Source organism: Ictalurus furcatus, chromosome 19, assembly GCF_023375685.1.
Source record: "Ictalurus furcatus strain D&B chromosome 19, Billie_1.0, whole genome shotgun sequence".
Lineage (NCBI taxonomy): Eukaryota > Metazoa > Chordata > Actinopteri > Siluriformes > Ictaluridae > Ictalurus > Ictalurus furcatus.
Window position 1 is genome coordinate 1,964,979 of NC_071273.1, and position 72,089 is coordinate 2,037,067.

The 72,089-nt window shown below is 38.7% G+C and overlaps 4 protein-coding genes across 7 annotated transcripts in view; all 4 read right to left on the minus strand.

The window, feature by feature from the left end:
* Positions 1-6,438, minus strand: part of lrtm2a (leucine-rich repeats and transmembrane domains 2a) — a 20,423-nt gene extending 13,985 nt beyond the window's left edge. For all 4 annotated transcript variants that reach the window (XM_053650624.1, XM_053650627.1, XM_053650626.1 and 1 more), the window contains exon 1: positions 6,136-6,438. The gene's annotated coding sequence lies outside the window, so the exon portion shown is untranslated. The remainder of the gene's footprint in view (positions 1-6,135) is intronic.
* Positions 6,439-27,820: 21,382 nt separating this feature from the next.
* On the minus strand, positions 27,821-30,159 carry LOC128623493 (contactin-1-like). Its single transcript, XM_053650585.1, has 4 exons — positions 29,604-30,159; positions 29,248-29,363; positions 28,513-28,669; positions 27,821-28,242 (listed from the first exon to the last, which is right to left on the minus strand). The coding sequence occupies exons 1-4, from the start codon at positions 29,701-29,703 to the stop codon at positions 28,160-28,162; spliced, it is 456 nt and encodes a 151-aa protein (XP_053506560.1). The 5' UTR covers positions 29,704-30,159; the 3' UTR covers positions 27,821-28,159.
* Positions 30,160-30,300: 141 nt separating this feature from the next.
* Positions 30,301-32,067, minus strand: LOC128623689 (contactin-1-like). The gene is made up of 4 exons (XM_053650838.1): positions 31,851-32,067; positions 31,644-31,714; positions 31,300-31,531; positions 30,301-30,440 (listed from the first exon to the last, which is right to left on the minus strand). The coding sequence occupies exons 1-4, from the start codon at positions 31,939-31,941 to the stop codon at positions 30,301-30,303; spliced, it is 534 nt and encodes a 177-aa protein (XP_053506813.1). The 5' UTR covers positions 31,942-32,067.
* Positions 32,068-32,437: 370 nt separating this feature from the next.
* cntn1b (contactin 1b) lies at positions 32,438-53,611 on the minus strand. Its single transcript, XM_053650586.1, has 14 exons — positions 51,021-53,611; positions 50,823-50,864; positions 50,541-50,667; positions 49,849-50,030; positions 46,693-46,788; positions 46,215-46,421; positions 45,982-46,081; positions 45,341-45,522; positions 40,266-40,390; positions 39,942-40,059; positions 39,679-39,829; positions 38,880-39,007; positions 37,067-37,239; positions 32,438-34,921 (listed from the first exon to the last, which is right to left on the minus strand). The coding sequence occupies exons 1-14, from the start codon at positions 51,070-51,072 to the stop codon at positions 34,703-34,705; spliced, it is 1,902 nt and encodes a 633-aa protein (XP_053506561.1). The 5' UTR covers positions 51,073-53,611; the 3' UTR covers positions 32,438-34,702.
* Between the last annotated feature and the right edge of the window lie 18,478 nt (positions 53,612-72,089).

Here is a 72,089-nt window from a genome sequence, read left to right on the forward strand (position 1 = left end):
TTCCCAGCACAACATTTCGTAGAGCATCACACTGCGTCTGCTGACTTATCTTCTTCCCATAGTGCATCCTGGGGCCATCTCTTCCCAGGTAAGTGACGCAAACACACCCGGTAAAAGAAAACATGATTCTTCTGACCAGGCCACCTTCTTCCAGTGCTCCATGGTCCAGTTCTGATGCTCACATGCCCATTGTAGGTGCTTTCGTGGTGGACAGGGGGTCTGCAGGGGCACTCTGACAGGTCTGCAACTACACAGCACCATACGCAGCAAGCTGTGATTCACTGTGTGTTCTGACACCTTTCTATCATAGCCAGCATTACCTTTTTAGCAGTTTGTGCTAAAGTAGCTCTTCTGTGGGATCGGACAAGTTGGGCTAGCCTTCACTCCTCATGCATATCAATGAGCCTTGGGCGCCCATGACCCTGTCGCTGGTTCACCTGTTATCCTTCTTTGGACCACTTTCGGTAGGTACTAACCACTGCATACCGGGGACCCCCACAAGACCTGCCATTTTAGAGATGCTCTGACCCAGTCATCTAGCCATCACAATTTGGCCCTTTTGCACAGATCCTTAAGCTTGCCCATTTTTCCTGCCTCCAACATAACAACTTCGTGAAATGACTATTCACTTGCTGCCTAATATATCCTTTTTTTCAGTCAGACCACACTTAGGCACATTATCTCCTTCCTACCAGTACAATCATATAGTCTATTAAGGCTGTACCATTTGTTGGCACCAGGCCTAAACTATTTTCCAAAACGTATAAACAAATAAACAACAAAAATTGTCTTTGATCCTAAAATACTTGTTTGTATTTTTAATTATTCAGTAAACCAAAATCACTGAAGAACATTCTTTAAGATTGTATTTTTTTTCTTTCTTTTAGTGAGATATAAAATCGTATCAATATCATATTACTGTGACAATCCTTTGCAGTGCCATATGTATTTCATTTTGCTAAATATTAACTGACAACTGTATTACACATTTTTAGCCTTCTAATATGAGCAAAAGTTATGTATTCATAAGCATAAATGATGAAATTTAATAAGAAAAAAGTAACACAAATTAACCTTAGTATTTTGTTGCAAAGCTTTTGTTGTTAGCTTTGAGATATCTAGGATATGAAATAATTTGATTTTTGCAGCATTGTGGCTCAATTTTTGACCATTCCTCTTGGCAAATCATCTTCAATTCACCAAGCTTATGGGGGTTCCTTTCGATGGACTCGTAATTTCACAATTTTCCATAAATTTTCATTGTGATTCAGGTCAGGAAATTCACTAGGCCATGCAAGGCCTTCTTGAGTTACTTTGGCTGTACGTTGGGTTGTTGTCTTGTTGAAACGTCCATCTTCTCCCCAGATTCAGTTTCTTGAAGAGATTAAAGCCTACTCTAATACATCCCGATAAATCATTCCATTCACGTTTCCTTTGATGACGTGAAATGTCCCAGCACCAAGAGAAGCAGAGAAGCAGCCCCATCTCATGATGCTCCCACCACCCTACTTTAATGTGGGCAAACTGGTCTTGGGATCATAAGCACAACCTGTCATATCACAGCAAACCAGTGACTACATTTCCCATACTGCACGGCAGCCTACAATCATGGCCTCCATGGACTGCAATTCACAGAACACTCACACACACACACACACACGCACACACACACACACACACAGAACACTCACAGTCATTCTAATCACACACACCTGTATCCAATCTCTCACACACTCACACCACAGTATATAAGAGACTGTTCAAACACTAGGACTTTGCCAAGTATTGCGTTCAGTTGCCTAGTCTCTGTTGTATGTCGTGTTTGCTTATCTGATCTTTAACCTTTGTTTACTCTGTTGACCTCGATCCTCTGCCCTGCCTAGTTTTGCTTGTTTGCCTGATCGCTTGACTGCCTGTCTTTGATTATTGATTTCAGCCTAATCCTTGGACTTTGTTTTATTAAACTGCCATACCTGCACTTGCTTCCATCTCAGCCTCCATTACGTGACACAGCCCTTCTTTCTCCAAACATGATGCGCTGAATTATTGCAAAAGCATTGTTCTATTTTTGTTTTCATCGATACAGAGTACATTATTCCAAAAGAGTTCTTATTTCATCTAAATGCTTTTAGAGACATCTCTGTGCTTCTTTTCAGGATGAGATTAATGGGAGCTGCAGACACAGGAGTGTCAAAATGCAGCTGTAATCTTCACTTATTGCACTGTCTAGTATTTATTTTCAATTCACCATGGTGCAAAGCACAGGACTTGTGTAGAAGAATTGTGGAGAATTCAGTTCTGATTCTTTAGGGCAATGTGTTTATTAGCTTCACCACAGTAAAGTCGCTTTTACATGCATGTATTGACAGCTTGATTACTTTCATTATTTCTGCTGCACCTGGCATGGGTCATAATACAGTACACATATAGACCAATTCAACTATTTCTCTGTATTATATAGTCTTTAAACAAGCATAAGTTATGAAGTCAATTTTATATTATATTTGATATTTTTATTCATTTCTAGCTTGAAATTATCTTATGCTATTGTTAGATAATTTAATTTAATAAATTTATTTTAAGTGTTTATTTCTAGAAAGAAGCAAAATTATATGGCAATAAACTAAGACTTTTTCTGTTTTTATGTATATATCATGCTGAATAGTTTTAGGTCATCAAACAAAACAAAGGCATACAACATAAAACAAAGGCAACCTGAGTAAACACACAATACAGATATTATTGTTATCTTTTTATTGAAGCAAAAAAGTTATCCAACACCTTTTTCTGGTAGAGAGCAGAATTCATGATTCCCTCAATTATTGCGAGTTGCCCAGGCCCTGAATCAGCAAAACATCCCCACACCATCACACTTCCACCACCATGCTTGACCAGAGGTATGATGTTCTTTATGTGGAATTCTGTGCTGTAACAGGTCCCCTGTCTTCCAAACACTTGGAAGATCCAGAGAACATTCTTCCAAAAGGTTTGAGGATCATCAAGGTGTGTTTTGGCAAAAATCCTATGAGCCTTAGGTCCTGTTTACTAGTGCATTTTCGTTTTAAAACACATAATGTTTGCTACAGTTACGCCTATCGTCTACACTACTCCAGCGTTTTCCACCCTCGAAAACTGAGACTTTTGAAAACTCCGGGCTCACATTTCTGACCAAAATGAAGACTTTTGAAAACGAAGGCATGGCTGCCCACATTCACCCCTTGATTGGGTCTTCTGAATCATTGCGTATCCTTCCCTGATTTGTCAAGCCTCTACCATATGACCATTATGCTACCTTGATCGTATATGCAACAACACGGAGACCGCAAGCTTTGCTGTCATTCTTAGCAGCCATTGCGCAGTTAAATTCTGTATTTTATAATATTGCAGCTGCCTACATGCTCAAGAGGCAAGCTATGATTAGAGAAATCGAAAAACAAATCTCATGTCAAGCTGCGTAAGCCCTACATGGAACGCTGGTTTGTTGTGTCTGCCAGTGACTACTTCCTGTTTACACTTGTATGCGCATGCCCAGTGTGCATGAATGGTAATATGACATGCGTATTCGTTCATGTAGTGTGGAAGGAGATCATTTCTGAAACACAGCTGAAATGCCAGTGTGGACGAGGATCGTTTTCATGTTAAAATGCTGTTTTAAAATGAAAATGCACTAGTGTAAACAGGGTCTTAATGTTTTTCTGGGTTAGCAGTGGTTTTCATCTCACCACTCTTCCATGGATGCCATTTTTGGCCAACGTCTTTCTGATAGTGGAGTCATGAACACTGACCTTTATTGATGCAAGAGAGACCTGTAGGTCCTTTGATGTTGTCTTCCATGGATGAGTAGTTGCTGTGCTCTTGGAGGAATTTTGGAAGGTTGGCCACTTCTTGGGCTCTAACTGTGCTTCTTTGGAGTCCCAGAGCCTTTGAAATTGATTTGTAACCCTTCCCAGACTGATGTATTGTGATCACCTTCTTCCTCATCATTTCTGGAATTTCTTTCAACATTGGCATAGTGTGTTACTGGATAAGACCTTTTAACCAACTTTCAGGTTGTTGAAAAAGTTCTATTTAAGTGTTGATTTGATTGAACAGGGTTTGCAGTAATCGGGCCTGGTGGCATCTAGTCCAGCTGAACCCCAGTATCAGTGCAGTTTCCTAGATTTGGGGGAATTAGTAACTACAGGTGCAAATACATTTTCACACAGGCCCAGATGGTCTTGGATAACCTTTTTGCTTCAATAAATAACATTATCATTTAAAAATGGTATTTTGTGTCTACTCAGATTGATTTTGTTTTATCTTGGATTTTGTTTTAATTTCTGAAAAAATTAGTATGAGATATACAAAAAAATACAGAAGAAATTGGGAATCAGCAAATAATTTTTCACAGGTCTGTATATCTAGAAATAGGTTTAATGGTATTATTTGTTATATAATAATCTCATAATGAGAAATATTATATAACAATGCCTTTATTCAAAATATCTTCACAGTGTGAGCTCTGATCTTAGTTCTTCATTGCAAAAAGTGAATTTATCTAATATTTCTTTTTATTATAATTCATTCAAATATAAGATGCAAATATTAGATCCTTTTACTATTTTCATCCATCCATCCATTTTCTCTACCGCTTATCCTTACTGGGTCTTGGGGAACCTGGAGCCTATCCCAGGGGGCATGGGGCACAAGGCAGGGGACACCCTGGACAGGGTGCCAATCCATTGCAGGGCACACTCACATTCGCACACTACGGACATTTTTTGGACATGCTAGTTAGCCTACAATGCATCTCTTTGGACTGGGGGAGGAAACAGAAGTACCTGGAGGAAAGCACTGGGAGAACAAGCTTTTCAAGCTTGAAATGAGTCAAATATGTCTAGAAATAGGTTGAAAAATCTTATTTTTGGTTTATTGCCGTCTTATAATAGGAAATACTAGTTATATGTGACAAACTTCATACTATTTCCACTTGGTAAGATGTATTTTATGTTATGCACATTTAAATATTCCATTTAAGATTTTCTAGCAGAGTATGATTTTACATGAATTCAGTGTGACATTGAAATCCTAACAGGGGTTAGGCAATACATCTTTATATCCTATGAATGAGTGAATAAGCAAGGTGATACAGGTGCGTGTTGAATAAAACATGAATCTCATGTGTATAAAGCATACATACGTGCAGACACACACGCACACACACTCTGGATGTTTTAATGGAAACTGGCCATATGTGTAATATATATAAAGGATTAGGGTTAATCCGAATGGACCAAATGACTATGACGTCTTGAAGTCAGCTGGCTCTGACAGCATGTGTGTAATGATATGTCACATGAGATGTTGCAGTGTTGATGACAATGTTATTTACAAAAGACTACTGTTGGATCATTATCTCTGTCTCCTATTTGTCACTTATAATTCACAAATAACACACTATTACACAAAAGAGGCAAACATACAAATACAAGAGTCTCTGAAACAGAAGAGATTCTGATAACAAAAGCATTAAGGCCTCTGGCATCAATTATTAAGAGCGCACGCCATGAGACTAAGGACATACACGAATATTACTCACATCTATATGCTCGTAGAGACTATGCACACAACCAAATGTGTGTGTATGTGTTCCTTTAGGGCTTCCATGTCATACACCATTACTATCACATACTCAGCAACAAAACAGCCTTCTTACTCTCTCTCTCTCTCTCTCTCTCTCTCTCTCTCTCTCTCTCTCTCTCTCACACACACACACACACACACATACACACACACACACACACACACTTTCATTATCTCATGCTCTGTTTCTCCCACTAATATGCTCTTTCTTCCTCCCACACACACCCAGGCTGACACACAGATGAACATTCTATTGTTCTATTCTAACATTTCTATAATACGCATTCTATGTGGATGTGTTGATGTTTGTGTATAGCTAAAACAATTAACGATTGATTTTCAGAGATAATCTGATTTCATAGCCCACAGTCATAATGCATAATAATCCATCAATCTGTTACACAAGATAACTAAGATCCTATATGAAAATGGGTTATATTGCAATTGTGTGTGTGTGTGTGTGTGTGTGTGTGTGCCTGTATGTGTGAAAAAAAGGTTGACTGAGACACTCACCGTCTCCCTATCTGACGTCCTTCTCAGCTCTAACCTCTCTGAATACATACAGTGAGGTTTTAGGGTAGATGAATAATGGAGAGACACAGGAGCAGCTCCTAGAATGCTCTGAAAGGGAAATGAAAATATTCTCCTGCTGACAGTAGCAACAGCAACCCCGGGGAAAAAAAGGAGGAGGAGGGGTTGTGAGAGGAAGGAAAGGACAGCAGATTAGAATAAATAAGAAAAAAAAGGAAGGAGACTTAAATCCTGCACAGCCCCTGTTGTCACTCCAGTAAGTAGGTTTATTCCCAGTCTCTGTGGTCTACAGCCGATCACACTGCCACGGGTCTGTGCTGGTATGCTGCTGAAACCACAATGCGTGCCTTTCTGTGTGTGTGCGTGGGTGTGTGGGCGCCTGTGTGTGTGTCTCTTCAAGTGCAAGATGTCCTTGGGACAGCCGCGGCTGTGTGTGTGTGTGTGTGTGTGTGTGTGTCTTTAGCAAGAGTATATGAACACGGCTTGGCTTGTTAAAGATAGCAACATTAGATCATGCTGTGTCTAGAAGAGAGAAAATGTGAAGGTATTAGGCGATCAGTTGTGTTAAGAATCTAATACTTAATGAATTGCTGTTGGCTAATAGCTTCTGTCTCTTCTCTTGCAATAACTCACCCTTGCTCAATTTCTACTGCAGGAAGCAACAATATGTGCTATGTGTGCACCTGTGCTAAGAACAAAGAGAAATAGTGTGTGTACACACAAGTGTCAGATTAAATGAAAAACTCATGGCTCTGTTATTTTGCAGGGTATCATTTGCTGGCATGTGTCACGGTTAAAGGTATTGGTCACTGCAAATCAATAGGTCTCAAAACAGGTAGCACAGTATCTGTAAATGGTAATGACCATTTACATGTAACCTCCACATTGTTATATGTTAAGCTATTACTGGAGCTCGCATTAGCTACACATTGCTAGAGATCACGACTCAGGGCCTAGATCAACCCAGATCAGAACAATATATTAAGCAATAATACTGTATAATACTCTACGTAAAAACATATTTGTGTGTGTCTGGACAACTATCTTAACCATTAAGACAATATAGAGTAGGGAAAATGTATATTTTGGACATTGCCTTGTTTTAATTTGAATTAATCCTATGAAAAATATAAACTTTCAGTAAAAATAAACAAGGATTAATCTTAAAACTGCACGAATTGACACAACATGGTTTTTAAACTCTAGATTTTTATGCATCTGGATCTCTGTATGTATGGTAGATTGGAAATAATGTTAGAAAGGGAAATAGAATTTAAATTATGAATTAAAACAAAATGCAACAAAAAGAAATGAGACCTCTCTATTTGATTCTATTGCCAATTGTCCTGAAAATGAGTATATACACTGCTTTATTCAAGGAAATATATAGTGATAGATGGCCCCTAGATGGCACTTGAGATGCCCCTAGATGGCCCCTAGATGGCACTATGCAGATTGAGATATGACTCTAGGTAGGAAACTGACTGGCCTAACTCCTAATTTGGGTAGGTACAGTGATGCTTGAAAGTTTTTGAACCCTTTAGAATTTCCTATACTTCTTTTCACACAAGTCCTAAATGTATATAAAGAGATCCCAGTTAAACAAATGAGACAAAAGTATTATACTTGAAACTCTGATGATGTTTTATGTCTCATTTATGCAGATATATAGAAAATTCTAAAGGGTTCACAAATTTTCAAGCACCATTGTATGTTGGCTCTCCCTATACAAACATTGTGCCAGCATTGGGCCAATGTTGGCAGGAGGCAAAGGAGCAAACCTGTTAACCCTGTTTGCCCAATGGAAAAAAATTGTTGGGCCAACATTTGCAATAATGTTGTTATTATTAGCCCAATAACATCTCTGAAAAAATCTTGCCAGAACAAAAGAGTGCTATGGTATGCGGCACGTGCTTAGAAGCTTCCATCACGAATCAGCACTTCCATGTTTTTGTTTTGGTTTGATTATGGCCCATGTGTGTTTTGTTTTTTATTCTAGTCAAGTCTCCAACCCTGTTTTGTCATTGGTTGATTGCCCTACTGTGTCGTCATTGTGTTCACCTGTTTTCAGTTACCTTCCGAAGCTTAGCTTCTGATTTTATCTATTTAAGCCCATCTGTTTCTTTGTGTCATGGTGTCTTATTGTGTTTTTATGTTGTATAGTCTGAGCCTTGATTAGGGATTAGCCCTGTGTTGTGTTATTTTGTGTTGTCTACCTGTTCTGTGACCCCTGCCGATCTTACATGATTGTGTCCTGCCTCTATCCCCTTCCACCATATGTTACAAAAGACTCCACCACCTAAGGATGCAGCAGAGAAAGCTATACTAGTTGAGTTTGGTAAGTCGCACCCCCTCTTCTATGACACTGTATGACTCCATCAGGACAAGTGGAGTCCATCCACGTCAGATCCATCTAAAATATCAACTAGTTTTCTACTAAGGTATGTTAAACAGTCAATATAGCAAACGTTCATCTTGTTCAGCGTGTTGAGCGCAGAATGTTTAGTCATTCTTACTCCGTCATTAGTAATAGCTTTATTTGTGCCAAGTGTATACTAGTTAGCTCTCTGTTGGAGAAGATTGCAGTATTAGAGGTGCACATGCAGACTCTAGACAGGGTTAGTGAGAGTGAGAGCAGTGTAGTTTCTGTAGGGGAAAATCTAGATGCCTCACGCGGAGATAGAAATCCCCCAACTCTGGGATTTGAGCCCTCACAGCGGGGCGAATAATTGAGATTCGGCGGCATAATCGCAAAGCCAAAGCTAACGCTAAGGCTCGCCCATGGGAGCACCACTCATCTCCACTTCATGTGTCCAACAGGTTTGCTCTCCTCAGTGAAGCACCCGCTGGGTAACCTAAAAGAGCTATGGTTATCAGAGACACTATCTTAAGGCACGTGAACTTAGCTAGGCCTTTAGGGGCTCCAGCAGCTTTAGTTAGATGTATACCGGGACCCAGGGAACTAGACATAGCAGGTAATCTTGGGGTCTTAAGCAAGCACAGGTTTTCAAAGATAGTTTTTCATGTAGGAGCTAATATATACGCCTTCATCAGTCAGAGCTTACTAAGAGTAACGTTGTAGAGGTGTATAAATTAGCGAAGACAATGTCCGATACAGTAGTATGCTGTGGTCTCATCCCAATGCAGCGTGGCAATGTAGCTTACAGCAGGTTATGGTCGCTGAACTGCTGGGTGTCCAGGTGGTGCTCCAAAACCAATGTGGGCTTTATAGATAATTGGAATAGGTTTGAGAGCAAGGCTAGCCTGTTAGAGCCGGACAGTATCTATCACACTCGTGAAGGTGCTTCTCTCATTTCTAGCAGCATAGCACAGGCCTAGTTAATCGTTGACAGTCCAGGGAGTAGACAAGCAGACTAAACTGACCGCCTGCTAGCTGCCCTGAGTTGTCACCTAGGTTTAACAATATTGAGACTGTGTATGTTCCCCGAGCTAAACAAAAATTTAGAAATATTCAGAAAATGTGTTTTAGTAACCTAATTATCATAAAACTAGATCACACTGAATGCAAAGCCAGCACCTTTGATCTGAAGCTAGGACTGTTAAACATTGGCTCTCTTACGTCTGAAGCACTTATTGTTAATGAAATTACTGATCAGGAGTTTAATATAACATGTTTATCAGAAATATGGATTAAACCAAATGAGTGTATAGCATTAAATGAAGCCAGTCCTCCTGGATACAGTTATATACATCAGCTCTGTCTAACTGGCAGAGGAGGAGGTGTCACTCATTTATAGTGATAATCTAGGCAACACACAAAAACCTAGTCATAAATTCAACTCTTTTGAAGTTCTTAATACTAGTATAACATATGTAGCCACAAAGAATAAGTCTACTGGGTCGATTCCACTCATTATTTACAGACCCCCAGGGCCATATTCTGACTTCCTTGGTGAATTTACAGATTTCATCTTGAATCTGGCTGTTTCTCTAGATGAAGGTTTAATTGTTGGTGACATTTAATATTAATTTTGATAACCTGTAAGACCCTCTGAGAACAGCGGTTGTGTCCATTCTAGACTCAATAGGGGTCAATCAGAATGTAATAGGACCCACTCATAATGGTGGTCACACTCTTGACCTTATACTAATGTATGGATGAAATATATCAAATAAAAAGTCACATTTACGCAATCTCAGATCATTATCTCGTCTCGTTTAAATTGCATATCGATCATAATATATGCACCTTGCCACATTACCACGTCAAAAATACATTCACGTCAGCTACTGCACAGTAGCTTTTTTACACACAGTAGTTGTTGTTTTATCAATAACCAGAGTTTTGACCTATGATTGGATCAGCGTCTGATCCCAATGAATTTGATCAGGTGACTGAATGCTTAGTCAATGTTCCGCTACATGCTATATAAGGTAGCACCATTTAAAAGAAAAATAATTACAGAGATTTCTACAGCCTAATTGAAGATAACAAAAACGATCCTAGATTCTTATTTAATACTGTAGCAAAATTAACAATATCAAATCAACGATTAGAATGTTTTACTCCACTACAAGAGAATAATTAAATTAATTTCTTCATCAAAATCATCAAATTGTATACTAGATCCATTACCTACATGTTTCTTCAAACTGATAATTCCAGAATAATCAAACCCTTTCTAAAAATAATCAATTCTTCCCTTAGCATAGGCTATGTATCTAAATAATTTAAACTAGTAGTTATCAAACCCGATTAAAAAACCCGACCTCGACACCTGTCAATTGTCCAATTATAGAACAATATCAAATCCCCCATTTATCTCCAAGGTCATAACACTCTAGGGCCTGAGGGTGTTTTTGGGCCCTGGAGAAGTTTTGATATGCCTTCTGGAGAGTGATAGCTCAGTGGTTAAGACAGTGGACTCCTGAGTAGAAGATTATGAGTTCAATTCCTAGCACAACCAACCTGCAACTGTTGGGACCTTGAGCAAGGCCCTTAACCCTCAACTGCTCAGTTGTATTTTAAAAAATTACATAAATGTAAGTTGCTCTAGATAAGGGCATCTGCCAAAATGCCATAAATTTCACAACATTGACATTTGTGGTTTTTTCAGTTGCTTGTAATTACACTGTGAGTCTAATTACACTGCATTCATCACAAACAGGGAAACAATAAAATGTGAGCAGCATGTATGTACATGTTTGTATTTTTGAGAAAATGACATTTATGCATGGTTTTTGAAAAAACAAAAATTTACGTCACTGAAATAAGGCCATATAACACATACTAAACAAGACTTTGAGAACTGGTTATGTAGCCTAGAATTTTTGCTACATAATGATGTGAAAGTCATACTGATTACTCATTCATACAAAACAATATAGTCATTTAACTTTTGTAAGATACTTTTAGTGTCAGGAAGACTGTATGCGAGGTGGTGTGAATCATCATGAATATTGATGTGATTCACACCTGAGGAGACAAAGACCCCTCCCCTGGGCCTGTCAATGAGGAATGTGAATGTGGGAACTAGAAGAATGAATGTGAGGAGACTTAAGGATTGAATGTATTGTTTGTAGCTTATTTCACAAAATCAAGTTTAAGTTAAAAGAAGTAATCTGACTATACATTTTCTTTACATAAAGACTTTATTTAAAAACTTTAGACCTACACTACCATTCAAAAGTTTTAGATCTGTAAGATTTTTAAATGTTTTTAAAAGAACTCTCTTCTGCTCACCAAGGATGCATTTATTTGATCAAAAATATAGCAAAAACAGTGATATTTTGAAATTTTTATATATATTTTTTTTTACAATTTATAATGTTTTCTATTTGAATATTTTTTTTTAATGTAATTTATTCCTATGATCAAAGCTGAATTTTCAGCATTATTATGCCATTCCTCAGTGTCACATGATCCTTCAGAAATCATTCTAATATGCTGATTTGCTGCTCAAGAAACATTTATTATTATTAATGTTGAAAACAGTTGCAAGATGAAAGAAAAATAATTGAAGTGTCCAGTGCACATAGGGAGAGACGAGAGTATTACAGAAGGTGGATGGTTTGTATGAGCCCATTCATCCACCCATGCATAGCCTACTCGCTCACATAGTATTGCAGATAAGCATTGTAAAATTTGAAGTGAACAGCTCACAGGAGACAGAGTTAAGAATAGAGTTACATGTCTTTGTGCCATTTTTCAAAACAGTTCCTGTTCAACTGAAGACACAAGTGAACATCACTGGCATTTCCAAGGGGTGTCCTGCCTTTTACCGTGCTGTACTTTGCAAAGCATGCATTTGCTGCATCCAACAGTGGCATGTTCTTTGCACCTGATGTCAGCTCAGCTCCTGGAACCAGTACATGGTTCTGGTCTGGTCACGACTGGGCATAGTTACAGAACATTTTACACATTTACACCCAAACAGATATTCGTGAACATAAGCTTCGTTTATATCATACAACATGGGGCGTATGGTGGCTTAGTGGTTAGCACGTTCACCTCACACCTCCAGGGTCTGGGGTTCGAGTCGTCCCCCCCCCCGGGGCCATGTGTGTGCGCGGAGTTTGCTCCGGTTTCCTCCCCGAGTCCAAAGACTGTGTATGTGATTGTGTCCTGCAATGGATTGGCACCCTGTCCAGGGTGTACCCTGCCTTGTGCCTGATGCTTCCTGGGATAGGCTCCAGGTTCCCTGGAGGAGTAAGTGGTAGAAGATGGATGGATGCATGGATCATACAACATACAATTTAAGTACCTGCTTTAGTCTATACAACATTTAAATGTAATTAAAACTTGCCTGTTAGGACATATTTCAATACTCTGAATACTGGCTGGCAAGTCTGGAAATAGTCCAACTAGTAAAATATGTACATGTTTATATAAAATAGCATGTCAACTAATGCAAGTAAAACTAAATAAGTAGCTCATCCAAAATTGTATACTCGGCTGGATCAAGTCGCTCTTCGAAATGCAAACATTCATCGACGATGTCCCACTCTTCTTCGGAGGAAAATGTGAACTCATCATCACTATCCAGGACCATCTCAAGAGCTTCCAAACACACAGGAAAGTGAATGAATCTGATGATTAAACTTGATGCTTTTTAAGGCATTGTTGTGTACATTTACCATTTTGCATCGATCGCCTCAGCATATTACCGTTTGAATAGCGTGCTCTGCGCATGGGTGTGATCACATTAACGGTGAATTGCTTTATTTAAAACTAGACATTTCAAGCTGTTTTTAGACATATGTTTCATGTTTGTGTGATAAGTATTTCCTGAGTTTCAGTTCGTTTTTGTGACATGCTTCAGAAAGATTCTTACAGAGACAGCTTACAAAAGCACAAGGTTTTGTTGTTATTGTAGGGTTTGATTGTGCATAAATAAAAGTAGACCCTTTATAGTTTCTAATGATAACTTACACTTATCTGTATGGCCAAAAAGGACAGAGTATTTTAAGTTGTTTCTGCTGTCATGATGAAAAAATCCAGCAGAACGTGTCATGTGTTCATCAGCCCCAAAGGGTTAACAAAGGTTGTAGCACAGCAACTATGCTCGTACCTACATAGGAATAACATTCATGCAATGTATCAGTCAGGATTTAGGCCTCGTCATAGCACAGAGACAGCGCTAGGTAAAGTGGTAAATGACCAACTAGTGGCCTCTGATCAGGGTTGTGTCTCCTTGCTTGTGTTGCTTGACCTTAGAGCAGCTTTTGATACTATAGATCATTCTATTCTCCGTGGTAGACTAGAAAACGTTGTTGGTATTAAGGGAACAGTCCTCTCCTGGCTCAGGTCTTATTTGTCCGATTGCTATCAGTTTATAGATGTAAATGGTGACTTATGTATGCATACCGAGTTAATGTTTGTTCAACAAGGTTCTGTTTTAGGCTCACTGCTTTTTACTTTATACATGCTCCTTCTGGGTCAAATTATTCATAAACATGGAATTAGCTTTGACTGTTAGGCTGATGATACACAGCTGTATGTTTCAGCAAAGCCAGACAACAGACAGCAACTTAATAAAGTTGAGCAATGTATAAAGGACATTAGTCATTGGATGCTTATTAAGTTCCTTTTACTTAATTCTGACAAGACAGAAGTATTTGTACTAGGATCACATGCAGCTAGAAGTAAGTTTTCTGATCACACAGTAACTCTGGATGGACTTCCTATTTCATCATGTGCAGCAGTAAAAGACCGTGGTGTGATTATTGACTCCAGTCTTTCATTTGATGCTCATGTAGATATTACTAGGATAGTCTTTTTTCATCTCAGAAATATTGCTAAGATAAGAAATATAATGTCTCTACACGATGCAGAAAATTTTTTTATGCTTTCGTGACCTCTTGGTTGGATTAGTGTATTGTCTTCCTTTCTGGATGTGGGACTATTCGTGGAGGTGTTCGGGAGTCCAGAAGCTGTCCTGGAACATTTTTTTTTGGGGGGGCAGCCTCACAGATAAACCTGCCATGCCATTCACCACCTATTATGAGCAGGCAAACAGGGTGACCTCCTCCCTAAAGCTCCAACCTGAGACCCACGGGGTGGTCTCACCTGCAGATCTCCAGCCAGAGGTCAACGTGGCGACCTCATCTCCAGAGCTCCAACATGAGACCCACGAGGCGATCTCATCCCCAGAGCTCCTGCATGACATCCAGGAGGCGTTTCTCATCCCCAGAGCTCCAGCAGGAGACCCACGAGGTCTCATCTCCAGAGCTCCAGCATAAAGTCAAGTTCCTGCGAGAGGTCAACGAGGTGACCTCCCAAGCCATGGTCCTGTCTGAGGTTGATGGGACGTCCTTGCAAGCCATGTTCCTGTCTGAGGTCAAAGAGACGACTTCCCAAGTCAAGTTCCTGTCCGAGGTCGACGAGGTGACCTCCCACACCAAGTTCAAGTCCAAGGTCACTGACACGACCAACCAGGTTCTGCTCACTCCTGAAGCCGACATCACGCCCAACCAGGTTCTGCTCACGCCTGAAGCCGACGTCACGCCCAACCAGGTTCCGCTCACGCCTGAAGTCGAAGTCACTACCAACCTTGCTTGTCCGTGTCAACAGACTTGGAGTCTGCTGACACGGACCAGCAAGTTCTGCTCACGCCCGAGTCTGCTGACACGGACCAGCAAGTTCTGCTCACGCCCGAGTCTGCTGACACAGCCAACCAAATTCAGCCTGCAGAGTCAATGGAGGATGATGCGCCACCTTTCTGCTCCGCTGACAACACAACTTCCCAAGCCTGGGTCTAGCCTAATGACCCCGGCAAACCAGCTGTTGTGTAGTCACATAAATCAAGCAAGATTACACTCAGGTAACACACATGGCTCTTTACATAAACATAATATTCCCAACAACTCCTTTTTTCTTCTTCCTTCTTTACATGCACGCAGTTCCCACATCATACTACACCTCCCCCTAGTGGCATTTACCATTCAACTGTATTAAGTGAACACAACATCTCCCACAGACTTAATTGTTTACATCTGTACTGCAGCTTCACTGAACACGATACAAACAGTACACTCAGTTAATCCAAGGTTTCTGATTTGTCCCCCCCCCATTTCACAAAATGCAGAACAATTCTCTAGTAACCAAGCATGAACATGAATATGTATGTGTATCCATACAGTTAAACTTAACTTGAAACAATAAACATGTATTTTCACTTCTTTTTTTGATCATAGAATTTTTATTGGAAATTTGCATGTTACATATTATAACACCTCACCCAACAACCCCAACAAAACAATCACAGCCAAAACCAAAAGAAAGGGGGAAACAAAAAGCAATAACAAACAACCAGGAAAAAAAAAAACAAAAGTAAGATGATTAGTATTTACCATCTACCTCTCCTCAATCCACCTCCAGGATGCGTACATCATTGAAGTAGGTAATAAATTGTTGCCATTTTCCCAAAAATGATTCGATTCACCCCTGCCTCTGATGTTATACTTGATTTTTTCAAGTTTTAAAAAGAACATCTTTAAGCCAGACTGATATAGAGGGGGGTTGTGGAGAGGTCCAAGACAGCAATATTCTGCGCCGAGCAAGTAACGATGCAAAGGCCACAACACTAACTTGTTTATGGTTCAGAGGCTGACGCTGAGATGGAACACCAAAGATGGCAATTAAAGGACAGACATCCAATTTGATTTTAAGAACACCGGACATAGTTTCAAAGAAAGAGTTCCAAAAGTTCTGCAGTTTGGGACAGAGTGCAAACATATGACTGAGGTTACAAGGTGAAAGTTTGCATTTTTCACACATGTCAGGAACATTGGGATATATTTTAGATCTTTTACTCCTAGAGAGGTGAGCTCTATGGACCACTTTAAATTGTATGAAACTAAGTCTAGCACAAGACATGGTGGTACGTATATTATCTAACGCTCTGCCCCAGTAATCATCCTCAAGCTCCAGGGCCAATTCCTCTTCCCAAGCACTAATGGTTTTGATATTGTAAGAATCGTCCCGTGACCAGATCGTTGCATATATCCATGAAATAATGCCACCCTTATGGGGATTCAGCTTGAACACCTCTTCCCATGCAGACTTTGTAGGTAAGGAGGAAAAACCAACAAATTGGGGGGCGACACAATGCCTAACTTGAAAGAAACGGAATAGGTGAGACGGAGGCAGGCTGAATGACGAGGATAATTCAGAAATGTTTGCAAACACATTAATGAAAAGATCCTCAAAGCATTTCAGACCCTTCTTTTCCCAAAAAGAGAATGTGGAATCTATAAGGGGGGGGGGGGGGGTGGTTATTACATATTGGTGCCATGGTTGAGGCCGAGATGGATTTAAAATGACGGCGAAACGGATAGAAAATTTTTAGAGAGGTACATACTATTGGATTGTCCATGTATTTTGAAAGGGGTATAGGAAGGGAGGAGAACACCATAGCAGGGAGAAGGTTGAAATACAAGACTTTGCTTCTAAGTGGCACCATGGAAGAGAGGGGGCCTGCACCCAGAGCACCAGTTTATGAATATTAGCCGCCCAATAATAATACATAAAATTGGGCAAGGAGAGGCCACCACTTAGTTGACTCTTTTGAAGTGAAAATTTGGAAACTTTGGAGTTTTTCCTGCCCATATAAAAGAGGAGATTAATTAGTCTATATGCTTGAAGAAAGATTTGGGTAAAAACAAAGGGATGGACTGGAAAAGGTAGAGGAATTTTGGAAGAGTGTTCATTTTTACTGTGCTTATTCTATCAATAGGGGATGATGGTAGAGCTGCCCATCTTTGAAAGGCTGACTTCATGAATGAACTTGAGGGTGTAAAATTCGCCGCCATAAATGCAGAATAGGAACAGGTGACATTAGCCAAGAGATATTTGAATTTTGAATCCTCCAAATGAAAAGGTATTTCAGTCTGTTTTATTTTTTAGCCAGATTGGTTTATGGGGAAGCATTCACTCTTTGGTAGGTTCAGTTTATACCAGAAAATTTCCCAAAGTCATTTAATATGCGTATTATCTCTGGAATAGATGCAATTGGATCTGTAACATAAAGCAGTAAGTCATCAGCATATAGGGCTAGTTTATGTTCAATTCCTTTGCAAATTATACCCTGAAATACAGGAAGAGTTCTAAGCGTTATCGAGAGAGGCTCAATTGCTATGGCAAAAAGTAAGGGAGACAGGACATCCCTGGCGCGTACCCCGTGACAAAGTAAAATAGTCAGATTTAGCATCGTTGGTATATATGGAAGCTTGCGGTTCCACATATAATAAACAGATCCATGATATCAGTCCATCCTCAAAGCCGAACCTCTTCAGCACTGTTACGGCCCAGTCTAGGTTGGGCCGCACAGAGTAACCAGCTCGGGATTGAAGTGGATTCATCTTTAAAGAGTAAATGAGGGTGCCAGGAATAACAACGCAACAAAGTGGTTCAAAAAGGTTGTGGTATATTATGTCAGACAATATATACGTATAACTATACAAATTAACCAGAACAGGTGTATCTTCAGGGTGGGCCAAGGCCAAAATAATAAACAAAAGGATTCTATGAATCCTTATAAACACCTCCAACATCCCACCTTCTCACTCCGTCTTCCTCTTTAAGTATGGCCACCAATCAGTGAGGTCATCCTGGAGGCGGGAGCAAGGCAGGCTAGGGAGAGAGTTCGGACCTGCACACAAAACTTCCCATCCCAAGATAGCGGGTCGTAACACCCCCCCCCCCCCGAAAGGGTCCACAACAACAACAAAAACAACAACAACCAAAAAACAAAAACACAACAACCCCTCAATAACATCAAGGTCGTGACAGAGTATCAGCGATCACATTTTGGGCAATGGTCCAACACAATCAACAATAATACATTCAAAAGGGTCTGTGCTGACTACTATGGGTTTTAAGGGAGCAGGAGGAACAAGCTGACTAGGTTTACCCACTAACTGGCAAGTATGACGAGTCCTGCAGTATCTTGCGACATCACTTTTTATACCGGGCCAATAAAAATAAATAAGGCACGCTGGTAAGTTTTACGGACCCCGGCATGTCCAGAACAAGGATGATCATGAGCTAAGGTCAGAACATGACTTCTCGTTGGGCTAGGAACTACCACCTGAAATGTTTCCAACCAATCATCACTGGAACTAGGAGGAGACCATTTCCTCATTAACACCCCATCTTTAATAAAATCTTACGATTGACAAGTTTCAGATTCTGATTGACCATTTACAGATTCAAAACACTGTTAACAAAGTGTCTAATTTCTGAGCAGCCCCTAACTAGTCATGAGACACCGGTAGCTCTATCTCAGGAACAGGATGGACCTCTACCTTATGTGGTACCTCACAGGCACTGTCAAGTTCCTTAAGGGGCTCCTCTGGAGATAGAAAGGATGCCGATAAATCAACTACATCACCCAACTTTTTTTTGTTGGGCCCACGTTGACACACAAACAGGAAACACAGATGAGTGCTGGTCACCAGGCTGAAAATTAGCACTCACAGGTTCTGAAACTACTTCGGGTAAGGAAAAGACTTTATTACCAGCTATATCATTACCTAGAATGACCGAAACACCACTGACGGGCAAAGCTGGACGAACAGCCACCTTCACCAGACCTGAGAAACCCTAGGTTTCCAAATATACTGTGTGGAGAGGCGCACAAATTACAGACAGTTCAATACCTTGAAATAACACATCACTGCCTGCATACGAAGCTTCAGAGAAGGGTAACACCTTTTCTAACACAGATGACTGAGCAGCCCCAGTGTCTCTCAGCACACATACAGGCTTCTTTACCTCGTTAGGACCCAAGGACACATATCCTGAATATACGAAAGGTTCAAATTCTGGCTCAATTTCACAAAGACCTTCAGAAATGTTCTGTGAAGCTGTGGCTGCATTAACCTTTTTAACCTCAGTTTGTTGCCTCGCTTGCTTTCACTTTAGTACTGGGCAATTGGCAATTATGTGACTCGGCTCATGACAATAAAAAGATTCATAAGACCCAGCTGAGGGCTTAGAAAAGGTACAGGTTTTACTCACAGGCTTCAACGAACATGCTGGCGCACAACTTTATGGGTCAAAACTCATCTGCAAAAATAGCAGCTTTTGACAGTGTATCAATTCTCTGCTCATTTAAATGTACCACCAGTGATTCTGGCAAACATGACTTAAATTCCTCCAACAATATCAGTTCCCTAAAGTGATCAAAATTCCTTACACCAATAGCTGAACACCATTTATCACACAGCATGGCTTTCTCACGGACGAATTCCACATATGTTTGGTGCATGGATTTAACAGTGTTCCTAAAATTTTGCCGGTAAGCTTCTGGCACACGCTCATATGCTCTGAGAACCCTAGCCTTAACAGTATCATAATCTAAACTCTGTTCCAGGGTTAGGGCAGAACATGCTTTTTGTGCTTTACCAGATAGCTTACACTGCAGTAACAATGTCAACAAACTTTTTGGCCAACTTAACGTCGTCGCTATTCTCTCGGACACAGCAAAATAAGCATCTACTTCATCTTCTCTAAATACAGGCACTAACCCAATGTGTCGACTAACATCAAAGTTAGGTGGACTCACCGATGAGGACGGCACTGGAGTTGGCTGCAGACTCGAGTGCTCTGCATCAACAGGATACGGGGAGGTTGCCCTCGGGGAGTTAAGCTTCCTTGGTAGCAGCACTGGCTTCCGCTGCTGAGCTGCCAGGTCGAACCTTCTCCCTTCAGCATCCAGCTCAGTAACACTGCTTTAACTACCTTTTTTCTAGCCGTACGGGGAAGTGCCACATGAAAAAAAGTATCCAGTAAGGAGCAGATCATCTTTCCTACACCTATCGAAGTCCTCTAACGAAGGACATATTGTAAACATAATCAAGTCAAAAGCCATACTACAAAGGGCACAATACACCAACACAATCTGAGTCACCACACAAAGCACAAATAAATAAAGAATCAATCCCAGATGAGCCCCCATATCTGTTACAGCCCAGTCTAGGTTGGGCCACACAGAGTAACCAGCTCAGGATTCAAGTGGATTGATCTTTAAAGAGTAAATGAGGGAGCCAGGAATAACACAACAAGGTGGTTCAAAAAGGTTGTGGTATATTATGTCCGACAATATATACATATAACTATACAAATTAACCAAAACAGGTATATCTTCAGGGTGGGCCAAGGCCAAAATAATAAACAAAAGGATTCTATGATTAGGTAGCTAACTTACCTAAAAGGAAAGAAAAGAAAATACCAATATTCTTCCCTAACTACCTAAGCAAGAAACAAAGACAAAAGAAACCCTCTCCCAAAAGAAATGGCAGCCACACCCCTACTGCCAGTGAACCAAGTGAACATATACATTATATATATATATATATATATATATATATATATATATATATATATATATATATATATATACATACAAGTGAAGAGAATACTCAATAACAATATAGGGATAACCAAACTCAAAGTCGAAAACCAGGCAAAAGTCAAAAACAGCAGTCAAAATACAGAATTTAGCCACAAAGGTAAGCACATATATCAAGCAATCTCCTAACAACAAATCACACAAACACCTTCAACATCCCACCACTTCTCACTCTGTCTTCCTCTTTAAGTATGGCCGCCAATCAGGGAGGTCATCCTGGAGGCGGGAGCAAGGCAGGCTAGGGCAGGCTGGAAAGTCTGGGAGGGAGTTCGGACCTGCACACAAAATGTCACAGCACACAAAACTTCCCGTCCCAAGATAGCAGGTTGTAACAAACACCATAAAAAGATATTCCCATTCTATCCTATCAAACGCCTTTTCTGCATCCAAAGAGATGACCACTTCAGAGGAGTTGCTGTTTTGTTTTGAATATAAATAAATTAAAATACTAAGTAGAGTACGAATATTAGAAAAGGAATGCCGTCCTTTTATAAATCCGGTTTGCTCCTCTGAAATAATGCTAGGGAGAATCCCCGCTAAACGGGAGGCCAAAAGTTTGTCTAAAATCTTGACATCAACATTGAGGAGGCTAATAGGTCTGTACGAATTACATAATGTTGGGTCATTCCCATCTTTAAGCAATAGAGTTATAGATGCTTGTCTCAATGTTTGTGGCAGCGTACCTAGTTCTAAGGATTCCTCGAATACAGCCAGAAGTAATGGGGCCAATATAACATGAAATTTCTTATTAAATTAGGAAGGAAGCCCGTCCGGGCCAGGTGATTTCTTAGATTGCAATGAACTGATTGAGTTAATGATCTCATCTAAGGTGATGGGGCTGTCAAGCTCAGATGCCAATGGATGCAGATATGGTCAACTCCGGGAAAATCAATATTTTTAAGAAAACAAAACTTTATCCTAAACAAAACAAAACTACTGGCGTCTGTGAAATTTTCCCTTCCACAATCACATAGCTACCATTTACATCAGAAATAACTTTATCAAAAGAAAATGGCACAGTCTTACTTATCAGAACAGAAACTCCCCTGGACCTGGAATCAAAATTGGAGTGGAACATATGCGATGCCCAGCGAACTTGGAGTCTGCGTTGATCCCTGAGATGGTGATGAGTTTCCTGAAGAAATGCAACGTCACGTTTTTGTAGTTTTAAATGTGTCAAAACCTTGGATCTTTTAATGGGACCATTCAGACCTTTCACATTCCAACTTAGGAATCTGATCGAGCTTCGGGAATTTTTCATCAATTTAGATTAATACAGAATGAAGTACAGAGAGGTTGATATCAATAGGAAAGGGAGAAAAAACACAAAAAAAAAAAAAAAAAAACACAACAACAACAACACCGCATCCCTCCCCGCCTCCCACCCCACCCTCCCCCACCCTACTCTGAACATCAGTTAACTTCTCTCCATTCCCAAACAATGGAGGCAGAACCCTACAACACTGGAACATCCGATACTTGTAAACCATACCTATTCTTGTTGTGTGAAGTCACTCCCAAGCATAAAAGGTGCCACAATTACCATGTATCTCAGGCAACCTATAGATTCACATGGAAACTAATATAATTGCCCACAGCCGAGTAGTTTTACAGTCACAGGTATTAATAAATTGGTTAACTGTCATGTAGACAGCTTAAGATGAAGGATACTGTTCATTAAACCATCGTTGTGCTTTTTGGGGGCAGTCGAATTGCAGCCTCTCATCACCGAGGTCTATCCGAAGGCGAGCAGGGTATCTGAGAGAAAACCACACATTTCTCTCACGCAAGCTGTTTCTCACCACAGCGAAGACTGCCCTCCTCTTAGTGACGCTAGAGGTGAAGTCAGGAAAGATGAAGACCTTACGGCCCTGATGGAAAAGTTGATTCCAATTCCCGCAAACAACTTTTTCTCTGTCGTGAAAGTAGTGAAACCGCACAATCATCACTCTGGGCCTTTGATTCTCTCGCTCCTCTGAGGGCACGGGGCCAATACTGTGCGCTCTATCCAGCAATGGAGCGGTCTGAAAGATTTCCGATCCGAGGACATCCTGGAAAAATTTGGACATAAACGTTACCGGAATGCTCCCTTCTTCTCGTTGCGGAATACAGACGACCCGGAGATTGCAGCGCCGTGAACGGGACTCCAGGTCCTCCACTTTATCGGTGAGTTGTTTGTTAGCCAAATTTAGCTTTAGCACCGTCTGTTCCAGTGCTACAATGCGGTCACTGTAATCGTTCAGGTGCTGGTCAAGCTCGTCAATATGCCGTCCTTGTGATTCAATGCCCGATTTAAAACTGTCAAAAGATGCAACAACTGGGGCCAGAGCTGAGTCAGTAGTTGCTTTCATCTGTACTGCGATGGTAGATGTTAGCTCCGTGATCAAAGTGGTGCGGAGGTTTTCCAGGTCAAACGGTAGCTTGTCGCCATGACTCGTCATGCTCGGTCTTTCAGAAGCCATAAGTCCTTTCTGGTTATAATTGTAGACCGAGTAATTGAAAAGGAACGCACCAAATGTCTTAGAAAAGATTCAGGTTGCCTGAAAAGCACAATTAAAAGATAAAATGCTCGGGAGCTCACTCCACACGTGCCTTCTCACTCACATGCTCAGCTGGATACTCATGACAAATTTTTACTACAGCCACTATTCTTCTTCGGTGATGCAGAAGGTCGTGCTGCCACCACCTCACAGCTCCAAAGTCCCTGCTTCGATCCTCTGTATTTTCACTTCTAGTTGACCGTTACTTTCTTCTTGCTTACTGTGAGACCTTAAGTTACATAGTCCTTCAACCACATTGGCTTCCTTCTACAATGATATGTCTCTGCTTGGAAGTCGACACTTTCCAGTGGTGGAGCAGAAGCTGATTTTTCAGCCAGAGTGAAATCTGCATGTAGTGATGCCAGATGAGACACGTCCCAATTTCATCCATCACTCAGCTGGTAACTGTGTGTCCCTTTTCTCCTTATACTCTGCATATGGTCACTGAATTTTGATTTCCCTTTCTTAACATGCACAGGTTTTTTCACCCTTACAAGGTCACCTTCCTTGAGCTTTGAAATCCTTGCTTTACGCTTTGTGTCCAGGTATGCTTTCATCTTTTATTGATTTTGCATCACTTTTGTTCTCAACTTTTTCATGGCAGGGTTTGAATTGCACTGTGGAAGGGCTGACAATTTTGTCCTCATTTTTCTTCCAAACAAGAGCTCGAAAGGAGACGTTCCTGTGGTAGCATGGGGTGTAGCTCTGTACGTTTGCAAGAATTCTACAATAAATGATGTCCATGGAACCCTCTCTCTCCGCAGTCAGAATGGCATCCTTCAATACCTTATTCCAATGCTCAACAGCTCCATTTCCTTCCGGATGGTATATGGAGGTGCGAATGTGCTTGACATCTCTTTCTTGCAGGAAATGTTTGAACTCTGAGGACAGGAACTGAGGTCCATTGTCTGTGACAATCTCTAGTGGATTCCCTTTATGGCTGAACACTGATCTCAGAAAACTGGTAATGGTAGACGCAGTCACGTGAGGTGCAAATGCGACCTCTGGCCATTTTGAGTGGTAGTCAATTAGTGTAATGGCATATCTGCAGCCAACAGGGCCTATCTCAAAAGGACCTACCACGTCAATGCCCAGTTTCTGCCACGAACCGGCTGGGTATTGAACTGGGATCAGTGGTGTATTTATGGTTCCAGCTGTCTTATCATCAAGCTGGCAGGTGGTACAGGTTGCAATTTTGGACTGTACATGCGAATCCATCTTAGGTCACCAATATAAGTCTCTAAGTTGTTGTTTAGTCCTCACAGTTCCTTGATGGCCTTCATGTGCTAGAGTGACCAAATGTGAACATAAGCTAAGTGGCACAATCAGTCTGTGAGTTCCTCTTAGCACATAAGAGTCATGGATAGATAGTTCCTCTCTTACTGAGAAGTAAGGAAGCACATCAGCAGGCAATGCTTTAGATGTTGTAGGCCAGCCATTCTCAATATATTGACGCAATTTGGTGAGCTCGGGACATGAGGAGCTTTCAGCAGCAAACTCAGTGACAGGAACAGCTGACAGCAGGGTGGTAATGGCAGCTACAGTTTCTGGTTCGGAATCAAAATCAGAGTTAAATTCATTTGGCAATGGTAGACATGGTAGACAATATGTTACCCGGTTGTCAGCTCCATGTTTGTACTCCATGTCATAGTCTTGCAGACCATCAAGCTACTCTCAGTCCAGCACGTCCCATGCTCTTAGTAGTCAAAACGTAGTCAAAGCTTGGTGGTCTGATCTTAATTTGAATTGTATGCCCCACAGATATGTTCTCCAATGCTCAATGGCCCAGACACAAGCAAAGGCTTCTTTTTTTGCCTATAGAATATTCCTCTCTGCAGGTTCTGGAAGCAAAAGCTACAGTTCTTTCTGACATATCCGGATGTAGCTGAGTCAGAATACCACCTATGCCATAGTCCGAAGCATATGTTGTAACAATCATGGGCAAAGCAGGGTCAAATAAAGCCAATGCAGGGCTCTCTGTGGAAATTCATGTTGCACAATTATGAATAATTTGCTTCATATTTCTTTTTAAACACTGCCTTTTTCCATTGATGAATAATTAGCGAAATTTTATGTTAATATTAGCCTACCCACAGCCCATACAAACGTGCACTTATTTTCAAACTCTTTTGTAACGTCTTGTATTTTAATTACAGATTTGTTACCTGAATCCTTCACATTAGAAGAAGATGGTGAATCGTTAATGTTGAATTTGGATTTGCATGGATTACATATGTCTGGATCAGGCAGCATTGCATGTTACATAATGGTTTCTTTTACTGTTGATATAAGAGGTTATTGTACTAATATAAGGTCTCCTTACAGTGACATGTTTGTTGGTTTAGTCTTTTTGCAACAGTGTGGTTTGAGTGACTTATTTCTTTTCTGAACTGTGGACTGTTCAATAGAATAGAATAAAGTAGTGTGTGAATATACAATAATACAATAATACAATAATATATACTGTGTGCTATTTATATGCAATACAATGTACACAAAACATAATTTGCAATATTTAAATAATACAGTGCAATATACAACATAACATGCAAGTACAGAATCATAAATTGCATATTAAACTAATTAAGAGCAAGAAGAGATAAAAACCCATCAGTTAGACAAAGGGTAAAAAAAAAAAAAAAAAAAAAAGGTCAATACAAACCATAAGCAGAGAGATAAACAGGCTTGTTCTAGTCACAAACATGAGGAATGGAACATATACTTTGCAATCTGTGAATGAATTGAAAGTCCCTTTATACTGTCACTGTGATTTTGGTGTGAATTGGATGCAGGTGTGCGTGATCTGGGAATTGCAGTCCATGGCAGCCATGTTTGTAGCCCACAGTGCTGGATAGGAAATGGAGTTCGTGGCATGAGTGAGCCTAACACCAATTTAATCAGTCCTCATTATCCACTCTTTTGCCTTTATGAAGTGTTACCATAGGGTTACACAGTATGTTTCTACTTCACATTCAGGTTCACAAATAGGAATAATCAATCATCATTAGTTATGTCATTAAGTTAATGTTTATTAAGCATTTCCATGAGAATTGAGTAATGACTAAGTTCAGGTAATACTTACATTACACACTTGTAAAGTGTATTCTGATTATGTAATACTGTGCCATTATATAGTACCCCTAAAAACTTACTAAATAATGATTATACATACATATACAAGATATTTATTAAATGGTTCAGCATGATATACCTATATTCAAAATAATAATGTAACATGCAAACATACTTTTATAGAACAGACTCAAACGAAGACCATGGAACATGTCCAGTGGTGTCAAGCTTTACAAGAAAGAAATCATAACTTGGAAAGTGGTCAAGTAAGTAAGGTTTTTTTTTGTTGTTGTTGTTGTTGTTTTTCACACCATTCTGTGTAAACTATAGAGACTGCTGCGTGTGAAAATCCCAGGAGATCAGAAGACTCTGAAATACTCAAACCAGTCCTACTGGTACAAAAACCTTGTCACAGTTAAAGTCAGAGTTCACACTTTTTCCCTATTCTGATGTTTTATTTGAACATTAACTGAAGCTTTTGACCTGTATCTGCATGATTTTATGCATTGTGCTGCTGCCACATGATTAGCTGTTTGGATAACTGCATACATGAGCAGGTGTACAGGTGTACAGGTGTTCCTAAAAAAGTCATTATCTGTACATTATCTGTCCTCTTTACCAATGGTTTACTAATATTGCTTATTACATGAAATAACACATAAATTAAGTTATTTGCTGATAGATAAATAAATTAAGATTACTTAACACAAATCTCTTACTTTTATGTGACATTGTCTTGCAACTAACAGTCAACAGGAATGATGGCAAAGCTTAATTTAAAGGTAGTTTAAAGATTTTCATGTATCTTTTGAACTGCAGACATAAATTGGCAATTCTGAACATGGTCCTTTTTGGTATTGTGAGCAGGGAAAGATCAAATTTACTTTGGATCTTTTATTTTGTCTTTGGAAAATTGCACTTTAAAAAGCTAGTGATAGGAGTTTAAAGTGATCATTAACTAAAACAAGTAACAGGAAGAAATTATTTTTACCCACATATATTTCTTTCCAGATCTTTCACAAGTGTATCACAATATTTAGTAAACAAACAGCTGCTTCACGCAGTTCAGACATAAGGGGAAAACAATATTTAAAAATTATTAAAAGTTTTTTTTTTTTTAAAAAGAAACAAATATTATTTACTTTTAAATACATACAGCATTATAGAAAATATCAACATGAACACAATTTTAAACAAACACATGAAACAGTAAATTAAAATAATAATTTTACTGTTTTTACAAACAATTAGAGGTTGTTGTTTTTTGTTTTGGACTAACTAAATAATCCAATTATAAATATTGCAAAACTCGCATGTCTACTGTGATGCTTTCATATTACCATGTGGACTCATCTCTAACACCAGTATGGTTTTAATTTGATCTATACATTAGGAATGTTATGCAACATACAAATAATTGCATAATGAAATGAACAAATTACACATTTGTAGAAGACTGGGAGTAGGATTTGGCTTTTCCTACACTCTTTCTGACTCAACTAGGGAAAGTATAGACTCCTAAAGGCCCAGGTTCATGCATGCCATCACCATCAGCAGTAGAGCTACAGCACAGAGAGACTGAGAGTTCAGTATGGCTGCACCTATGTACACAGGACAGAAAAGACAGAAAAAGTGAAAGGTACTGGAAGGTATCATTCCAGAGGTCAGTTTAAAAAGCAATCTCTATGAATAAGCTCATGTCAGAGAACATTAAAAGAAACTTAACATTCAAAATTCAAGGTCATGTTGGCAGTAATTGAACACATTTGGTTATAACACAATCCTTTGCTGAACACAATCATTTGGCTACAAGTAAGCGAGAGTGAAAAGAAAAGAAAACACATCATGTTAAAAGAGAATTCTCAGCACACCTTGCACTTGTATCTGTGATATAGGGCCATCTCCTCCTTCACAGCGAGCCCGTATCTCTATTACATAATCCCCTGTTTCAGGCATGGGGAAGTCGATGTAGTGCCTGCCGGTGGTGTACAGTTTCCCATAGCGCTCCCCTTCTTTTCTAAACAAAATCTAAAAAGCCAGGAAGATAAAGTGTGAACATAACACCAAAAAAAAAACAGCATAATTGAATTAATTAAAAAAATGTATTTAATTCTCAATTATTGGTAAGTAAATTTGTATTTGGAATCATATATATATATATATATATATATATAATATGTGCTATCTATGATGGGGACTTGATTTTTCAGTCTAAGGATGGTTTGCTTCACTGGCAGTGTCAGCTATTTGAACTTGAAGTCGAGAGTTAACAGCAACAGATTCTAAATGCTAATGCCACACATGAAATCAACTTTATCAATCAAACGACCAATCCAATTTTTATAGTGTTTGAATACCTTTTAACATCTTTTTTATTATTATTTATAAATATTTAATTTTTCATCATATTTATAATTAGAAATTCAAATCACATTATGTGTATAGGTTTGAAGTGGATATATGCAGTGGAAGTATATATATATATAAACAATACATAGTGGTCTCCAAAACTGATGTAACTAGTGCATGTTTAACACAATTGTGGTTCTAATAGGTGTGAATGACTGGCAACTGGTTTATCTCTGATACTAAAAAAGAAGACACACCTTGTATCCCTCCACATAAGACTCATTCCAATAGTTGTAGATGTGATCCCAGTAGATATACAGCCATTTGCGTGTAAAGCTGACATATTTGTATACTCTTAGATGTCGATTTGGAGCTGAAAAAATCAATAGATTGTAAAGACACAGTCATTTGTATTATGTGCAGTTAAATCCAAGCACACAACACATATTTGTAAGACTTGGTTAGATATAACAGGGCTGGTTTTCTCATAGAAATTACATAATATTGGTGATGAAAGCTTCACGAGTGACTAGCAGTATGTATATTTGTAGATTCATGAATACATTGCATTTACATTGTGCATAAATTCCCAAGGATTCGGTTATATGCTTACGTGGTCTCCTGGTAAACATTTCACAGTGCTCACTGGGTGGTCCAAGTCCAGCTCCATTGTAAGCACGCACCTCAATAAGGTAGTGCGAGTCAGGCCGCATGTTCTCCAAACGAGTCTGGTTAACTGAGCTGTGGACCAGAACACGAGAGGCTGCTGCCTCATTGTCATCATATTTCCTCCAGTAGCGTATCTGAACAGGAATCAAACACAGCCATTAGAACTACATTTATAGGGTTCGGCAATGGGGTGCTTGAAGGATAAGAATGTTAACTGTACATAGGGTTGATTTAACCCCCATGTTAAAGTGTGCATCAAGACTGGGATCCTGTGAGATCTCAAACAAGTTTCACATATAGGCTCTTAGGTGGGCAGTAAGGAGCAGACAGAAATGAAGTTCACAGAACAAAGAGAGATAGCACATAACCAATCATGCTTCTGAATTCAAGGGCACCAGAAGGCAGGCAAATTACATTGCTGTTTTAAATTTTTCGTTAAAGAAAAGCAAAACAAAACAAGAAAAAAAAAAATTTATTATTGTTTATTATTGTTCTTCACTTTCAGCCAAAAACCAAGTTCTGCATTGACATAAAATTTTTCTTTGGGTGATTGCTGCTATAGCAATCTTAAGTCACTGACCCATACAACTACAGCATAATCACACTTTATTTATGCAGATCATAAGCTTTATTATGAGTAATTATTTGTTGTGTTTTTGAGGACTTACCTGGTAGCCATCTACCCAGTGAGGAGGAACTTGAAAAACTTGTAGCCACCACACTAGAGCCTCAGTGGAGGTAACCTGGCGGGCATAAACATCCAGTGGTGCCTCCGAGGGGGCTGCACAAATGTAACACGGCTAATCAAATATTTATCTGACAATTACTATAAAGCAGCATTTATAAAAAAAAAAAGTATTAGTGGTAACGGGTATTTTTTTCCAACATCATATGACAACTATGCATACAATAAATGGGCTATCACCATGTGCCAGCAGTGGATTTTGAATAAACAGTGTAAGAGCCATTATGCTGTAGTCAATGTCTGTTGTAATTTCATTGTTTAACACTGGGTGTAGTATGTGTCTAATTAGAATATAGGTAGCCAGAGAGTAAGAGAAGCCAGGTGTGTAATGGAGGGAAGCACAACAATTTTAACAGTGTCAGGACAAGTGGAATCTGGTGGGATTACTATATGTTTGTGCATTGGAACTGCGAGTTTAAAAGGACATCAACGAGCTTTGTGATAAATAAAGTGGATAAAAGCAGTACTAGACTAGAAGCATGTCTTGTTCGGAACTCACACATCGGAAACAACCCTACAACACCTCTAAGTGACAAGATGGCCATTTGTCACTACATACAGTATGTTAACATGTTTAGCACATCAAAACATGAAAATATTTATTACTGTCATTACTCATTTTCACACACAAAATAAATGTTACATTTATTTATGTTTAATTTTGAAACTATATTCAGTTTGTACATCTTATGGACTCTTCATATCTGTAAGGTCCTGATGCCTAAAATGAATTAATAATAAATAAAATAATTAATTTTAGTTAAGTTAATGTCCTGGACTTCCTTGAAATAAACTTCATTTTTTATTCAGGTATTACTATGATTTGGCCTGAGTCCTGAAAGTTCCCTTGTTTGGTTATCATGTTCCTAGTCAGAGCCATGGAGTAATGTCTTACCGCTCTCAGATGAGAACACCACTTTGGTCAGGCTGTATGGTCCCTCTCCTTTGTTGTTGTAACCTTTCACTTTGACTTGTATCTCAGTGTTGGGTATAATGCCGTCCTTGTAGACGTAGCGTCTCGACTCTGGATCAGCCACCGTTGACCACTTCCATTCGTAGTCCTCATGGGGCTTGAAACCTACTATATAGCCAAACTTCTTACCAAAAAAGTACTGGGGCTTCATGGGCTGGGGAAAGGTATGAGAACATGATGTTCAGGAAATATTATTCAGGAAAGACTGCTGAGTATTATTACTATGTCACGGAATATTAAAGACACATAAGAATAATTAGACTTACTGTCCAAGTCACTATGAGCTCTCCATTCAAGCCTACATAACCATTTACATCAGTGGGAGCCATGGTGGGAACTGAAATTATACGAAGTTAAGGTTAACCTTATTTCATTAGCAGATTTTTGTAGTTCTTTATAAATATTGTCAAAACAATAAGCAATTAATTAGTAATGCTTTATTAAGTAGCATAAATCAGCACATGTGAACTCACTGGCATCCCAGGTTTTAATTTTGATGGAGGGCACACTGCACTCTCCTGCTCCCAGATCATTGATGGCATATACCCGAAATTCATACTCCATCCAAGGATACAGGTCAGTGACCTTGGCTGTATCAGCTTTCCCATCCAGGAACACAGGAGCTAAACAAGGCAGACCTTATATCAGTAATTTCATCTGAGTTAATACTAAACTGAACAGAGCTCGACAGTGTATTTAACAACCCTGTGCATGAAATTAATAAATACTACAGGTCAACTTGAAAACCGGATGACCAGGGATGTTTTCGCTCTGACATGCCATCTAGTGGATGTCACTTTTAGTCCTGCAGATCTACATATGATACACATGCGAATACAATATGCGAACAATGGCATTCACGTTGTCGCTGCTTGTGCGCATACAGTCATGCTTCAAATGCGAACTGGTCTATAAACTTTTGTCTTCCTCTAGTGGACTCACATGTCACTGCAGTTTTCCAGTCCTCTGGGTCTAGAGAGTAGAAGTCTCTGGTTTCAATAATGTGCTGGATGAGTGGACTACTATGATCTGAGCCCAGACTCCAAACCAACTTCACTGATGTGTCTCTGATCTCCTCCACACGCACCCCTCCAGGAGGACCAGGCCTAGCTGATACATGAAAAGATATATTCTCACTCAAGTATCAAAGAACGTATAATTTTGTGTTAGAATATCGCCAGTCCATTGCAGAGTATTGCATACACATTCATATACTCATTCCCACCTAAAGGCAATCTGGAGTAGTCAATGCACCTACTGGTATGTTTTTGGAATGTGGGAGAAAACCAGAGTACCTGCAGTAAGCCCAAAAGTACATGGGCACTCTGCACAGATAGTAACTCTGGATTGGACCCTGGAGCTTTGAAACAGCCATGCTACCCACTGCACCAATAATAGTGATAATAATAATAATAATAATGATAATAATAATAAATGTTTGAGTAAATTAAGCTCAGCCACATGAGAACTGATTGAGATGTGGTGACCATATTGTTTAAAAATCTCTCAAGTTTACAAGACTCTCCTCAGTATTTTGAGACCAATTATGTGAAGATATGCTGCAATTCCTAGGACTAGTTAGGTATTAAATCAAATTAGGTAAAAATCTAAGCAGGGAGAGCCTAATGGCCTACACTGCAAATTGATTCACAATTAGCCAAGGAATCAGTAGAAAGACATATCAGGCTCAAAAGTACTAACTATTGACCAGATTTCACTTTTGTATGACCTATGATTTAGTCTGCACATCTCTTTCAAGAGAAGAAAAAAAAAGTAAATTAAAGTAAATAACACTTTGGTTGCGTATCCCTTGCTTGCAATAACTGCATCAAGCCGGTGACCCGCTGACATCACCAAACTGTTACATTCTTCTTTTGTGTTGCTTTTCCATGCTTGTAGTGCAACTTATTTCAGTTGTTTGTTTGTGGGGGTTTCTCCCATCAGTTGCCTCTTCAGAAGGTGAAATGCTGCTCAACTGGGTTAAGGTCTGGTGATTGACTTGGCCAGTCTAAAATGTTCCACTTTTCACCCTGATAAAGTCCTTTGTTGTGGTGGCAGTGTGTTTTGGATCATTGTCTTGCTGTATGATGAAGTTGCTCCCAATTTATTTGGAGGCATTTCTCTGTAAATTGGCAGACAGAATGTTCCTGTAAACTTTTGAATTTATTCTGTTGCTACCATCATGAGTTCCACCATCAATAAAGATTAGTGAGCCTGTTCCAGAAGCAGCCATACAAGCCCAAGCCATAAAACTACCTCCACCATACTTCACTGAATAAGTTGTTTGTTTTGGATCATAAATATATCCTTTCTTTCTACACATTTTGGCCTTTCCATCACTTTGGTAGAGGTTAATCTTGGTTCCAGAACTTTTGTGGATCATCTCTGTATTTCTTTATGAATTCCAATCTGGCTTTCTGATTCTTACTGCTGATGAGTAGTTGGCATCTTGTGGTATGGCCTCTATATTTCTGCTCTCAAAGTCTTCTTCAAATGGTGGGTTGTGATACCTTCACCCATTCCCTGTGGAGGTCGTTGGTGATGTCATTGACTGTTGTTTTTGGGTTTTTCTTCACAGTTCTCACAATGTTTCTGTCAGCTGCTGTTGTTTTCCTTTGCCGACCCATTTGGTGTCTGTTGCTCAGTACACCAGTGGTTTCTTTCTTTTTCAGGACATTCCAGATTGTTGCATTGGCTATTCCCAATGTTTGTGCAGCGGTTCTGATAGATTTTCCCTCTTTTCTCAGCTTCAAATTGGCTTGCTTTCTCCCATAGACAGCTCTCTGATCTTCATGTTGGTTTATCCTTTTTTTAACAACAAATGCAATCTTCACAGGTGAAACCCAGGTCCCAAACCAAGAGCAGATGCTCAGAGCTATTAAACTTTTAAACAGTCAATCTAAAAGGACACACCTGGGTAACAAGAAACACCTGTCAGGCACATGTTACAATATTTTTGATCACTTGAAAAATGGATGCATTCAAACAAAAGGTGCCACATTCTAAGTTGTTTATGTAAATATCAGGAAATTAAAGATGACATAGACATCTGTTGATCTAAAATCCAAATGTCTTCAGTGTATAGGAAAAATATTGGCCTTGCTGTTCCAATACTTTTGGAAGAGTCTGTAAGTAATAGGTAATCACCGTAAGTACTTGAATAACCCTACTAAAGTCACAAACTTAGGACCCCTAAAAAAAACCTCCTAACAGAACAATACGTTTTGAAGTCTCTTTATGCAAAGAATTCATATAAAAAAAAAAATTGATTTGAAAAATTCTTTAAGTTGAATTTTCACCACTCAAAACAAAAACAAAAGAATCCTTATCTAATTATATCTAAGTTTATAATGTTTATTGAATATTGTAAACTTTGTGGTATGGCATGATTCTTGAACAGGATCTTCATTTTAGACCAACCTTTGACATAGAGGTTAGCAGAAGCTGTTGCATTGTCAACAATGGTCTGTGCTGTGCAGGTGTAGTGGCCTGCGTGTCCAACTTGAATGTTTTTAATCAGCAGGTGTCCACTGGACTCATGATTCTATACACAAATCCATAAATATGTGAATTCATAACAATAAGTCATTACACCTAGATATAAAATGTCCTATTATTATGTCAAAACATATTAGACTCTGTATTGATATCCGTGCATCAGTGTCTAGTCAACAATTTAGTTTAATCTCAATAAATAATTCAAAATAATAATAAACAGACTTAAATTGTACAACCTCAATTTCAAAAAAGTTGGGATGCTGTGTAAAATATATTTTACATCTGGAAAGGCCCCATCAATGCTGAAAGGTATATACAGGTTTTAGAGCAACATATGCTACCATCCAGACGACATCTTTTTCAGGGAAGGCCTTGCATATTTCAGCAAGACAATGCTAAACCACATGCTGCATCTATTACAACAGCATGGCTTCATTGTAGAAGAGTCCAGGTGCTTCAGGTTTTTCAGCTTTTCAGGTATTTCTGAAAAAATTCTAATATTTTTGAAACTCAGCAACTCAGAACTGAGGATCCTCAGGGGTCAATTCTGGTCCACTGCTCTTTTCTATTTATACTACATCTCTGGCACAGATGAATGAGTTTCATGGTGTCTCATACCATTGCTATGCTGATGACACCCAGCTCTATTTGTCCTTCCAGCTTGATGATCCATCTGTCTCTGCACGAATCTCTGCTTGCCTGCCAGACATCTCGGTGTGGATGAGGGAACACCACCTTTAGCTCAACTTGGCAAAATCTGAGCTTCTTGTCATCCCAGCCTGTCCCTCAATCAACCACAACCTCACTGTACAGCTCGGCTCAACCACACTCAAGCCATCCAGGACAGCCAGGAACCTTGGGGTGACTTTTGATGACAGCTTGACCTTTACAGACCACATTTCAACAACTGCACAGTCCTGTAGGTTCATTCTGTATAACATCAAGACAATCAGACCCTACCTCAACGAACAGGCTACACAGCTACTAGTCCAGTCTCTTGTTATCTCAAAACTGGATTACTGCAATGCACTACTTTCAGGCCTCCCAGCCAGCTCCAGTAAACCCCTTCAGATGATTCAGAATGCAGCAGCACGCCTCGTCTTCAACCAGCCCAAGAGGACCCATGTCACACCCCTCTTCATCTTCCTCCACTGGCTTCCTGTAGCTGCCCGCATCAAATTCAAGGCCTTGATGCTCACGTACAAGACCATGTCTGGATAAGCACCCCCCTACCTCAACATTGTCCTTGAGTCTTACGTTCCCTCATGCAATCTGTGATCGATTAGCGACCGACGCTTAGTAGTGCCTACTCAGCATGGCTCAAGGCCCCTTTCCAGAACCTTCACACTAACTGACCCTCAGTGGTGGAATGAACTTCCAACCTCAATCCAGACAGCAGAATCTGTCATTATCTTCAAAAACAGCTAAAGACCCACCTCTTCCGTGAGCATGTAATTAACCCATAATCGCCAACCCCACATTATCCTTTAAAAAAAAAAAAAAACGTTACTCTATCTCTTTCACCTTGACTCTGTGCACTTTGCTTTTCGAGAACTCAATTAAAAAATCTTGTATGGTAGCACTACTTGTATTGTTCTCTGCTTGATATATCGCTTTGCTTGTATTTCCTCATTTGTGAGTCGCTTTGGATAAAAGCGTCTGCCAAATGAATAAATGTAAATGTAAACTGCCTGCCTGCGGTCCAGACCTTTCACCAATTGAAAACATTTGGCGCATCATGAAATGAAAAATATGACAAAGAAGACATAGGACTGTTGAGCAGCTAGAATCCTGTATCAGACATGAATGGGACAACATTCCTCTCCCAAAACTCCAACAACTGGTCTCCTCAGTTCCCAGACTTATACAGACTGTTGTGAAAAGAAGAGGGGATGCTACACAATGGTAAACATGGCCCTGTCCCAACTTTTTTGAGATGTGTTGCCATCAAATTCAAAATTAAAATGGTACATTTCCTCAGTTTAAACATTTTATGTTTTCTATGTTCTATTGTGAATAACATGGGTTTATGACATTTACAATGCACTGCCTACTGTTTTTATTTACATTTTACACAGTGTCCCAATTTTTTGGAATTGGGGTTTTAACTAAATAATAGGTTTCATAAAAAATTATTTTCAGCTTGAAACATTATGATCCTGGACAAAATTTTTCATTCTTTCATTCTTACCACCAGCTGCTCATAGTGCTCATAGTCAGTGGCAAAGTTGATAATGTATGAGTCCACTGACCAGATGAAGGTGATATCAAAGCTAGGGTCATATGAGGCAGAGCACTGAAGGACTGTATTCTCACCCACAGTCACCTCCACATCTAATGGAGCTAAAGTGATCTTAGTTGCCTCTGAGAAAGGGACATACATAGACAAGTTAAGCAATGTTATGGCATACCAAAAATTTGTGTGAGAATTTAAGTAAGGAATAATATAAGAAAATAATCAGTAATGAAGGTTTCATCCCTGTTTTACCACAGCAGTTTGGCAACAATTACACACTTTATAACATATGGCATACATTTTATGTATAGTATAATTTTTTCATGTATAGTTACATTAAATGTTGTTGAACATCCTCACCAGCCTCTCTTTTTTTTAAATAAATTTTTGAATTAATAAAACTAAAAAAAAAATCCAGCTAGTTATATAACTGATAAACTAACCCAACTTCCCCATGATGGAGAACATAAAGGAACAGCATAATGCAAAGCACTTATGTGAACTATAAATATACATAATAAATATATTTATTATACATATACATCAATAACATTAATAATATCAATAATAATATTAATAAATATACCGTCATTGTAGAAGATAAATTATTTATAATCGCACTATCCAGTGTCACTTAGAAGAGGATGTGTTCCCTTTCGAGTCTGGTTCCTCTCAAGGAAAGGCTCCTTCATGTCATCTCAGAGCGATTTTCCTTGCCATCATCTGGCTTGCTCATTAGGGATAAATTTAAATCTCTATATAGATATTTCTATAAAGCTGCTTTGAGACAATGTCCATTGTTAAAAGCAGAATATAAATAAAACTGACTTGAATTGAACATGCATATCAATAAAAACCTGTGATTCACCTTACTACAGGCACTACTATCAGAGTTGTACTACTATATCAAATTAATCAACTACACCAATCAGAACTGAGAATTAAACAACGCTGTGGTAAAACGAGGCTTAATTAAAAAATTAAGAAATTAACTAATTTAGCTTTTTCACCGTCAGTGTACAGATAATGCACCATTAAATCTTACTGTGTTGCAATACAAACCATAACTAGTGGGCCAACAACCCTATTGTTATTCTATGTTTTCCTCTTATTATTATTCTTTTTCTTTTTCTTCTGGCTAGCATGTCTATGACAGCCCATAGAACTGCCTGTTAAATAGTTGTGAAATTTGGCACACTGACTGGGGAGGGTCTAAGGAACATTCTGACCAAATTTGGGCCAAGTGCTGCCAACACTCTAGCGGCACCATCTGGTCAATTTTGGAAGTGCATTTACGGTCATAACGTTTGTGTCCAAAATTTAAAAGCCAGGTATCCCTGGATATCCTTACGGAAGACAATTCACCCTGTGATATCAACTGCCGCCTAATTAGATTTTCCATTGACTTAATAATTAACAGTACAGGAAAAAACCTTTTTCAGGAACACATCTTGTTACTTCTTTAGTACCTCACTGATTTCAATGCCAGTATCTCATGAAACCTTAAAATATGTACAGACATGTTCTGTGGTAAATAGTGGAGTTTCCTAATAACTGCTGTAAACTTACATTGTTGTGTTAAATTTAAGCCAGTGTCTTACGCATCCAACTCAAGAATATACTTGTTTAATTTTGTTTAAAAATTGATATTAAATAGGAATGTAATTTAGAAAGTTCATTTCATTAGAAGCTGCCTTAAATTTCTTCATGTAATTTTGTAATCTAAAGACATAAAAGATGCAACAATTATCAAAACACAATCACTAACCTTTGATACTAAGGCTCCCTGTGCTGTTGGCCCTTCCACGGTCATTCTCAGCGTAACATGTGTATAAACCATCATCAGTCTTAGTCACATTCAGAATCTCCAGACTTCCATCATCCCAAACAAATATACTATTATATAAATCAGAGGAGACAGTTATATTACATTATATTATATTATATTATATTATATTATATTATATTATATTATATTAAGAGCATTATATATGATATAGCAGTGTAATACAGTGAGGGGAGCTTTCAGATACCTTTATTTTTGTTATTTAATATACCAGTGCATTAGACGTGTAACACAATACCATTACCTGTATTTGTATCTGTTTAGTGCTCAAAATGCTCATATCTTTTTCATATTCTGATTTAAACCAGAAATGGGCATGGTCTCTATACAACATTAGCCATCTAAAAATATTTTTATCAGAAAGTTCAGGAATGCTTACTGGACACACAATCAGATTCTATTAAAAAATCGTTATTATATATAAAATATTTTCAAAGTACAAAGTACAAAGCGAAGTCAAAAGACATTGTGTGTGTAAATTTGAAGTGGATATATGCACTGGAAGTATTAAATAGCAAAAACAATATAATTTTATAATGTATTCATTTAAATAGCTGTATTTCTTACAATATACTTGATACTAAGACAAAAGAGTACATTTAGAATAATATCTAGGCAGTGGTCTGTGCTTTGGAGATTAAGTAGGCAAATTGAGTAGAAACATTGCAGCAAAGGTTATGCTCTTGCTTAGGTATAGAGGGGAATCTTAAAGTAAACTTACCGGGATGAGTTGGAGAGTGTTTCAGAGCCACGTTTCCAAATAAACTTTGGCTTTGGAGCAGCTCGTGGTTTACACTCAATCACCACACGCCCATTTTCAGCCCCCAACAAAATCTTTTTTACTGGGTTGTAAATGAATGTAGGTGCACAAGCTAGGAAGAGGGTATCGAAACATCATTCAAATGGATAATTATTTAAAAGTTATAAAGAAAACACTCGCTGTTGCTAATACAAATTTGTGTAGATGTGTGCAGTGCAACTCACAGACCACACGCAGCTCTGCATTAGCGTAGATGGTTCCCCAGTTGTTCTCAGCGACGCACTGATACATTCCTGAATCTTCAAAAGTGAGACTGGAGAACTTCAGCTGCCCTTTGCCATACTTACGCAAAGAAGGAATATAACAATAACTGTTTGAAGTGTACCAACTCTGGACCTTCACAACACATCAAATCTGCATTGATAACACTGATATGGTGCACTATGTATACATTCTATAATTGCCTTATGAAAGATTGATGCATTTCTTTTGAATGCGTTACACAGGCCCTTCAAATAAAGTGAATAAAGAACAGAAACAGAACTAACTGAATAGCCATCCTTCAACCACCGAATCCATGGTAATGGCTTGCCCACAGCCGTGCAGGAAAGAGTAAGCTCACTGCCAACATCTTTCTCTGTGTCATTGATATGCTCTGCCCACTCTGGAGCACCTGGTCAGGAAATCATGTTAAATCAAGAATTACAATATTCATGAAAATATTCTGTGACACTTTCTTTGAAGCTCATGCTTACAATGAATTATAGCCCCATTTATAATGATTTATAAGCAAGTATTACTGCTCTATAAACACATTTATAATGACACAAAGACCTATACTTTGTTATAATAACAGTTATAGCTACATTTATATTATAGTTAGAATTAATTATAAGTGATACACTTGCTTTTTCAGTGCCCATGCTCATAATGCATTATACACCAATTATACACCAAGTATTAATTAGTCAGTCTTATTGTTCTATTAATGTATTCATAAAAATGCAGCCTGCATTTTTATAATGTTATTATATTATAGTTATAATGACTTATTGGTAATGCAGATTTATTTCTAGGTCCAATAAGTGAATTATTTTATATTGATGTTGATAGTGTTGCGCTGCCTTATTAATACTTATTGTGAGTTATAATACAATTACTAACCTTTATAAATGCATCATTGGTGGCTTTAAGTAAAGTGAAAGCATAGGATGCTGTTTCCATAATATAAATGTTAAGAAATCATGAAGATGTGCTTATTACACAAATACAACATGTCCATATGGCACAAACCACCAACAAAATACACAAAAAATATATCCAAATGGCACAAAATGAAATAACACATTGGAAAAGCATGAAACTCTTAGCTACAAAATGTGCAATTTCACAAATAAAAAGTTTGAAACTTTTTAAAACTCATCTCATTTAGCCTTTACTGAAATCAGCACCAGAGCCCTGTTAGCACTATCACATATGTAATACAGGCATGCAGAAGGTGCTGTTTCCACCTCCTATGACAGGGACGTGGGATTGGATTTTAGGAGGCAAAAATAACTATTTACAACAAATATGAAAGTGCAAAATATAAACTAGTACATGCAAAACATGAACAAAAGTACAAAAAAAAACATGAATAAAAAAAAAATAAGAGTCAGAGTCTAGTGCACATCACTGAGCTTGGCTGTCCTTGACATCATACCAACTCTACTATAGTACACCTGTATTTGTACATAGTCTTGTTATACTTCTTCCTTTGAAGGCAGTACACAGTGTTTTCTCCCAGCTGAGGCTTTGTCTCTCTTGGCAGAGGTTGAGATGTTTAGAATCGTCACTGGATAGGATGGCCTCTTTTCGCATTTGCCACCTGTGACATGCTGAACTTGTGGCTTCATCACTCCCAAAATCCACAATTCTAGACCTTGTGGCTACCATTCTTTCATCGATGGCCAGGTTCTGATGAAGCTGGTAGTATACCCTACATGTCAATAAGAGCTGCTTTCTGGTGGGCTTCACATAAAAGAGCTAATCGGAGCCAGTGGTGCCTTTTAGCCGGTCACTCTGCTCATCATCTTTGGCGTTGCTCTTGTACAGGATCCAGAATATTCCCTCAAATCTGTAGAATCCCAGGACAGAGGTTGGGCATCTAAAATTATGTAGCTTATTCTTTCTCCACAAATCTCAAACTCTTGATGGCTTTATTAGACCACAATAAATTACCAGGCCCAGGAATTTGCATATTTTCAGGCTAGTTACAGGACTCCATGGTGTCTACATACCCTTCTGCTTTTAATCTGCATATAGGTTTGTGTTGTTGCAAAGACTGTGGCACATCATCCTCATTAATATTGTGACACCTGTCCTGTTCAGGTTATGTTGTAGGTGCAGCAGCACTGGCTCTGCTAATGGCTCAAATGAGTGACACACGAGTGACCCCTCTTCTCTGACTTCTCTGGGGGGAAGATGGAGCTGTCAGTTTTGCAGTGGAAACCTCCATGTGGGTCTTGGGGGAGAAGGCTTCAGAAGAAGTGTGAGGAGGATCAGGAGCATTTTCTTGTTCTCTGTAACAATAAATAATCATGAAAACGAAGTACAATAAGTACCCAAAATGGCCCATAGTAAATACTAAAATGGATTTTATATTTATATAATAACAATAATAATTCTATATTTCTACTTAGCTATCAAAGAACCCATACTGGTGCATCTGATGTTGTTTAATTTTATATATATATATATTTTTTAAATGCAGTGCCATGCTACATGTGAAAAAAACATTACTGCCATGCTACATGTAGAAAAATATAGTTCCATACTACCTGCAAAAAAGACAATTCCACACTACAAGCAAAAATTAAAAATAGAAAGCAACATAATTTACGTACTTTTCAAGGACCGTGTCCACTCCATGCTGGAATGCTCCTCAGCTCAATCCACGCTGTCTTCCTCAAAAAAAAAAAAATCCAATTCCTTGCCAGAGTCATGGGGCGGTCACACTATGCTTTAACGCGCAAACGCATCTGAAAACGGCAGACCGGAAACACAAGCTCGCTGCGTGATGAAAGTTCAAATTTGGTGAGCTTTGACCTGTGTAAGCCTATCAAGTGAAGACGTGTGGCCCATAGATGATCGTGACATCACTGCGTGACCTTTAAGTGGTAATTTTAGCGGTATCGCACTATCCTGTATTTTACAACAAAGCTTTGAAAGATTTATAAAAACAACTTAAAAAGAGAATCTGCTGGTTTTGATGTATGACGTCATATCCTGTTCCTCCCCATAGCGTGGCCGACAAAAATATGCATGCTTAGCCTAGTGTGAGCGTCATGACATTGCACACACAGAAAGCCAATCTTATAACAGACTTCAATAATTAATTTGTTTATACTAGAGATGAACCGATACTAAGTTTCTCAGCCAATGCCGATTATTCAGAGTGATATCGGCTGATGCCGATACCGATAGTTTAGTGGTTCTGCCTTTTATACCTTCTTTTAAATTAATAATAATTAATTCCACAATTCTGAAGGAAACGCAAATAAAAACTTTATTCTCTCCATTTCAACAAGTTGTTTCACAGTAACTGGTCTCATACACAGAAAACACATTACTCTAATTAACATTCACACAAACTAAATTCTGACGATTAAACTAAGATTTCTTAACTTATTGAATGTTATTAATTCATATTGACATTGACTGAATTTTAAAAAACCTCCTGTTAGTCTCACATTCCCTCACCACAAACAAAAGCATTTCTACTTCATCACTGAACATGAAACTGGTCATATATAATATCCACTTTTTTTTTATATCTATTAACTCATATTAACATTAACTGGATATGAAACATACTACTCTACAAATCTATCATTCTGTGCAATATCTACCTTTTTTGTCAACTCATCTTCATTTTAAATCTTTCAGCCGTGTACTGGCGCTTTAATTGAGTGCGAGCAGCTGAAGCAGCGTGGCAAAAAAAAAAGAATTAGTCTCGACGCTGAAACTCCCATTTCACTGCTGCTCATGTCCGGTGTAAAAATCATTCATTCGTTAACATGCACACCGGAAAAATACACACTGCTTCTGCTGTGCTGCAGCATGTGGTGTAAAATTTTAGCAGTGCAGAGCTTACAAACTGCAGTTTTGTCGTCACTGTCACCCAATTCAAAGTAATTCCACACAAGAGACATCTTCTTTACACACAGCACAAATTAGATGTGTTTTCCCGCACTCTTTTGATTATCAGTATATAATCAGCCCTGATCATCGGATGTTTTAAACTATCGAAAAATTGCCTTTATCAACCAATACCGATTATTGGCTGATACATCAGTGCATCTCTAATTTATACTGATTGAAAATGTCTGATAAGTCGGTTTCCGTTCTGTCGGTTGAACAGAACGCCAGTGTACTGGTAAAAAAGGGTTAAAATTGTTTATTTGTAAATGCTACTACTGAACAATAATGGTTTTAATCATCATCAATAATGTTTTTTTTAATATTAATGCAACAAATCATATTAATGAAGTGAAATGAGCTGCTCCTGAAGTCTTTGACACCATGGAATGAGCGTGTGGAGAAGCTCTCCTCATTTACAGATAGATGTCCTTTGCCACTAGCCAGCACCTTCTGAGACAGTGTGTCAGCCACTTCTTCTTAATGCACTTGTTCATCTCATCTTGATGTCAGGAATTTCTTTGTGAAGTATTTGTTTGATTAGAAAGTTTGACTTGTTAAAAGCTCTAGCTCCTCAGCCATATGTATGGAAATGCATACTCCGATTTGACATTATACTTCAAAAATGAATGTTGCAATGTTTTGATTTTATGTCACATTAAATAAAAAGTTTGCAACTGTTTGCACTAATATGATTTCTGTTTTTTCATTACTTTATTAAACTATTGTTGTTCTGTAGGTACATTTACAAATAAACAATTTTAAAGGCATTAATAATGCATAATAAGCACATCTTCATGATTCTTAACATTTACATTATGGAAACTGTGCTTTCACTTTACTTAAAGCCATCAATGATGCATTTATAAAGGTTAGTAATTATATTATAACTCACAATAAGTATTACTAAGGCAGCACAACACAACTATCAACATCAATATAAAATACTTCACTTATTGGACCTAGAAATATATCTGCATTACTAATTAATCATTATACCTAATATAATAACATTATAAAAATGCAGACTGCATGGAACCATAAAACTGACTAATTAATACTTATAAATTGGTGTATAATGCATTATGAGCATGTGCACTGAAAAAGCAAGTGTATAATAATATAAATGTAGCTATAACTGTTGTTATAACGAAGTATAGGTCTTTATGTGCCATTATAAATGTGTTTATAGAGCAGTAATACTAGCTTATAAATCATTAGAAATGGGGCTTATATTTCATTATAAGCATGGGCTTCATAGAAAGTGTTACCAAATATTCATATAATTCAAGTGTAAATATTCATTTTTATGATGAATATTGCAACAACACTGAGTTTACAAACTTTTGTCCTGCCTCTCACTCTCATGTAAAAGCTTTAATAAATACAGTGCACGAGGACAGCAAGGCCAGAACAAGTTAAATAAAAGGTTTTTATTTCTTACCCTCCACATAAAGCCACTGGCGGTACCAGTCCATGCCCTTGACGTTGAGGGCCTCACATTCATAGCTACCCTCGTCCTCGTACTGCACGTTGATGAGGTGTAGCAGAGCACCATTCATGCTTACCTCATAGTTGGGTGGCAGATCAGCATCCAGCTTCCTCCAGCGGATGTGTGGAAGAGGGCTGAGAAGCACACAAAAACCCACCCATGACACAGAGGCCTGCCTGTTTTTTTTTTTTTTTTGTTAGTAGAAAGATTTAGCTGTAAGTAAATATACTGATGATGTGCAATGTCTTCACAATGCTGATTTGATTAAAAGTCATTAATCAAAAACATGACATTTAGTATTTAGTACATATGTTGACATGGCACTTGTGGAAAGCTTATGGCTTATGGTTTGCGCATGCTTGGCTTGGTATATAAAGTATATATTGCAATGTTCTCATTGTCAGTCTGCTAATTCTTCTTACTTTTATAACATGTAAGGTAGAACTACCTGATGTCACCTACTCCCAATAGAGTCCCACCCAACTCAAAGTGGCCAGAGGAAAGCAGCAAAAAAAAAAAAAAAAAAAAAAAAGGCTGATAATTAGTTGAAAATAAATCGGAAAAGTCACACTACATCTGATTTGGTGACTTACTTTCCCAGGGCAAAACACTCCAATGTGATGTTTTGCCCAACCAGGGCATACGTCTTTGGAAATCTGACTCGAATGTCTGCTGGATATCGATGAACTTCCTCTGAAAAGATATCGGGAAGAGGTTAATTATGTATTAATAATCATGGTAATCTTACTATTCTATTTAAATTAGGGGACTTATTTATCAGCTTATACTGTTGTTGGCTTTTAATTGTGTGCATACACAGACTCACTTTCTATCTCTGGCACCAGAGCGATGGGTGTGCTGAAGACACTTTTGCCAATGGTAGGGCTGGACACAAAACATGAGTAGTTGCCAATGTCAGAGGCCTCTACTTTAGCAATGTAGAGGTTGCCTGTTGTCTGACTCACAAAGCGCCTCTGATCAGGGATAATAAAGTTGGGGAAATCATTGTAGATCCATCGGTACATCACCTCATCTAAAAAAAATGAACAAGGAGCAAAAGACCCATTAGGATCACATTATGATAATAATCATGGACTTTTTGATGGATTTCATTGGATTGTATACAATATATAATGATGATATAACAAACTATAGACCTCTTATGAACACATTATTGCTCCTATGACTATTTTGTATTGTATCTGGCTATTGATACTAGATTAGTATCTACACATGCACTGAACATTTATTTAAGTATTTACATTGAACCCTGGGTAAGTATAGTTGTAAAGAGAACCTCTTACTTGGGTAGCGAGAGGGTGGATCACACAGGAGGACAGCCCCCTGTCCTTCTTTAACATACACAGTCTCTCTCTCATCAGTAGGAAATTGGTTCAGAACTTGGAATAAAAGAGCACAAATATTAAATACAGCATCAGAAGTATAAGTCACTAAGTACACTGTAGTACTTAGTACTAAAGCCTGGAATAAAGCCTGGAATAAAGCCTAGACTCAAAATTATGTATATTCATAATATGCTTTTTTATCTTCATTATATTTTAATCTCAGTTTACTAGGCCAAGGTGCATGGGCACCCTATTGAGTTTGTAGGTATTCTTCTTATTAGGAGGCCAAGCGTTCTTGTTTTTATTACAATTATTATTATTATAATTATTATTATTATTATTATTATTATTATTATTATTATTGATTCAAACACCAAATGTGCTGGAAGACCTCATGGTAATACCCTAATGTTTTTCTTTGGGTTTGTCTTATTATCAGAGGTCCAAGCACAAAGTCTTTGAACCCTATAATTTTTAATTATTTTCTTAATTTACTTCTTCTTCTTCTTCTTCCTCTTCTTCTTCTTCTTCTTCTTCAGACCAAACCATAAGTTATAGATATGAGAAATTTGGTGAATAGATATTACTCCCTCGCGCTACTGAGGCAAGCAAGATAGGCCCAACTGACCTATTGGTGACACTAAAGCACAGGGTTTTATATTTTGGCCCAAATCTTGTGAACCAGAAGCCAAATAATTCCATGGGTTCTCCCAAACAAAAAAAGCCTTAAGAACCATTTAGCTCTTCCCATCTCCCAATAATTATCACATCTCACAAATATATGTTGATAGTCAATTCTAGTGAGATGGAGCCTAATTTAGTTAAACAGCATGTTTACTACTTACAGACATTCACACAAGATGGAAAAGCATATACAGGACAAGATGTCATAGGGAAAGTTTGGGGTGTAATCATTCACTGGAGGCAGAGTTCATATTCAGTCAAGTTTGTGTACTGAATCTCTGTGGTAATCTTTAGGTGGAATTTTGATGATGAGTTTTATGTGTTATCTATCTATGGACATAAATATTACGAATATACGCCGTCTGGTTGCAGAGCTTTTTCTGATTTCTTTTGGCTATTTAATTTTATATAATAGTGAATTTGTTGCTTTGTAATTTTAGAAATTAACCTCTAAGTTAGCAAAAGATACAGCTTTAACCTCCTAGACTGTAATACTTGGTTACACTGGTCATTGAGTCATATCCTGGTCATGGAGCAGAGTCCTCTTGCCCAGGCTCAACAGTCACTATCCAGTTTTCAGGACCAGTTATCAGACACAGAAACTTCAGGCTCTGCTCAAAAAAGAGCCAAATGCATAGAATAAAAGTGTGGTTCCTACCCACTTTCCCCACCCAGTAAATCTGCTGATTTAGGACTGGGTGGACCCTAATAACAAAACACAAAAAGAAGTGCGTGGTTATCGAGGCCTTGGCAGTGGATACACTTCCAGGTAAATTGCAATAATGTAACTAGGGGCAAGCAGGGGGACCTCTCCATTGACAAACTCACAGAACTTTTAGATGAGCACACACCCCTGGTGCGAAAGCCTAATGCGCTTGCTTCATTTAAGCGGGCTGCCTCCTAAATCAGCACACAGTCCTGGCCCTAAACAGGCTGTGTCATAAATGAATGCACACTCCTGAATTCTTGACACATTATTTGGCCTCCAAATTCATGGGATCTAGATAAGCCTGAATGTCTTTCTTCTTTTCTTTGCTTCCAATAATGAGAACTTTATTTAAGTGTACATAATTGTAAGACTTGTAAGGTTTGGTGCTAAGGATAAAATATATAAAGCATGGAATCATCTGCGTACTGGTGATAACCAGTGTTAGGTATCTGTATTATGCCAGGAAGTGGAAGCATGTAAATGTTGAAAAGCAAAGGCCCTGGAACCTAACAATATAACAGGAATAGATATGATCTATTACATATGATTAGATATGAATCAAGTAGAATTTCATGTTCGAGTGTATCAAAAGCAGCACTTAGATCTAGCAGAACCAGAACAGATAGGTTACCTGTGTCTCAGTTAACTCTCAGATCATTTAAGACATTGAGAGATGCTGTTTTAGTGCTGTGACTGGCCTGGCTGGACGGAAATGTTCCATTAAGATGGTCTGCATTAAGATAATCATTCAACTGTACACTACTTTTTCAATAACTTTGCCAAGAAATGGAAGGGTGGAGATATAGTAGGTCTGTAAGTAATAAGCACAGAAGAATCAGGATTTGACAAGGGTTTTAAGGCTATGTTTTAAGGCTATGTTCCAGTGTTTATAGTCAATGTTCAATGTGCCAAACCAATTGCTTTAAAACAGGAGATATTGCTATTAGTGTAGCTGAATGGTGGCAGGGTAGTCAGTCCAATGGTGTGAGTGCTAGCTATGTTTTTCCTTATTCCAACAATCTTGTCACTAAAAAAAATTGCAAACATGTCAAATTTGGCAGCCAAGAGAAATTCTAATGAGATGTGGGGTGGGATTCAACCAGCCGCTCTATAGTTGCGAAGAAGAACTTTGTATTATTTTCCTGAGTATAATTCAAGTTTAAGAAATAAGACTTCATTTCACTATTGAGGTTTTTCAGTTGTGTTTTATACACAGCAAGACAAACTGCCAGCTTTGTGTTTCTCCATTGCCTCTCAGCTCTTCTGTAGACCTGTTTTATTTTTAAGATGAAGGGAGCATTTCTCAAAGGGGCTTTTATTTTTGCCTGAAAGGACCTTGGCTTTTTGTCATGCAACAGTATCTATACCTTTGGTAACCCTGGAATTTAATGCCTCTACTAGTATATCGCTTAATGAGGGCATAAGAGGAGGGAGAGTGTACATTAGGGCTGTGAAGCTACAGCAGTATCAACAGTTAAATAGCACTTGATTAGTGGTCTCATCACTTAATATTCTAGTACACTCGACCTGGGTGCCTGTACAGAAAAGAGTCTTTACGCATGTCTTCCTTGTATCTTGAGAGATCCGTGAGTTAAGTTAAGCCATGCTTGATGGGAGAAGGGAATGTGGTGCAGAGCAGGATTTGATAAGTAACTTTTAGGTAGTTTTGGATTGACAAAAAATAAATTAAAGTGGAAAATTTTTTTAAAGGCATCACTTACATCCAAACCTCACAGTGGCCTCTTTGCTGATGACTGTGCCATAAACATTCTTGGCCACACATACATATTTTCCAGCATGTTTATTCTTGTCTGGATTGGTGATTACCAGGTTTCCGCCCACTAAACTGTAGTGTTCATCCGGCTGCTCCATCAGCTTAATCTCCCAGTTATTATGCCACCATCTGCAAAGAATTAGTGCACATAAACCTACATATGGTAAAAGAAGAGCTATATTTTTGCATATTCTTTAATATCTGATGTACAGTTTTTTTTTTCTAAATACTTGCTTGTACATACATTATTGGCAAAATAAATGGATATTTATTTAAGATATTGATTAGATTCAACAACAAGCTTGACTCAATGACACAATGGTAGGCAAAACCAAGAAATAAGTGCACTGTAAAACCGGATAAGTTCATTTAACTCAAAAAATTTGAGGAAACTAATTATCTCAAAATTTTTAAGTTGATAAAGCAATTTCTTTAAGCCAAATACACTTAAATATAACAAAAATGAATTTTAAAAGAAAAAGTTTGTGTTAAATTTTTGTTATATTTAAGTGTATTTGGCTTAAATAAATTTATTTATCAACTTAAAAATTTTGGGGTAATTAGTTTCCTCAAATTTTTTTAGTTAAATGAACTATCCAGTTTTACAGTGTGGAAATTTGGTAAAAAAGCAGCTGTTACTTGACAGTGGCTGGGGGGTTGGCTCGCACTCTGCAGTTCATGGAGATTTTGGACTCAGGAGAATCCTCAGCATATACTGTATCTAAGGGCTCCTCCTCAAATATGGGTCCAAAACCTGTGGCCTCCTCTGAAACACAAATTAACTTTATAGTAAAATCATACAACCAATAGAAATGAGAAATGCGTTGCGTATACACTGATGCTGCCTTCTGAAACGAAGGCTGATTGTATGAATATATTTGTATTACACTGTTTTTGGAAGCAGAAACAGATGTGACTTACTGTCAAAGATTCTGGGCTCAAAGAACCTAGGTTTGATGGCATCTACATAAGGAAAGTAACAAACAATTTGTTTTCATCATGTTTTCAGTCATGATGACATTTTAGTGTTTGCTGAGGATTACGTTTCAAAGTGAACATTTAAAATAAATGCATACACAGTGCACACACACACACATGTGTATAGTTGCATATACACACCTGCTGATAAGAGCAAAGAGAAAAAACTCAACAACACAAGTGGGGCCCCCATTGTGATTCCACAACTGTCAGTCCTGAGGCTGAGAAAAAGTAGAATAAATCCTATTAATATAGCAAATTTTATTATTTGTTACAATATATAAAGATGACACAACTGATGTCCCATGAGCTACAATATTTCAGTCTGATATCAACTTTTATTAAAATCTTTTTAAATTCTTGAAGTCTCCCATTACTGCACTACCCACAAACGGACATTAAAGGACATCATTGTAACCATGAAAATAGTTTTCCTTTCTCTCGTCAACATACTTGTATGAAAAAAGAGAGTTTTCTTAAATATGACGTGTTTGTTTAGGAATGAATAGAAGAGCAGACAAACAAATCAGTGGAGATCAGTATATTCTATGGACAGAGTCTGTAAGGGCCAGTATGTAAACTTCCACCGTTGTGGTTTTTGCTTGCTTGTGTTGACTAGACAGTTAACAAGCTGGCATTAATTACTGTTAACCCCTCTGAACACCTTTGGGATGAACTGGAGCTGGAGCCTCTTCCCCCAACATCAATGCCTGACCTCAATCTCACTAAAGCTCTTGTAGCTGAATGAACACAAATCCCCACAGCCACGCCCAACATCTAGTAGAAAGCCTTCCCAGAAGAGTGGAGCTTATTATAACAGCAATGAGGGAAGCCCACACTCATATGTCTATATTATTTGGCTGTCTGTCTGGATGTAGCCATCAGCCATGAACAAATGTCTCAGCTGGGGTAAGATTAAGGTCATGCTTATGAAGGAAGGAATGAAAGCTGATGTATAAATCAATTCTGTTTGACCCGGCATCTTCTTTTAAAGCTGTGCAACACTTCCAGTGTGTCAGGTGAGATACTTAAAACAGTTTAAAATAGCAGTTTCCCTGTGTGATGTGCTCGGTGTGGTTGATCACCTGGGTACGGTGTGCAATGTATCACATACAGTGTTATGCCAAATGTAACACTGGTCCTGGAAGTGTGACCGGTCAGTGCAGAAGTTCATGTCCATCAACAGAGCTCTTATTATAATTCAGTGAACAGCCTTTTCTGGATGGAGGATTCTCGGTCTACAGCAGTGTCTGGAAGGTTTTTCCAGGCTGATAATGACCTGAGAGTTGAACCTCCATGTTCAACTCTGACCTCTGAGTCTCAGTCAGCCTTTGTCCACTGACATGCCACATTAACAAGCTCTAAACTAGCCAAAGTGCGCAGAGTGGGACTGGATAGTGACATGCCACAAATGGCATGCCACTGAATGCTCTGTTTGGCACAGCACTGGTTATCCCAGAATACACTAGGTCAGAGTTTTTGAATTGGGCTGCCCAATAACAACAAAGAAAAACGGAGCTCATTCATCTGTCTTACAAAGCTGTGCATGAAATCACTAAACATTACAGTTCGACTTGGAAACCAGATGGACAGACATGTTTTGGCTCTGACGTGCCATTTATAGATGCCACATTTAATCTTCTAGATGTACATAAGATATGTAACTGATACTCACTTACATATTTTATGTACATCTAGAAGATTAAATGTGGCAAACAATGACACTTGCATAACATGTGTGCATGTACGTGTGGAAATAGGTCACCAAATATAACTGAATTGGTCAGAATTCTTTCAGGAGTGGGCAGGAGTGAGATTTTTAAAAAGCACACCTCTAGGCTTAACCATGAACTCTATACAAAACTGCGTTTTGCTTCTATCTGAGCCCTTTGGCTTTCCATAGACATAGCTCTGCTTCGCATAACCTCCCTTTCTCCTATTTCCACCCATAACTGGCTAAAAAAAAAAAAAATGTAGCACTGTCACACAAATTCAACGTTTTGTGACTGTCATCATGATAGTTAAGAATTACAACGCGAATGAATTAAAACTGTGCATTTAGTAGCTTTGTTTTCATACGGACGTCAAACTGCCCAACAAACTTGAACACTTCAGCAGACACTTCATGTTAGGTCGGAAAGGCAATAAATTATGCAGTATTAAGATAGAATTAGATTATTTAATAAACGCAAAGAGCCCGCACCCAGCCCAACCCATCCTTCCTGAGAGTTCAGCATCAGCACCAGCATCAGCATCAGCCCGGATCACTACGTGCTTTCCTGCATTGCGGCACTCTGACTACTGATCTCTCAAGCGTTCTCACTTTGCTGATAAAATCATTTCAGATTAGTCGACATCATGCTATGTGAAACATGTATAATCGTAACAAGAAAAGAAAAAAAACCCTACCAGCACGGCACGCTTTAAAAACGCCGCAGAAACAGGTCTCATAAACCTAGCTGTGTCAGGAGGAATGCTGCTACATGTCTCCACAGCCCAGCAGACTGAAAGACGATGATGTAGAAGCGCTATTAGTTGTGAGAGAGCGAAGAGGATTATCCTGGAACAATAACACAGCGGCCTTGTCCCAAATGCGCCCTAAACACCGCAGTCCTCTTCCATACCCGCACTTTGGTGACGTCGTCGAAATGCGCTCCTATAGAAGAGCGAGGTGATCGGGACGGGACAGCCCAGCAATGTGAAAGAGCTCACTGCCTTGTTTAAAGTGCTATTCTGAGATTATATACTGCACAGGTATTACCTTATTTTGATAAGCTAAATTATGATAAATTATAATCTATGTAAAAATATCGTGCTGGGTTACTTTACAGTATCAGAGGTGCATCAGTGTAATAATTATTACACCAGATTCCTAGATCTTCTGCTGGCTGTGTCTGGTTTCTGGTATGGAAATGATCGCAGAGAGCAAAGGGAGGCTGATTGAACACTGAATCAGATGATAAAATGACATCCAGCTGCAGCATTCCAGATGTTTTCCATAAAGTATTTAATACCACAGATATGCACCTGAAATACGACCTACAGTCTCAATGAGTATGAACGTACATACATAAAGCCCATACTGAATCTGTTTATCAGATGTCTGTTTAGCAAGGACACACCTGGTTTACATATTAATTCACATTTAAACTTAGTTCTCCTTTAATACCATGTAGCTTAATGTTCTAGCCTAAAGTACAATTACACTAATGTACAAATATTGTTCATAGACAAAACTTACCATCACAATATCACATTAAATATATAAATACAAATATTACAGTTGAATACTGTGCAAATACACTGAAAAGTAGTTGTATAAACGGACCATAAAAACAACAGGCGCGCCAGTGCAAGTAGCTTTTGGGCCAAATCACAATAATAATTCACCTCCTGTGTTTGTAGAAAATTGTCACCCACCTAACCAGTTGATCAGGATGAAAAGTGTAAATGCGCGCGTAATCGAGTGCCAAAAGTCACACATAATTAACAGAGTTTTGCTTTAAGCTGCAGACAATATCACAATAGTATCAAAGATCCTAATAAAAACAATCAGTAAAGGTCATAAGACGACTTGAATTACTTGATGTCACAAGAACAGAGGGTATTTTTCGTACAGTGAGTACATGAGCTCTAAGCTGTGCCTGCGATGCGTGTGTGATAAAGCAACCATGCAAATGAAGTTACTTTATGAGTTATATTATGAGCTCGTATGTAGAGCTCGAGCAGTATGATGTTTTCATTTACACATATGCACAATGGGTAATAACTATCCAAATTCACCCACTTTAACGTTTGAGTAAAAGTTCACACCAATAATGATGACATAAACAGGTACAAATAAAATATTAGGTTAAAAAGAGACTTGGGTGAATGCCTTTCAGTTTTAACACAGAATTTTGTCTCCCTCAGCTGTAAAGAGATTGCTAGGCAACATTTTAGACATATCAAATCATAACACTACTGAATCTGTTCATTTCGTTGTTTTGATAATGTTAATGTTCATGAGTCCACCATCAGGAGAACAATGAACAACAATGTTGTGCATGGAAGGGTTGCAAGGAGAAAGCCACGGCTCTTCAAAAAGAACATTGCTGCCCTTTTGCAGTTTGCTAAAGATCATGTGGACAAGCCAGAGGGCTACTGGAAAAATATTTTGTGGTGAATGTGACCAAAACAGAATTTTTTGGTTTAAATGAGAAGGGTTATGTTTTGAGAAAGGAAAACAATGAATTCCAGCATAAGAACCTTATCTGATCTATGAAACATGATGGTGGTAGTATCATGATTTGGGGCTGTTTTGCTGCATCTGGGCCTGGATCACTGTCATCACTGATGGAACAATGAATTCTGAATTACACCAGCAATTTCTAAAGGAAAATGTCAGGACATCTGTTCATGAACTGAATCTCAGGAGAAAGTGGGTCATGAAGCAAGACAATGACCCTAAGCACACAAGTCAGTCTACCAAACAATGGTTAAAGAAGAATAAAGTTGAGATCAGACCAAGAAGTTGGTGAAATATTAAAAAAAAAAAAAAAAAACACACACACACACACACACACAAAAGAGCCAAAATACAACAGCATGTGTAGTAAGCAACTTCAGAAAGTCTTACTGCATACTTTTCGGCTATAAACAGCAGGCAAAATATGACTCATTTCACCTTCTCTCAGCTCCTCCACTGGTTACCAACTAATAAGAATAGCTTTTTACAGATTTATATGTCGTATGGTAATCGTAATTCATGCATATTAAAAAGGCTCGTGACGAAAACCGACATGCGGTAGGAAAAGCTAAGATGGAGGAAGGCTCGGACACGGGGTTGCCAGAGTCGCTGTTTTCACTCCGAATCAGCCAGCATGTCAGATAGAGGCGGGAAATAAGAAATAAGCAAAATATTCAGAATTAAACCTAATAAATTTCTGTAAACAAAGCTGTGGTACAGAACAGGAGAGTGTGAACGCAGACAGTGTGTTTATTTATTTATGTACATAATGAGGCTGAAGCCATCTTCTTATTCTGATTATCTAACAGGTACCAACTCGCACCTGTAGATGGCGCCATGAAGCTCTCTAATATCATTTATGCACCATTATTCTCAAAACGTCTAAAATAAAACTGGACTTGAAAATTTCTGACCATGGCATGTGGAACTAAGTGTAATATACATATCCAATATATAAAGGGATACTTTTACTTTTGACGCAATTAATAAATACTAATGCATTAATCACATACTTCAGTCTAATTTAATACTGTATATGTATTTAAATATACACACCACCTCTTGTCTTTCCACAGCGACATCAAATACAGCTGTATGAGTTAAGGGGCAATAATTTTCCTTACACCTCAACTTGCTCGGTCACACTGTTCCTCCTTCGTGGTGTAAAGAAAGAAAACGAGCTACTTGATCTGATGACTGAAGCTACGCTCGGGTCTTTAGGATTTGGGAATGTTTAGGACGTATCTCGAGTCAGCTGCAGCATGTTAGTAAGACAGAGTCTCTGACATTTCCATATCTAGTTTCACGAAATGTTTTCCCAGTGTTGTCTGAAGATTCAGTGACGAGCAGGCTTAATTAGAAATGATCAGCCAGCTTCTTGTTTGCATCCTAAAAAAATCTAAACATACTGAATACAATCATAGTCAGACAGCAGAGCATTATGGTGAAATCATATTACATAGTACATATTACATATTTGGCTTTCAAGTCTGTCATTCTTGTGAGGATATCATGAAGCACGTGGTGTTATTTTTTGGTTAAGGTTGATGTGTGGTTGCTTCACCATCACTGCCTGTTCAATGACCTCCTCTTCTGCTTCTAACTGCTCTAGCTGCACACCATGCTGTGCCAACATTGTTTCCAAGTTGCCCTCACCATACGGATTCTCACCAAAGACATTGTTGATTGCAGTGCTGTCTACTTGCTGGTTGGCAACCAATGAAGTATTCTACAAGACTACAACAACTGTACTCCAAATCATTAAAGTTTCTACTAGATCCCTTACCTACATGTTTCTTCAAACAGATTATTCTGGGAGTAATCAAACCCCTTCTAAAGTAATCAATTATTCCCTTAGCACTGGCTATATACCTAAATCATTTAAACTAGCAGTTATTAAACACCTGATTAAAAAACCTGACCTCGACTCTTGTCAACTTTCCAGCTATAGGCCAATATCAAATCTCCCGTTTGTCTCCAAGATATTAGAAAAGGCTGTAGCACAGCAGCTATGCTCGTACTGACATAGGAATAACATTCATGAAATGTATCAGTCAGGATTTAGGCCTCGTCATAGCACAGAGACTGCGCTGGTTAATGTAGTAAACGACCTACTACTGGCCTCTGATCAGGGTTGTGTCTAATTGCTTGTGTTACTTGACCTTAGTGCAGCTTTTGATACTATAGATCATACTATTCTCCTTGATAGACTATAAAATGTTGTTGGCATTAAGGGAACAGTCCTCTCCTGGCTCAGGTCTTATTTGACCGATTACTATATAGTTCGTAGATATACAGTATCTCACAAAAGTGAGTACACCCCTCACACTTTTGTAAATATTTGATTATATCTTTTAATGTGACAACACTGAAGAAATGACACTTTGCTACAATGTAAAGTAGTGAGTGTACAGCTTGTGTAACAGTGTAAATTTGCTGTCCCCTCAAAATAACTCAACACACAGCCATTATTGTCTAAACCGCTGGCAACAAAAGTGAGTACACCCCTAAGTGAAAATGTCCAAATTGGGCCCAAAGTGTCAATATTTTGTGTGGCCACCATTATTTTCCAGCACTGCCTTAACCCTCTTGGGCATGGAGTTCACCAGAGCTGAAAGTGTCATTTCTTCAGTGTTGTCACATGAAAAGATATAATCAAATATTTACAAAAATGTGAGGGGTGTACTCACTTTTGTGAGTTACTGTAAATGGTGACTTCTCCACGCATACCAAGGTTAAATTTGATGTTCCACAAGGTTCTGTTTTAGGCCCACTACTTTTTACTTTATATATGCTACCCTGGGTCAAATTATTTGTAAACATGGAATTAGCTTCCACTGTTATGCTGATGATACACAGCTGTATGTTTAAGCAAAGCCAGACGACAGACAGCAGGTTAGTAAAGTTGAGGAATGTATAAAGGACATTAGACATTGGATGCTTATTAACTTCCTTTTATTAAATTCTGACAAGACAGAAGTACTTCTACTAGGACCACATACAGCTAGAAGTAAGTTTTCTGATCTCACAGTAACTCTGGATGACCTTTCTCTTTCATTATGTTCAGAAGTAAAAGACCTTGGTGTGATTATTGACTCCAGTCTTTCATTTGACACTCATGTAGATAATATTACTAGGATAGCCTTCTTTCATCTCAGAAATATTGCTAAGAAATATAATGTCACTACACAATTCAGAAAAATTAGTTCATGCTTTCATCACATCTAGACTAAATTATTGTAATGCCTTACTGTCTGGATGTTCCAGTAGAAGCATAAGCAAGCTCCAGTTAGTCCAGAATGCAGCTGCTAGAGTCAGAACCAGCTGCTAGAACCAGAAGAAACGACCACATCACCCCAATAAATTTTCGCATTGATTATAAAATACTACTATTGACTTATAAAGCACTGAATGGTCTTGTGCCACAGTACCTGAGCAAACTTTTGGTCTTTCATGATGCAATTCAGTTCAATTTTATTTGTATAGCGCTTTTTACAATGGTAATTGTCTCAAAGCAAAGTGTGTGAATTTATCCCTATTGAGTGAGCCGGTGGTGACAGTAGCTAGGAAAAACTCCCTAAGATGATATGAGGAAGAAACATTGAGAGGAACCAGAGTCAGAAGGGAACCCATCCTCACCTGGGTAACAATGGATAGTGTAAAAGTAAAGGAAAGTTCATTATGGTTTTATATGATGTCTGTTTGTTGAACTAGTCCACTGTTCAAAGGAGACCCGAGTGCAAAACTGCATGTGGTAATTGCAGTCCCAAGGCCATTGCAGAAACCATAGTCCCAGCAACCACAGTGAGAATGACCATGTGGAATTGGAGTTGATGAGAGCTCCATCCAGAGGTAGGGCATCCGAATGGATCAGGCACGTCCAGAGAGCAAAAAAGGGTCAGGATCACTGGCATCTCCATAAAATCATGTGTGGCTCGACAGAAGGAGAGAGAGAGATGGAGGTAAAGAGAGGGAGAGATTGTTAGGTAAGACTGTGCTTTGCGTAAAAGAAAGTCTACTCAAGGTAAGCTTGAGTAAACAAATACGCTTTAGCCTAGACTTTAACACTGAGACTGTGTCTGAGTCCCGAACACTAACTGGAAGGCTATTCAATAACTGTGGGGCTCTATAAGAGAAAGCTCTTCCCCCTGCTGTAGCCTTCACTATTCGAGGTACCAACAAATAGCCTGCATCTTTTGATCTAAGTAGGTGTGGTGGATCATAGAAAACCAAAAGTTCGCTTAGGTACTGTGGCATGAGACCATTCAGTGCTTTATAGGTCAATAATAGTATTTTATAATGAATGCATTATTTCACTGGGAGCCAATGCAGTGTGGATAAGATCGGGGTGATGTGGTTGTATCTTCTGGTTCTAGTTAAGATTCTAGCAGCTGCATTCTGGACTAACTGGAGCTTGTTTATGCTCCTACTGGAACATCCAGACAGTAAGACATTATAGTAATCTAGTCTAGAGGTGACGAAAGCATGAATTAATATTTCTGCATCATGTAGTGACAATATATTTCTTATCTTAGAAATATTTCTGAGATGAAAGAAGGCTATCCTAGTAATATTATCTACATGAGCTTCAAATGATAGACTGGAGTCAATAATCACTCCAATGTCTTTTACTGCTGCACATGATGAAACGGAAAGACCATGTAGAGTTACTATGTGATCAGAAAGCTTACTTCTAGCTACACATGTTCCTAGTAAAAGTACTTTAATTAATTAAGAGGAAGTTAATAAGCATCCACCGTCTAATGTCCTTTACACATTCCTCAACTTTACTAAGCTGCTGTCTGTCCTCTGGCTTCGCTGAAACATACAACTGTGTATCATCAGCATAACAGTGGAAGCTAATTCCATGTTTATGTATAATTTGACCCAGAGGTAGCATATATAAAGTAAAAAGCAGTGGGCCTAAAACAGAACCTTGTGGAACTCGATCGGTCAAATAAGACCTGAGCCAGGAGAGGACCATTCCCTTAATGCCAACAAAGTTTTCCGTTAAACGCATTATACTGTATTAAATTCCTGATCAGTAATGATTTTGTTAAAAATAAGAGCCTTAGATGTAAGAGATCTAATGTTTAATAGTCCTAGCTTCAGATCAAAGGTTCTGGATGTGCATTCGGTATGATCTAATTTTATGTTAATTAGGTTACTTAAACAAATTTCTCAAATCTTCTATGTATTTGTTTAGCTCGGGAAACAGACACAGTCTCTATGGAATGTACTACAAGTGCTGAATTATTAATTGAACATTGATCATGATAAACGTTGTTGGTGTTGGAAGTTGTACTTACGGCAGGTAGTCACATGGTGTGCAACGTCTTGGAGATGTTGTCTGACAGGAGTTCCACTCCAAGGCTGCTGGGGTGCAGGCCAACAGCACGGAACAACCAAGGACGCTCCCAGAACAGATTCCATTTATTAACAAAGAGCAGATTTTGTTCATTGCACCAAGATATTAACCACTCATTTAAGGCGAAAAGTCTACTGAACCTTTCAACTCGACGTCTGTATGTGGGCAGAGGTCCAGAGACGATGATGTTCCTAGTGGGTGATCTGCCTCGTACCGTCTCCGTCAGACTGCCGAAGTATCTCTTCAGAACCTCCATCTGCCACAGCCTGATGTCGTTTGCCCCCACGGGCTGGATATGTCCTGGGTGCACGGTCCCTGCACAGAGAAACACACAGCATAGAGGGGCTGGGAGTGGTAGTACCACGCTGCGTGTTTACCTTAGGTTTGTAGGCGATAGCACAAGATGTTTCCAGCACGGTTCTTCCCTCGTGCAGCTGGGCCTGCTTGTCGAGTAGGTCGCGATCTGTTTCTCCATGGGCTCCAGTTCCAATAGCACCATGTGCAGCTCAACCGAGTCCTCATCTGCACTTAAAGGTGGAGAAACAACTGACATATTCACCTTTAAAATAGCAGTAAATGAGATAAATGTGAAATGTAAACAAGGCTAGCAGTAAGATGCTAGTGGGCTACAAGCTAGTCGAGGATGTTTGTAAGATCTAATGAAAACTTAACAACAGCACAACGTTACAATTGTTTTTATCTAAAATAGTATCGGTCATAAATGCAAACGTTATAAAAGTAAACTATTATAGTTTTAATGTATAGAAATTTAGAAAAGATAGCATCAGTTCGAGGGACACTGCTTCCTGCGACATTGCTTCCTGCGACACTGCTTCTTGCACCACGCCTACTTTGATCAAAAGGTGCAGGCTATTTGTTGGTACCTGGAATAGTGAAGGCTACAGCAGGGGAAAGAGCTTTCTCTTACAAAGCCCCATAGTTATTGAATAGCCTTTCAATTAGTGTTCAGGACTCAGACACAGTCTCAGTGTTAAAGTCTAAGGTTAAAACGTATTTGTTTAGTCAAGCTTACTGTGAACAGACTTTCTTTTATGCAAATTACACAGTCTTATCCATTACGGGACAATAAGCATACCTAACAATCTCTCCCTCTCTTTATCTCCCTCTCCCTCTCTCCTTCTGTCGAGCTACACGTGATTTTATGGAGATGCCAGTGATCCTAACCCTTTGCTGCTCTCCGGACCTGCCTGATCCATCCTGATGCCCTATCTCTGGATGGAGCTCTCATCAACTGGAGGCTACGTTCTGTAGACTGAGGACGACCCCAAGCAGTGCAGCCTGGAGATCACTGAGGATGTTGCCATTTGAAGTACCATGGAAATGGTTTTGGACCTCAATTTCACATGAACAGTTGCGCTGTAGTGCTGGAACTTTGCTGCTATGGCCTTAGGACTGCAATTACCACATTCAATTTTGCATTCAGGTCTCCTTTAGTGAACGGTGGATTAGTTCAACAAAACAGACTTCATATAAAAACCATAATGAACTTTCTTTTACTTTCACACTAACACACTGTTACCCAGGCGCGGGTGGGTTTCCTTTTGAGTCTGGTTTCTTCCTCTTAACATCTTAGGGAGGTTTTCCTTGCGACCGTCGCCACCGGCTCACTCAATAGGGATAAAATCACACCTTTAAAATCAGTATCCTGTGTTTATATGTTTCTGTAAAGCTGCTTTGAGACAATGTCCATTGTAAAAAGCACTATACAAATAAAACTGAATTGAATTGAAGTTTAACTAGTATGGACAAAATATTTGAATCAATAATTATTTAACTCAATTATTTCAATGAATAATTAATTACTCTGCCTAAAGTTTGCTTAAATGGAAAAGAAGGTTGTATTTTTTTAGGGACCTCATACAGCCCCCCACTTCACACTAAATCCAGGGATATCCATATGACTTGTAAAGCAACTGGTGTTTAGCAGAGGTGAAATAAATTCACTATGCACAAAAAAAAACAACAATGATTATCTTGTCATGTCAACTATTTGCAAAAGACTTCAGTCATGACAGGAGTGAATAGGGTGTAATATGTGTTGTTTATATTCCAGTCCCAGTTTAAAAGCCAATCCAATACACAAAGTAATGTATAAAATCCACTGGAACTAAATGATGTCTAAATATCAGCCACACGCCATTGTTCCAGTTTGCAAATGACAAAATACAGTCAGTATGAAAACTGGACAGACCTACTGAACGCCTCAACTTTCATTACCGTCCCCGTGCTGTATTTCCGCTCGCACACGTGCATTCTTTATAAACGAATACAACTCTGCTCCTCTTACCCAGCAGCTTCTAAACACACTCCCCCGATTTCATAAGCACTGTGAGTCCCTGAATAGCCTGATCATACCCTCTAAAGAGGGGGAAAGTCAAAGGAAAGGCGGGCCTCGCATCAGCACATTACGGCTTGATAGAAATAGGGCTCGCGCCAGGCTGCTATTTTTGGCTCGCCAGTGTTTCCAGGGGAAACCTAATGACGCAATGACGTCAATGCGGGTCAGTGGCAGACTGGAGTAATTGAATGCGGCCGGTAAGATTGTTCAGTAACGCAGGAGACACCGCAACGGGATTGTTTAAAACGGAGGCATGCATGTGCATCGCGTGTGCAGGCGTCCGTCAGTCCGTGTGACCGGAGAAAGCGCACGCGCTCACCGAAGAGCACGGAATTACCACACACACACACACACACACACACACACACAGCAAGACCGAAATGTTTATAAAGCAGTGGGATGTTTTATTTTATTTTTCTGAGAAGACATGCGCTGGCTCGTGCTGCTGAAGGAGGTTTCACGCTGTTTCATAACTGCTGGACATTTATTTTTTTATTTATTTATTTATTTATTTTGCTGGATGGCGCGTGAGTGGCCGCCTTGGCGGGTGATAAGTCGACGTCGCCGATTTAAGATGGAAAAGGAAACTCCATGTTCATCTTTTCTCCACGGGGCGGCTACGCGAGCAGACGTTATAAGGCAGTATAGAGGAGTTATAACGCGCGCGGGTCATTGTGCAACACTCTGAAACAGACTGGGATCCTCTGCGCTGCTGGTCAGATTACCTGATGTCGTTTCTCAATCAAAATGCACTTCCAAATACTGATTCGTGACTGACTGAAGTGCTGGCTTGAACTTGGCAGTGTGGAGCAGGCTCCATGCGCACAACCCCTTCAGGTACGTTACCCTTTCATGGAAAAAAAGCTCCACCTGTAAGTTTTGCTTAAAGCGCATTTACCATGACAAGAATAAACATATCCTTATTTCTGTTGATGCACCATATGCACCACAACCAGCATCTCAGGATGAACATTACACAGCATCAGCAACAAATATTATTAGAGATGTGTGTGTGTGTGTGTGTGTGTGTGTGTGTGTAGAATCATGAATCATGGTAGACAATAGAGCATGTGCAAGCACACACAACACACACACACACACACACACACACACACACACACACATTTGTCATGTACCCCTCCATCCAGTGGGAACTCAAATGAGTTTGAAAAGAAAAATGAGCAAACTTGAAAATGGTTTTATGGAAGAAATTATTCAATGTTTTTTTTCTTGTTAGGAATTTGGGTTTCTGTTTTAATTATTGTGCTACTCCAGCAGTATGATTGTGAAGACATATCTGAAATATTCCTGGGGAAACCCCAGTAGTTTTTACATATATTTTGCACACCCATATGATGGATAAGACAAATGTTAGTGCAAGAATGAGCAGTAAAAAAAAAAAAGAAAAGAAAAAAAACATAGTTGTATTCTCTACACTGGCAAAGTTCACAGAGAAAGTGAATGTACACTCATCAGGCTCTGTGAAATGTGTGTCTCTCAATCCATGTACAAAATCTCTTTTTACAGTAATAAGTATTAGATACATAAGCATACTGTGGAGGAAAAAAAGTACAGTAAATATACGGACAGTCAGATTTAAGAGAGTGCACACTGACTTTCTGATGTGAAAATGTAACCTTGACAGAGCATGGATACCCAGGGACCACTGAGCTGAACTGACGTATGCTACAGTATATTTATAGTGATCTGAAATCATGTTTGTTCATGACAAATTTCATAAGAGCCCAGGTGCCACAAATCTAGATCTCTGGTTGGACCTCTGATTCAGGAACGTAACCTGAAAATGTGCAGTGTTCTGTTCTGTAATTTGGCATTTTATCTGGGGTCTCATGTTTTCAACATTGGTGAGGATTATATACTCTAGTGTGGACAGGGTATAAGGAAACACGCATTCTGTAAATCAGAACAAGTTTATTAGCGCTTGCACTCATATTCAAACATGAGTGAGGAATGAGGAAGCTTTACCAGGCCTGTCCATTTTTTCTTGCTCATTACATTATATGACAGCACCTCTTCTATGGCTCTTCCATCCACCTCGCTGAGGACAGCGCATTTGCAATTTATATACAGTTTATACCAAACTCTCATTCATTAGTCAGTGGATACTACAATTATACTTAATTTGGATATTATAGACTTAAAGCTACAAACTCTAATGAAATCAAAACCACCCGTAATGCTTTCAACACACTCTGTGCTGTTTAACTTTATAGTATACAGTTGTGGAAGAGTAATGACTCACAGTGGCACTATCACCCAGACAAGGATGGGTTCCCTTTTGAGTCTGGTTCCTCTCAAGAATTCTTCCTCATGTCGTTTTAGGGAGTTTTTCCTCACTGCCGCTGTCTCTGGCTTGTTCATTAGGGATAAATTTAAAACCATAACTGGATATCTGTAACAATCCATTGTTAAAAAGCACTAAATAAAAGTGAATTCTCTGGGCTGCAGTGTGAGCCCATTTAGCACCAAGGACAGTTCTAGAATAGAAAAAAATCAACACTTTGCTGAATCTACTTTAAATTTGTAATAATCTGCACAAATCAATCATAAATTTTATAGATAGATGCGGAGTTTGCTTTTTTTTTACCTTCCCTTATTATTTCATTCAGATCTAATGGAAGGAAATTTTGCCTTGCACCTTCAACAATGGGCAGATTTCTCAGGTGATCAGTACACCTTTACCTTCTGTAGTAGGAAAAACATTGATCAAGGTTTTATTGAAAAATTATAAGAAGAAATATAATAATTCATATTTCCATTGACAGCAGGCATCCTTATCCAGATTGATTTACAGAAGAGCTTTGGAGTCTCTATCAAAAGCACATCCTCATGCTAGTTCACTAAGTCAGAGAGTAAGAGGACCATCATCAGTCTAAAAACCCTGTTGTGGAGGTTGGTACAGAATGAAAAGAAAACACAAGACAAGGATGATTTTTTTCAAATAATAATGGATAATAATAAACATGTTTTAAAAAGGCACAGAGAAGAAGTGTTTGATATGACATGTGTAGTTGAGTATGCTTAACCGATTTGTCTACAGATTGAGCCTGCTAAGAAGCTGCGAGTGCTGAGGAACCAGTCAAATCCCAAAACCAACTAAATCAAACCCCGAAATAAAAGAATTGAACACTGTACCCTATGTTTCTGTTTTTATTATCACCTTTTGGGTTTTCATTATATAGAGCAATAGGATCTTTATTTTAGCCAAAACTATACAGTAGCTGCAGTAAAACAGAAAAAATACCTGCTGGGTCGCATAAACCTGCACAGGCACTCTGTGTCAAGTTTAACTGTATTTCTAAAGCGCATAGCAAGCCCAGCAAGCAGTATACTCTGTATACACTGCAATGTGATGTGCTCTAAACATCCATGTACCCTCTTTTCCCACCCATCTTCCAACAACCATCTGACAGCACCAGCAAACAGATTTCGCAGCAGCCCAGTCTAACTCAGCATTTGCTGGATACACAGCAAAGGCTACAAAAAGAGCTGAAGAAGGGCAAGCTATGTTTTAGAAAGCAAAATTAATAGAGAGATAGTGCAGTAAACAGCTTCATCATGGCAGAAGAAAACAATCAGCAACACCTGCTTAAAGTTTGCAGAGAAAAATGAGAAGTACTTGCTAAATACACTGACCAGTCAGGTGGAGGAATTAACCATAAATCTTCAAGAGCTGCTCAGTGATAGCAGCAGATTGGTGGAGAAAATGTGAGCAAAGATGCGCAGAGAGGATTTACGGCCTACCAGTCTGTTGTACACCAAATGGCTCATTGTGGTAAAGGAGTGAAAGTGGATGTGCACTGTAATAAAAATGTATAAGTGCTAACAATTTCAGGCATACTTTGACAAGATGGATTCCGACTTTGCAGATTTGCTCCACCATGCAAAGTTGTCCTCCTGGCTAGGTCTTGGGAAAAGTTTTGGGTTGAACAAGGAAATGTTAGCTTCATGTAAGTCAAGGCTAATGGCATCACAAAGCTTCATTATGAAATGTGGCTGTGTGACATAGAATTTTTTTTTATTATGAAACACTGGACCGCCAACTGTTGGGACATGATTGTTATCACTGACATAAACAACTCTGTCAGCAAAACTTAGATCACTTTCCTTCCAGCCAAATTATCACAATTCATCTTATAGCACTGCTTTCCCAAGTTCAGACTTTGCTGGAAAAGTAAGTTGAAAGTTTAAACACAGTTTAAAGAGTTTGCTTAGTGATTTCCAGACTTTCACAGAAATTCAAGTCTGTTATCTGCATGATTTTATGCATTGCACTGCTGCCACATGATTGGCTAGATAAGGCATGAAAGTGCAGGTGTACAGGTGTTCACAGTCTGACCCAAAGATTTACTGGTTGTTTTTTTTAACATGGCCCATTAAGTGACTGAGGTTGACACCTCAGGCCCAGAGGGATAAGTCAAAGTAGCTTTTAAATGTAGAGACCAACATTTTTGTAATTCTAGTGTTACGGAAAAACGTGAAAAAACAGACTGCCATTGAGGTCACATGGTAAAGTACTTACACATGCATGTCTTGTTTTTTTTTTCACTATACCAACAATGTGTGACATGATTGTGCATTTTGAAAGTGATTTATATATCATTTAAAAATTTACTGGTGTTTAACTTTCTCTGCTCTCTCTGTCTCTCTCTCTGTCTCTCTCTCTGTCTTTCTTCTTTAATTTCTTTTTCCAGATGGATGAAATCTATGTCCGTCTTAGTCCTTTTTGGGTCTTTTTGCGGTCTGGGCTTGCTGTTCCTTGAACCAGTAGCCAGGAAGCCCTTACCCCAAAAAGTATCTGCATAGGGCAATTACACTGACACGCTCATCCCTATCTGTACAGTCCACAATAACTATATTGGTAAGTATACACTAAGACTGTGGTACTGTCAAAATAAGTGAAACCTTGCATTTAATTAAAATTACAGGTGCATCTAAAAAATGTAGTTAATTTTTTCCTGTAATTTAATTAAAAAAGTGGAACTTTCATATATTCTAGATTCATTACACACAAAGTGAAATATTTCAAGCCTTTTTTTGTTTTAATCTTCATGATTATGGCTTACAACTCATGGAAATCAAAAATCCAGTATCTCAAAATATTAGAATATAGAGTTGTCCTCCTGGAGTCGACAATCATCTCTTTAGTCTTATCAACATTAAGAGATAGATTGTTGTCTCTAAACCATTCTGCGAGCTGGTTCACCTCCTTTCTCTATGCTGACTCATCATTGCTGCTGATGAGGCCCACAACAAACTTGACTGTACTCTGCAGCACAGTCATGACTCAGCAGTGTGAACAACAGTAGACTGAGCATGCAGCCCTGGAGGGCACCAGTGGTCAGTGCGTTGGTGCTGGAGGTGAAGTTGCCGATTATAATGGACTGAGGTGGCCCGGTCATAAAGTCCAGGATCCAGTGGCAGAGGATGGCATGGTATTCATCGAGATCTGGAAAAAAAAAAAACACAGAATGAATATAAAAGGACAGGGGAGAGGAATCCAGTGTTTTCTCTGAGGTGGGCCGGGGGAAGCATCATTTCTATTAAATTTAATGCATCAAGGTATTTCTTCAGAGTGCAATTATTGTGACCTGTGTGTGCCTGTCTAGCAGGAAATTAGCATCGAAATACTTGAGTAAAATAATTGTTACTATTCTTAAGTATTATTTCAGGGTATTTATACTTTAACTGAGTGTATTTGAAATCGGATAATTTTACTCTTATCCACAATGTGGACTTGTATGAAGTCCTAGCCAAGTGGGTCCTGGCAGAGAAGTGCATCACTTGAGCAGTTCATCACTTGACTGCTGGAAGGGACAGTGGAAAGGGTCTAGTTCCACCAGCTGGTGTCGCTGGAGGAGGCAGTCCAACTGGTGGAGGATCACTTGGTGGCATATCTGAGGGCAGGTGGCTCCTCTCTCTGAATCTTCCTCTCCACCCCATTCTCAATCCATTCCTACTCCCCAAAAGCAAAGGACTGTCCCTCCTAAACCTTCTCCTCAGGCCTGGGATCCGATCCCAACTGTTCCCTCCCCAATCTCTCCTTTCCCTTTTTCTATCCAATCTTATCCTTTTTCTCTCTCTCTCTCCACAGGTGGACACTTGGTCCTGGAATTATTCACTGCTTCTCCTGGACTCCTTCCTCCATTCACAAAGAATACATGGATAACTGTCTGTTTGGAAGGGTTTTTTAAATGTATTTTATTGACTTGCATTTTGTACTATTTTCCTGAATATAATAATAATAATAATAATAATAATAATAATAATAATAATAATCTATGTACACCTGAATGTTGGGCAAATATGAATTAAAATATTAATGTTGAATATGAATGTGAACACCTGAATGTTGGGCAAATATGAATTCAGGAATTAAATGCTTATTAACTTCACTGTGGTTGCAAACTTCTCTTCACTCTGCATTTAATAATCACACTTAGATTACTTTAAAGAGATAGGATAGAACATTTAAAAAGCATTTAAGTGAAATTAAAATGCTGAACATGCTGACTGGACTTATGCATCTTATGGTGCAGTATAATTGTATGGATTTGAAAATAACACAAATCATTTTGGCCTATAAACTGTTTATGTTACTGGGCTGCCTGTTGGTGAAAATCATCAAAACTGGCATTACATAAGCATTCATTGTATTAAATCCATAGGTTGCAATGCCATTTTACTGACATGTCTTCTGATGGTGATAATTAATCATAGGTTCATGTTACCATCTTGTGGTGTAATACTGCAATATTGCATGTATTTGGGTTACAGAAAGAATACCAAATTACAGTAAAATATGTTTGAAAATAAAACCTCGAACGCTATTTTTCTAACCCTGTAAAATGGCTTCTATAAGCTGATGGCTTATGGTGGCAATTTTTGTTGAGTATCACAGTCATCATTAGAAGCGCGTTTAGAGATTAGAACAAGGAGACTGTTTACCAAATTTCAGCAAAATCTGACTTAAGAGAAACAGTTATTTGAGTTTAAACCCTCCCTCAGTAGGTGACCATGCTCCAGTCTTTGCAATCTTCAGAAATCTTAAACCCAGCTTTCAATTTTCATCTGTATCCATTCAGCCACTCCTGAGTTCCAAACTGTTCGAGTAAACCCAGCTCCACTCAACAAGGATTGCTTGGTGTGTAACGACCATAGTGTTTATGAATACCAAAATGTTTTGGAGAAACAAAAGAAGCAAACAAAAGAAATAAAAGAAGAACAAAAGAAGAAATCAACAGTTTGGTGATGTCAGTTGCTCACCGGTCTGTTGCAGTTATTGAAAGCAAGGGATATGCAACCAAATATTAAGTGTTATTTACATAAAGACTGTCTGTTCCTATACAAAATGGTTGCAATAACTTGATTACATTAGTGTGCACACCATTTTACAACTGGGGGTGTGACTGTGTTCAAAATTAACCAATCACATTCAATCTCATGTTTAAAAGTAATTATCATACAGCTGTCACCAATGAAATTATCCTGATTAACCCCAAATGAAGACCAGCTGTTTCTGTAGGATTTTCTTTACATCTTCTTGCTTTCATCTGACTGCTGAAGCCGTGGTCCTCAGAGAGCTTACAAAGCCTGTACGGGATCTCACTTTTTGAAAGATATCGACCATCACAGGGTTATTAAAGAACCTCCAAAACATTAGATAAAAAAGGGAACATCATCAAGAAATAGAGAAGATGGAGCACCACAGTGACATCACCAAGAACAGGACATCCCTCCAAAATTTATAAAAGGACAAGATGACAACTTACCAGGGAGGCTGCCAAGAGACCAACAGCAACATTAAAGGAGCTGCAGGAATATCTGACAAGTACTGATTACTCTCTACATGTGACAACAATCTCTCATATTCTTCAAGTCTCGTGGCTACAGCCTGCACGCTCCGTAATTTCGTATCCTAGTTCAGCAAACACTGACAATCAAATGCCAATAATTGATGATAAATGCAGTAACGGCTGGCAAATGCTGATAAATAATAAACAAACAATAAACACTCATTATGGCAGGTAAACTGCAATAACGGCTAGTCAACAGTGCTAATGGCCGGTAAACACTTATAACGGCTGGCAAACACTGATTATTGCTGGCAAATGCCCATAACGACTGACAAAAGACAACATATGTCAATAAACGCTCTTGAACACTGATTATGGCTGGCAAATGTCAGTAATTGCTAATACTGATATACGGGATAACAGCAAGTAAGATGCATATAATGGTTCACAAACACTGATAATGGCTGTTAAATGCTGTCTAAAGCTGATAAACGCTGGTTAACACTGTTAAATACTAATTTCAGCTGGTGAATGCTGATTACAGCGACAAAAACTGATCATCACTGGTAAGTGCTGATAAATCCTGTTCATGGTTGGTAAATGCTTCTAAATGGTATTAATGTCGCTGGTAAACGCCGATGATGTGCTGATAATGGCCAGAAAACACTGATGATAATGGCTCATAATGGCTGCTAAACACTGGTAGACATTGACAAAGTTAACGAACGATAATCACCGGTAAATTCTGATAATGCCTAACGAACAACGGTAAACACTGATAAACACTGCTAATGACTGACAGTGCACAATAAACAATGGTAAACGATGCTAAAGAACCATAAATGCTATAAAATAACAGCTGATGAACATGATCATTTCTGATAATTACTAAGAAATGCTCAAAATAGCTTATCAACAGCTGATAAATGGTGATAATGCCTGATAGACATGATTAAATGCTGTTTAACGCTGAAAAGAAGAAAAAAAATCAATTCCACATGATTCAGCTAATTTAAGAACTGGGTTTTATTAGGAGCGCCCCCTTCTTTTTCTTGTACTTTTGCCCAAACAGCACAAATCCCTTTCGCCTTGCATTATGATCCGCACACCTATTTAGTTTAAACCCAGGCGTTAGTAGTGTACACATAGTCTCTAAGTCATAGTTAAATAAGTCCTGGGCTCCCTGGTCAAAGGCACAAGGCAGAGGACACCCTGGACAAGTTGCCAACCCATAGTAGGGCACAAATACACACCCATTCACACACTAAGGACAATTTGGAAATGTGAAAATTTGGAAGCCACCTAAGAACATGCAAGCTCCATACACACAGGGCAGAGGAGAGATTCGAACACCCAACCCCAGCGGTGTGAGGCAAATGTGCTAACCACTAAGCCACCATGCCCACCCCGATGGAAAAGACTTGATTGGTTAATTCAG

Excerpts from the sequence above, each read along its gene's own strand:
- cntn1b (XM_053650586.1), bottom strand. The coding sequence starts at position 51,072 with ATGGGGGCCCCACTTGTGTTGTTGAGTTTTTTCTCTTTGCTCTTATCA. Across the intron at positions 45,523-45,981 it reads GAGTGTTTTGCCCTGGGAAA|CCCTCTTCCACACATCCGCT; the intron begins GTAAGTCACCAA and ends TGTGCTTCTCAG. Across the intron at positions 40,391-45,340 it reads CCAGTGGCTTTATGTGGAGG|GTGCTCCAGAGTGGGCAGAG; the intron begins GTAAGAAATAAA and ends TTTCCTGACCAG.
- LOC128623689 (XM_053650838.1), bottom strand. The coding sequence starts at position 31,941 with ATGGAGTATGAATTTCGGGTATATGCCATCAATGATCTGGGAGCAGGA. Across the intron at positions 31,532-31,643 it reads AGCTCATAGTGACTTGGACA|CCCATGAAGCCCCAGTACTT; the intron begins GTAAGTCTAATT and ends ACCTTTCCCCAG. Across the intron at positions 30,441-31,299 it reads GGTGTTCTCATCTGAGAGCG|CCCCCTCGGAGGCACCACTG; the intron begins GTAAGACATTAC and ends ACATTTGTGCAG.
- LOC128623493 (XM_053650585.1), bottom strand. The coding sequence starts at position 29,703 with ATGCGGCCTGACTCGCACTACCTTATTGAGGTGCGTGCTTACAATGGA. Across the intron at positions 28,670-29,247 it reads CTTATGTGGAGGGATACAAG|ATTTTGTTTAGAAAAGAAGG; the intron begins GTGTGTCTTCTT and ends CTGGCTTTTTAG. Across the intron at positions 28,243-28,512 it reads ATCACAGATACAAGTGCAAG|GTGCAGCCATACTGAACTCT; the intron begins GTGTGCTGAGAA and ends CTGTGTACATAG.